The following is a 69,296-nucleotide window of genomic DNA, read 5'->3' as shown; positions in this document are numbered from 1 at the left end:
ATATGCATTTGAATGGGAAACTCGCCTGAAACAAAGTATAGGTTTTCATTATGTGAATAATTTTAAAATCTTAGCTCAAACGGCTGCAAAACCTGTTTGCCCAGCACGGGGATATTGAGTTCTATAAGATAAAGCCATAAACATGTTTGTCTGAGTCTTCTATCAAAAGTTACAGCGATTTATATGAAGTTGTTCAAAAACGCTTTATTTCGCCAAGACAATGCGTTTCTCACTGTTACATGCATTTGAATGGGAAACTCGCCTGAAACAAAGTATAGGTTTTCATTATGTGAATAATTTTAAAATCTTAGCTCAAACGGCTGCAAAACCTGTTTGCCCAGCACGGGGATATTGAGTTCTATAAGATAAAGCCATAAACATGTTTGTCTGAGTCTTCTATCAAAAGTTACAGCGATTTATATGAAGTTGTTCAAAAACGCTTTATTTCGCCAAGACAATGCGTTTCTCACTGTTACATGCATTTGAATGGGAAACTCGCCTGAGACAAAGTATAGGTTTTCATTATGTGAATAATTTTAAAATCTTAGCTCAAACGGCTGCAAAACCTGTTTGCCCAGCACGGGGATATTGAGTTCTATAAGATAAAGCCATAAACATGTTTGTCTGAGTCTTCTATCAAAAGTTACAGCGATTTATATGAAGTTGTTCAAAAACGCTTTATTTCGCCAAGACAATGCGTTTCTCACTGTTACATGCATTTGAATGGGAAACTCGCCTGAAACAAAGTATAGGTTTTCATTATGTGAATAATTTTAAAATCTTAGCTCAAACGGCTGCAAAACCTGTTCTGTTTGCCCAGCACGGGGATATTGAGTTCTATAAGATAAAGCCATAAACATGTTTGTCTGAGTCTTCTATCAAAAGTTACAGCGATTTATATGAAGTTGTTCAAAAACGCTTTATTTCGCCAAGACAATGCGTTTCTCACTGTTACATGCATTTGAATGGGAAACTCGCCTGAAACAAAGTATAGGTTTTCATTATGTGAATAATTTTAAAATCTTAGCTCAAACGGCTGCAAAACCTGTTTGCCCAGCACGGGGATATTGAGTTCTATAAGATAAAGCCATAAACATGTTTGTCTGAGTCTTCTATCAAAAGTTACAGCGATTTATATGAAGTTGTTCAAAAACGCTTTATTTCGCCAAGACAATGCGTTTCTCACTGTTACATGCATTTGAATGGGAAACTCGCCTGAAACAAAGTATAGGTTTTCATTATGTGAATAATTTTAAAATCTTAGCTCAAACGGCTGCAAAACCTGTTCTGTTTGCCCAGCACGGGGATATTGAGTTCTATAAGATAAAGCCATAAACATGTTTGTCTGAGTCTTCTATCAAAAGTTACAGCGATTTATATGAAGTTGTTCAAAAACGCTTTATTTCGCCAAGACAATGCGTTTCTCACTGTTACATGCATTTGAATGGGAAACTCGCCTGAAACAAAGTATAGGTTTTCATTATGTGAATAATTTTAAAATCTTAGCTCAAACGGCTGCAAAACCTGTTTGCCCAGCACGGGGATATTGAGTTCTATAAGATAAAGCCATAAACATGTTTGTCTGAGTCTTCTATGAAAAGTTACAGCGATTTATATGAAGTTGTTCAAAAACGCTTTATTTCGCCAAGACAATGCGTTTCTCACTGTTACATGCATTTGAATGGGAAACTCGCCTGAGACAAAGTATAGGTTTTCATTATGTGAATAATTTTAAAATCTTAGCTCAAACGGCTGCAAAACCTGTTTGCCCAGCACGGGGATATTGAGTTCTATAAGATAAAGCCATAAACATGTTTGTCTGAGTCTTCTATCAAAAGTTACAGCGATTTATATGAAGTTGTTCAAAAACGCTTTATTTCGCCAAGACAATGCGTTTCTCACTGTTACATGCATTTGAATGGGAAACTCGCCTGAAACAAAGTATAGGTTTTCATTATGTGAATAATTTTAAAATCTTAGCTCAAACGGCTGCAAAACCTGTTTGCCCAGCACGGGGATATTGAGTTCTATAAGATAAAGCCATAAACATGTTTGTCTGAGTCTTCTATCAAAAGTTACAGCGATTTATATGAAGTTGTTCAAAAACGCTTTATTTCGCCAAGACAATGCGTTTCTCACTGTTACATGCATTTGAATGGGAAACTCGCCTGAGACAAAGTATAGGTTTTCATTATGTGAATAATTTTAAAATCTTAGCTCAAACGGCTGCAAAACCTGTTTGCCCAGCACGGGGATATTGAGTTCTATAAGATAAAGCCATAAACATGTTTGTCTGAGTCTTCTATCAAAAGTTACAGCGATTTATATGAAGTTGTTCAAAAACGCTTTATTTCGCCAAGACAATGCGTTTCTCACTGTTACATGCATTTGAATGGGAAACTCGCCTGAAACAAAGTATAGGTTTTCATTATGTGAATAATTTTAAAATCTTAGCTCAAACGGCTGCAAAACCTGTTTGCCCAGCACGGGGATATTGAGTTCTATAAGATAAAGCCATAAACATGTTTGTCTGAGTCTTCTATCAAAAGTTACAGCGATTTATATGAAGTTGTTCAAAAACGCTTTATTTCGCCAAGACAATGCGTTTCTCACTGTTACATGCATTTGAATGGGAAACTCGCCCGAAACAAAGTATAGGTTTTCATTATGTGAATAATTTTAAAATCTTAGCTCAAACGGCTGCAAAACCTGTTCTGTTTGCCCAGCACGGGGATATTGAGTTCTATAAGATAAAGCCATAAACATGTTTGTCTGAGTCTTCTATCAAAAGTTACAGCGATTTATATGAAGTTGTTCAAAAACGCTTTATTTCGCCAAGACAATGCGTTTCTCACTGTTACATGCATTTGAATGGGAAACTCGCCTGAAACAAAGTATAGGTTTTCATTATGTGAATAATTTTAAAATCTTAGCTCAAACGGCTGCAAAACCTGTTCTGTTTGCCCAGCACGGGGATATTGAGTTCTATAAGATAAAGCCATAAACATGTTTGTCTGAGTCTTCTATCAAAAGTTACAGCGATTTATATGAAGTTGTTCAAAAACGTTTTATTTCGCCAAGACAATTCGTTTCTCACTGTTACATGCATTTGAATGGGAAACTCGCCTGAAACAAAGTATAGGTTTTCATTATGTGAATAATTTTAAAATCTTAGCTCAAACGGCTGCAAAACCTGTTCTGTTTGCCCAGCACGGGGATATTGAGTTCTATAAGATAAAGCCATAAACATGTTTGTCTGAGTCTTCTATCAAAAGTTACAGCGATTTATATGAAGTTGTTCAAAAACGCTTTATTTCGCCAAGACAATGCGTTTCTCACTGTTACATGCATTTGAATGGGAAACTCGCCCGAAACAAAGTATAGGTTTTCATTATGTGAATAATTTTAAAATCTTAGCTCAAACGGCTGCAAAACCTGTTCTGTTTGCCCAGCACGGGGATATTGAGTTCTATAAGATAAAGCCATAAACATGTTTGTCTGAGTCTTCTATCAAAAGTTACAGCGATTTATATGAAGTTGTTCAAAAACGCTTTATTTCGCCAAGACAATGCGTTTCTCACTGTTACATGCATTTGAATGGGAAACTCGCCTGAAACAAAGTATAGGTTTTCATTATGTGAATAATTTTAAAATCTTAGCTCAAACGGCTGCAAAACCTGTTTGCCCAGCACGGGGATATTGAGTTCTATAAGATAAAGCCATAAACATGTTTGTCTGAGTCTTCTATGAAAAGTTACAGCGATTTATATGAAGTTGTTCAAAAACGCTTTATTTCGCCAAGACAATGCGTTTCTCACTGTTACATGCATTTGAATGGGAAACTCGCCCGAAACAAAGTATAGGTTTTCATTATGTGAATAATTTTAAAATCTTAGCTCAAACGGCTGCAAAACCTGTTCTGTTTGCCCAGCACGGGGATATTGAGTTCTATAAGATAAAGCCATAAACATGTTTGTCTGAGTCTTCTATCAAAAGTTACAGCGATTTATATGAAGTTGTTCAAAAACGCTTTATTTCGCCAAGACAATGCGTTTCTCACTGTTACATGCATTTGAATGGGAAACTCGCCTGAAACAAAGTATAGGTTTTCATTATGTGAATAATTTTAAAATCTTAGCTCAAACGGCTGCAAAACCTGTTCTGTTTGCCCAGCACGGGGATATTGAGTTCTATAAGATAAAGCCATAAACATGTTTGTCTGAGTCTTCTATCAAAAGTTACAGCGATTTATATGAAGTTGTTCAAAAACGCTTTATTTCGCCAAGACAATGCGTTTCTCACTGTTACATGCATTTGAATGGGAAACTCGCCTGAGACAAAATATAGGTTTTCATTATGTGAATAATTTTAAAATCTTAGCTCAAACGGCTGCAAAACCTGTTCTGTTTGCCCAGCACGGGGATATTGAGTTCTATAAGATAAAGCCATAAACATGTTTGTCTGAGTCTTCTATCAAAAGTTACAGCGATTTATATGAAGTTGTTCAAAAACGCTTTATTTCGCCAAGACAATGCGTTTCTCACTGTTACATGCATTTGAATGGGAAACTCGCCTGAAACAAAGTATAGGTTTTCATTATGTGAATAATTTTAAAATCTTAGCTCAAACGGCTGCAAAACCTGTTCTGTTTGCCCAGCACGGGGATATTGAGTTCTATAAGATAAAGCCATAAACATGTTTGTCTGAGTCTTCTATCAAAAGTTACAGCGATTTATATGAAGTTGTTCAAAAACGCTTTATTTCGCCAAGACAATGCGTTTCTCACTGTTACATGCATTTGAATGGGAAACTCGCCTGAGACAAAGTATAGGTTTTCATTATGTGAATAATTTTAAAATCTTAGCTCAAACGGCTGCAAAACCTGTTTGCCCAGCACGGGGATATTGAGTTCTATAAGATAAAGCCATAAACATGTTTGTCTGAGTCTTCTATCAAAAGTTACAGCGATTTATATGAAGTTGTTCAAAAACGCTTTATTTCGCCAAGACAATGCGTTTCTCACTGTTACATGCATTTGAATGGGAAACTCGCCTGAAACAAAGTATAGGTTTTCATTATGTGAATAATTTTAAAATCTTGGCTCAAACGGCTGCAAAACCTGTTTGCCCAGCACGGGGATATTGAGTTCTATAAGATAAAGCCATAAACATGTTTGTCTGAGTCTTCTATCAAAAGTTACAGCGATTTATATGAAGTTGTTCAAAAACGCTTTATTTCGCCAAGACAATGCGTTTCTCACTGTTACATGCATTTGAATGGGAAACTCGCCCGAAACAAAGTATAGGTTTTCATTATGTGAATAATTTTAAAATCTTAGCTCAAACGGCTGCAAAACCTGTTCTGTTTGCCCAGCACGGGGATATTGAGTTCTATAAGATAAAGCCATAAACATGTTTGTCTGAGTCTTCTATCAAAAGTTACAGCGATTTATATAAAGTTGTTCAAAAACGCTTTATTTCGCCAAGACAATGCGTTTCTCACTGTTACATGCATTTGAATGGGAAACTCGCCTGAGACAAAGTATAGGTTTTCATTATGTGAATAATTTTAAAATCTTAGCTCAAACGGCTGCAAAACCTGTTCTGTTTGCCCAGCACGGGGATACTGAGTTCTATAAGATAAAGCCATAAACATGTTTGTCTGAGTCTTCTATCAAAAGTTACAGCGATTTATATGAAGTTGTTCAAAAACGCTTTATTTCGCCAAGACAATGCGTTTCTCACTGTTACATGCATTTGAATGGGAAACTCGCCTGAGACAAAGTATAGGTTTTCATTATGTGAATAATTTTAAAATCTTAGCTCAAACGGCTGCAAAACCTGTTTGCCCAGCACGGGGATATTGAGTTCTATAAGATAAAGCCATAAACATGTTTGTCTGAGTCTTCTATCAAAAGTTACAGCGATTTATATGAAGTTGTTCAAAAACGCTTTATTTCGCCAAGACAATGCGTTTCTCACTGTTACATGCATTTGAATGGGAAACTCGCCTGAAACAAAGTATAGGTTTTCATTATGTGAATAATTTTAAAATCTTAGCTCAAACGGCTGTAAAACCTGTTTGCCCAGCACGGGGATATTGAGTTCTATAATATAAAGCCATAAACATGTTTGTCTGAGTCTTCTATGAAAAGTTACAGCGATTTATATGAAGTTGTTCAAAAACGCTTTATTTCGCCAAGACAATGCGTTTCTCACTGTTACATGCATTTGAATGGGAAACTCGCCTGAAACAAAGTATAGGTTTTCATTATGTGAATAATTTTAAAATCTTAGCTCAAACGGCTGCAAAACCTGTTTGCCCAGCACGGGGATATTGAGTTCTATAAGATAAAGCCATAAACATGTTTGTCTGAGTCTTCTATCAAAAGTTACAGCGATTTATATGAAGTTGTTCAAAAACGCTTTATTTCGCCAAGACAATGCGTTTCTCACTGTTACATGCATTTGAATGGGAAACTCGCCCGAAACAAAGTATAGGTTTTCATTATGTGAATAATTTTAAAATCTTAGCTCAAACGGCTGCAAAACCTGTTCTGTTTGCCCAGCACGGGGATATTGAGTTCTATAAGATAAAGCCATAAACATGTTTGTCTGAGTCTTCTATCAAAAGTTACAGCGATTTATATGAAGTTGTTCAAAAACGCTTTATTTCGCCAAGACAATGCGTTTCTCACTGTTACATGCATTTGAATGGGAAACTCGCCTGAAACAAAGTATAGGTTTTCATTATGTGAATAATTTTAAAATCTTAGCTCAAACGGCTGCAAAACCTGTTCTGTTTGCCCAGCACGGGGATATTGAGTTCTATAAGATAAAGCCATAAACATGTTTGTCTGAGTCTTCTATCAAAAGTTACAGCGATTTATATGAAGTTGTTCAAAAACGCTTTATTTCGCCAAGACAATGCGTTTCTCACTGTTACATGCATTTGAATGGGAAACTCGCCTGAAACAAAGTATAGGTTTTCATTATGTGAATAATTTTAAAATCTTAGCTCAAACGGCTGCAAAACCTGTTTGCCCAGCACGGGGATATTGAGTTCTATAAGATAAAGCCATAAACATGTTTGTCTGAGTCTTCTATCAAAAGTTACAGCGATTTATATGAAGTTGTTCAAAAACGCTTTATTTCGCCAAGACAATGCGTTTCTCACTGTTACATGCATTTGAATGGGAAACTCGCCTGAGACAAAGTATAGGTTTTCATTATGTGAATAATTTTAAAATCTTAGCTCAAACGGCTGCAAAACCTGTTTGCCCAGCACGGGGATATTGAGTTCTATAAGATAAAGCCATAAACATGTTTGTCTGAGTCTTCTATCAAAAGTTACAGCGATTTATATGAAGTTGTTCAAAAACGCTTTATTTCGCCAAGACAATGCGTTTCTCACTGTTACATGCATTTGAATGGGAAACTCGCCTGAAACAAAGTATAGGTTTTCATTATGTGAATAATTTTAAAATCTTAGCTCAAACGGCTGCAAAACCTGTTTGCCCAGCACGGGGATATTGAGTTCTATAAGATAAAGCCATAAACATGTTTGTCTGAGTCTTCTATCAAAAGTTACAGCGATTTATATGAAGTTGTTCAAAAACGCTTTATTTCGCCAAGACAATGCGTTTCTCACTGTTACATGCATTTGAATGGGAAACTCGCCTGAAACAAAGTATAGGTTTTCATTATGTGAATAATTTTAAAATCTTAGCTCAAACGGCTGCAAAACCTGTTCTGTTTGCCCAGCACGGGGATATTGAGTTCTATAAGATAAAGCCATAAACATGTTTGTCTGAGTCTTCTATCAAAAGTTACAGCGATTTATATGAAGTTGTTCAAAAACGCTTTATTTCGCCAAGACAATGCGTTTCTCACTGTTACATGCATTTGAATGGGAAACTCGCCTGAAACAAAGTATAGGTTTTCATTATGTGAATAATTTTAAAATCTTAGCTCAAACGGCTGCAAAACCTGTTCTGTTTGCCCAGCACGGGGATATTGAGTTCTATAAGATAAAGCCATAAACATGTTTGTCTGAGTCTTCTATCAAAAGTTACAGCGATTTATATGAAGTTGTTCAAAAACGCTTTATTTCGCCAAGACAATGCGTTTCTCACTGTTACATGCATTTGAATGGGAAACTCGCCTGAAACAAAGTATAGGTTTTCATTATGTGAATAATTTTAAAATCTTAGCTCAAACGGCTGCAAAACCTGTTTGCCCAGCACGGGGATATTGAGTTCTATAAGATAAAGCCATAAACATGTTTGTCTTAGTCTTCTATCAAAAGTTACAGCGATTTATATGAAGTTGTTCAAAAACGCTTTATTTCGCCAAGACAATGCGTTTCTCACTGTTACATGCATTTGAATGGGAAACTCGCCTGAAACAAAGTATAGGTTTTCATTATGTGAATAATTTTAAAATCTTAGCTCAAACGGCTGCAAAACCTGTTTGCCCAGCACGGGGATATTGAGTTCTATAAGATAAAGCCATAAACATGTTTGTCTGAGTCTTCTATCAAAAGTTACAGCGATTTATATGAAGTTGTTCAAAAACGCTTTATTTCGCCAAGACAATGCGTTTCTCACTGTTACATGCATTTGAATGGGAAACTCGCCTGAAACAAAGTATAGGTTTTCATTATGTGAATACTTTTAAAATCTTAGCTCAAACGGCTGCAAAACCTGTTCTGTTTGCCCAGCACGGGGATATTGAGTTCTATAAGATAAAGCCATAAACATGTTTGTCTGAGTCTTCTATCAAAAGTTACAGCGATTTATATGAAGTTGTTCAAAAACGCTTTATTTCGCCAAGACAATGCGTTTCTCACTGTTACATGCATTTGAATGGGAAACTCGCCTGAAACAAAGTATAGGTTTTCATTATGTGAATAATTTTAAAATCTTAGCTCAAACGGCTGCAAAACCTGTTCTGTTTGCCCAGCACGGGGATATTGAGTTCTATAAGATAAAGCCATAAACATGTTTGTCTGAGTCTTCTATCAAAAGTTACAGCGATTTATATGAAGTTGTTCAAAAACGCTTTATTTCGCCAAGACAATGCGTTTCTCACTGTTACATGCATTTGAATGGGAAACTCGCCTGAGACAAAGTATAGGTTTTCATTATGTGAATAATTTTAAAATCTTAGCTCAAACGGCTGCAAAACCTGTTTGCCCAGCACGGGGATATTGAGTTCTATAAGATAAAGCCATAAACATGTTTGTCTGAGTCTTCTATCAAAAGTTACAGCGATTTATATGAAGTTGTTCAAAAACGCTTTATTTCGCCAAGACAATGCGTTTCTCACTGTTACATGCATTTGAATGGGAAACTCGCCTGAAACAAAGTATAGGTTTTCATTATGTGAATAATTTTAAAATCTTAGCTCAAACGGCTGCAAAACCTGTTTGCCCAGCACGGGGACATTGAGTTCTATAAGATAAAGTCATGAATACGTATATCTGAATCTTCTATCAAAAGTTACAGCTATTTATATGAAGTTGTACAAAAACGCTTTTCAAGACACTGGGTTTTAGAGTCTTCATCATTAAATCTCTGGTTGCTTCATTTTTTCTATCCTATATCAGATATTTTAAAGGTTAGCTTAGGTAAAGTTCCATTCTCATGGTGAGGCAAAGTGCTTTATGTGTGTGTGTGCGTGTCATGAACGGCTATAAAAGGCCTATAATTAAAGAACAAAGTGGGGTTTGAGTTCGAGTTGCGGCAGACTGTCACTACTTGTAAATGGAACGCAGCCTTCCTACTGCGGACAGCTAATAACAGGAATCGGACGCGGTCCAGCCAAGTCCACAGCAACCACCATAGCAACCGCCTAGCATGACCTTAAAAACATATTCTGTCTTCATAACTATCAAAATCGTGAAATGATTTGCAAAGTGTGAAAGTGTTACAGCTGCAGAGAGCTATGGCGGTATCTATGGAAGCTGTTTACATAGCTAATAATATACGATGTAACCATGGAGACAGTCAGTCACTTGAGCTAGCGGTGCATGTTTACTACAGTGAATAAGGTGATTGAGTGCACAGCGTCCACACTCTGCAGGGGGTAAAGACATTACTTCAATATTGTTTTATATTGATATATATTAGCCTTCTGTTGACCATCACCTCAGGTTCACCATTACAGTTTCAGATTACAGATGCACACTGTCTAAACACATTCAAAAACTCATGTCTCAGAAATAAGCACAGCTGTTCATGTTTGTCATTAGAGTTTTATTTGTAAGAAAATTATGAACTTCATATTGTGCATTAAATAAAAGAACATTTCACAACTCTGAGTCAACAGAAACAGGTAACAGAAATGTCTCTAATGTGTACAGTGTAGTGTAAGCATTAAAAGATCATAAAGGAAAAACTAACATTTATGTGAAACTAATTGTAATAAAAAATGAGCAGGTGCTTTATAGATTTAAAAGAAAGAATCTGAAAACAACACTTTTTTGGTCTAAGTGATCAAAGTAGAAAACAGAACTGATGTTCAAGAACAAACCGTAGCTGCACTAATATTACACATCTCGATCGTTGTACTGAACAGACATGTTGCTTTTAAAACCACATGCAGTGTGTGACCATGACTGTTCACTGAGACCATGAACGCCACTTCGCTGAAGCATTCTTCTTCTTCTTCTTGCCATTAAATTGGAAGCAGAAGCAGCACGAGCTGATTTGATCTACTGAAAGGAAAAAGCAGAACATCTGAGTTGAAACCAGTCAGCTGAAATCATTAAGACAGGAACAAATTCAATGCAGTGTCTCAAGTGGCTTAGCCTGTTACAACTGTTGATACAAGCTAAATACGGTTAACACACAGTGTCAGGGAGCTCCAGTGTGGGAACTAGTGGCTTTAGGTTTGTAGTCATTTAACTTTCATCCATTCATTCATTTAATTCAGGAGGAAGAAATGCCAGGTTGGTGCAGGCTGGTTACATGCATTTGGTCCCATGCTGTCTTTAATTAAATGACTTGGTTCATTTTATGGCTGGGCTGTATGTGGGGTTATATCATGTTATTTGGGCAGGAGTACCTGCCCCCTGTTAGACTTAGAAAGTTTCTCCATAAGTAGAGTTTCTAACTCTTCTAGCACATCTGTGGCTGACAGCTTTTTGGTGGCTCTTTTTACCCCACACTGGTTGTGAGTGTGTAAATAGCCCCACTAGTTATTTTGGGTTGCAGTTAACTAGGGAGGAAGGGGTGGGTATGCCATGATTAGGTGAATAACAATTATATGTGATACATAAATTTCACAATGCATGCATATATCTCTATCAATTAAACCTGGCCTGAGGGCTGCCATTTTTTACATTCAGTTATTTCTCTTAGAAATGTTGGAACTAAATAATGAATGTGTTACAGTTAAAGTGAAACACTGGTCAGTGTAAATGGCTCATTGGGACACAGAAACCTTTAAATTAAACCTGATATCTAGTGTCAAACAATATCAAAGCTGTAAAAGATGTTTACATTCAGAATTTATAAAACTATGATTGTAAATAAATTCAAACAAGTGAGCTTTTCTCTTTGTGCTGAATATCAACACTGTGGTTTCTTAGACTGTAAGCTTTACTTTAGTGCAACCAGTTGCAGAAGCTGCCACTCCAAATGTCTTTTGATAACAAGAAAAAAATACCTTTTCAGTACACGGCCTGAAGTTCTTCTCCGAAATCTTCTGCAATCGGCTTTGTCTGCTGGTTTGAAGACAATAAACCATAAAAAAGATGATTTAGTCACTTTGTCTGTGTCATGCAGCTCGAATGTGTCGTGTAACGATGTTGAATAGCCGTCGTTATCCCTCTGCTGCATCAGTAGGATTGTACTGTACAGCATCTCATTGATATGTGAGGAATGCTAATGTAACACGATAACAGACTTACATCATTAAAATATAAAGTGCAGGAGATATTTAGATATTTTTTATATTTATATTACATTTTATAGCTGACGGATTTTACTAAATAGATAGAATTTACTAAATAGCTGGATGAACATGAAAAATATGTTTATAATAACAAATGACCATGAGAGCCAGTAGAATTAATTCAGCTGGACACTCAAAAGACGTCCTTAAATGCTCTTTAAGTGGCAGAACAGATGAACAAACAGTTAATCGCTTACTTGAGATGAAATCTGCTCAGCTACTTTGAAAACAGCTTCTAACTGGTTCCTCCTTTAACAGGATGACTGCTCAGGGGTAAGGCCATCATGCAATCCAGCAACCTTTATGGTTCTGCTTTGATTCACCAGGAACTATTAGGGAAACCTTCCAGCGCCTCCTGTGAAAGACACAGGCATAAACACACAAACATTTATTAACATGTTCCACAGTGTTCCAGTTTGATTTTCTTATCCTGTGGACAACAACGTACATGGATGCAGGTTTATTGTTAACTTTTGTAAGGTTTATTTAATGAACATATCCAGCTGCAGCTCCACTGTGATCCTGAACTGGATAAGCACTTAAGAAAATGTGTCAATAAATGGACAAACATCAACTTACTATATTTATCCAAACAGACGGGACCAATAATGCTTCGCTGAGTTAGAGACTTTAACAGACTCTTCTATGTAAGAATGTCTCGTGCTGATATACCTGCAAACTTGACAACAAAGGTTTTTCAGACTACATGTAGCTGTCCTCTATGTCAGCTAACACATTTACATTTATGTCACACTTATTTCTGCTTTCCCATTTTATAATTATTACTTACATTTTGATTAGATACCTTGAGTTTGTAAATGATCAGATTACATAATTGGAATACAATGTATCCAATTCAGGGTTGCGGGAGGATGAAGCCTATCCCAGCTGATACAGGACAAAGACAGGCTGCCAGTTTATTGCAGGGCTAATACAATATGTGTAACAGAAAATCCACTTAAATGTTTGATATTTCTTATAATAATCATAATTATGACTATTATTTAAAGGTTTCTTCATAAATACATTTTGATTTTTTATAACCCCTAAAATATAAACCTGAGCTGTTTCAGATTCTGACCTCTGACCTCAGTGACCTGGCTGTGTCCTCACTGCAGCTCCCTCTTGGAAGTACGTCTGCTTCTTGTCTTCCCCCAGTGTTGACCGCCTGATATCAAGATATCACGTACTGTAACTGAGGAACAAAAAAGGACAAACACTTGCCTTCATTTAAAAGTACATTCATACAGAGATAATCTATGGAAACACACTAGTTCACAGTTTGGGAGGAACCAGTTCCTGTGAAACATTTCTGTATATGAACATCATGTGGAGAATGAATGAAATGAGTTCTTCAGGTGACTCAGCAGTCCCACACTGACAAATGAAATCTAGTTAAACTATTAAGCATATTTGCTCTTCTGAAATCTGTGTTAAACAACAACAAACATAAATTAGTAACAAAAACTACAGCTGAGTATAGGCTTTACAAACCACCAGCAGCCATAATGCTAAATTTTAATCTTCAAATGTTTCTGAGCTGTCTTCAACCTGCTTTTAGCACATTAAAGTCTCAATAAATAAAGTCAATGCAGACTCAATCCTAAATGTTCAGCACACAGAGACACAGAGGTACTGTTTAAAGTTTAGTGTTAACTTGAGTCACTGATCATTCACAGTATTACAGAGTCTGGCAGTCTTTGCATGATGTCCACGTCACTGTAAGTTTCTAGCTGACTCTCAGGTGTGCCAGCAGGAAAGAGTAATAATAACCTGCATCCTGAGGTTTGTCATGCAGGATTAAAGGAGCCAAGCTTTGTTCACACAGCTAGGATTGTATTTTACACTGACCGTGGGTCAGTATCAACTTCAAGAAGACAGCTGTAACTGTTGATAGAAGAATCACACACACATATTTATGGCTTTGCCTTATAGAATTCAGCATCTCAGTGCTCAGGAAATAGGTTTTGCAGCTGTTTGAGCTAAGATTTTCAAGTTATTCACAAATTAAAACCTATACTTTGTGTCGGGCAAGAACTAAATTCAAATGCATGTAACAGTGAGAAACGCACTGTCTTGGCGAAGTAAAGCGTTTCTCATCAACTTCATAGAGCTTGCTGTAACTTTTGATAGAAGACTCAGACAAACATATTCATGGCTTTATCTTATAGACTTCAATATCCCCCCAATGTGTGTGTGAGTCTTCTCTCAAAATTTACAGCTGTCTTTATGAAGTTTATGGAAAAACGCTTTATTTCACCACGTTAGTGCGTTTCTCGCTATTACATGCATTTGAATGGAGTTCTCGCCCGACACAAAGTATAGGTTTTCAATTTGTGAATAACTTGAAAATCTTAGCTCAAACAGCTGCAAAACCTATTTCCTCAGCACGGAGATGCTGAATTCTATAAGGCAAAGCCATAAATATGTGTGTGTGTGAGTCCTCTATCAAAAGTTACAGCTGTCTTCATGAAGTTGATACTGACCCAGGGTCAGTGTAAAATACAAGTTATTCACATAATGAAAACTTATACTTTGTTTCGTGCAAGAACTCCATTCAAATGCATGTAATAGTCAGAAACGCACTGTCTCGGCGAAATGAAGCCTTTTTGTACAACTTCATGAAGTTAGCTGTAACTTTTGATAAAAGGCTCAAAGCAGAGGGATAACGACGGCTATTCAACATCGTTACACGACACATTCGAGCTGCATGACGCAGACAAAGTGACTAAATCATCTTTTTTATGGTTTATTGTCTTCAAACCAGCAGACAAAGCCGATTGCAGAAGATGTCGGAGAAGAACTTCAGGCCGTGTACTGAAAAGGTATTTTTTTCTTGTTATCAAAAGACATTTGGAGTGGCAGCTTCTGCAACTGGTTGCACTAAAGTAAAGCTTACAGTCTAAGAAACCACAGTGTTGATATTCAGCACAAAGAGAAAAGCTCACTTGTTTGAATTTATTTACAATCATAGTTTTATAAATTCTGAATGTAAACATCTTTTACAGCTTTGATATTGTTTGACACTAGATATCAGGTTTAATTTAAAGGTTTCTGTGTCCCAATGAGCCATTTACACTGACCAGTGTTTCACTTTAGCTGTAACACATTCATTATTTAGTTCCAACATTTCTAAGAGAAATAACTGAATGTAAAAAATGGCAGCCCTCAGGCCAGGTTTAATTGATAGAGATATATGCATGCATTGTGAAATTTATGTATCACATATAATTGTTATTCACCTAATCATGGCATACCCACCCCTTCCTCCCTAGTTAACTGCAACCCAAAATAACTAGTGGGGCTATTTACACACTCACAACCAGTGTGGGGTAAAAAGAGCCACCAAAAAGCTGTCAGCCACAGATGTGCTAGAAGAGTTAGAAACTCTACTTATGGAGAAACTTTCTAAGTCTAACAGGGGACAGGTACTCCTGCCCAAATAACATGATATAACCCCACATACAGCCCAGCCATAAAATGAACCAAGTCATTTAATTAAAGACAGCATGGGACCAAATGCATGTAACCAGCCTGCACCAACCTGGCATTTCTTCCTCCTGAATTAAATGAATGAATGGATGAAAGTTAAATGACTACAAACCTAAAGCCACTAGTTCCCACACTGGAGCTCCCTGACACTGTGTGTTAACCGTATTTAGCTTGTATCAACAGTTGTAACAGGCTAAGCCACTTGAGACACTGCATTGAATTTGTTCCTGTCTTAATGATTTCAGCTGACTGGTTTCAACTCAGATGTTCTGCTTTTTCCTTTCAGTAGATCAAATCAGCTCGTGCTGCTTCTGCTTCCAATTTAATGGCAAGAAGAAGAAGAAGAATGCTTCAGCGAAGTGGCGTTCATGGTCTCAGTGAACAGTCATGGTCACACACTGCATGTGGTTTTAAAAGCAACATGTCTGTTCACCACAACAATGGAGATGTGTAATATTAGTGCAGCTACGGTTTGTTCTTGAACATCAGTTCTGTTTTCTACTTTGATCACTTAGACCAAAAAAGTGTTGTTTTCAGATTCTTTCTTTTAAATCTATAAAGCACCTGCTCATTTTTTATTACAATTAGTTTCACATAAATGTTAGTTTTTCCTTTATGATCTTTTAATGCTTACACTACACTGTACACATTAGAGACATTTCTGTTACCTGTTTCTGTTGACTCAGAGTTGTGAAATGTTCTTTTATTTAATGCACAATATGAAGTTCATAATTTTCTTACAAATAAAACTCTAATGACAAACATGAACAGCTGTGCTTATTTCTGAGACATGAGTTTTTGAATGTGTTTAGACAGTGTGCATCTGTAATCTGAAACTGTAATGGTGAACCTGAGGTGATGGTCAACAGAAGGCTAATATATATCAATATAAAACAATATTGAAGTAATGTCTTTACCCCCTGCAGAGTGTGGACGCTGTGCACTCAATCACCTTATTCACTGTAGTAAACATGCACCGCTAGCTCAAGTGACTGACTGTCTCCATGGTTACATCGTATATTATTAGCTATGTAAACAGCTTCCATAGATACCGCCATAGCTCTCTGCAGCTGTAACACTTTCACACTTTGCAAATCATTTCACGATTTTGATAGTTATGAAGACAGAATATGTTTTTAAGGTCATGCTAGGCGGTTGCTATGGTGGTTGCTGTGGACTTGGCTGGACCGCGTCCGATTCCTGTTATTAGCTGTCCGCCGTAGGAAGGCTGCGTTCCATTTACAAGTAGTGACAGTCTGCCGCAACTCGAACTCAAACCCCACTTTGTTCTTTAATTATAGGCCTTTTATAGCCGTTCATGACACGCACACACACACATAAAGCACTTTGCCTCACCATGAGAATGGAACTTTACCTAAGCTAACCTTTAAAATATCTGATATAGGATAGAAAAAATGAAGCAACCAGATGAAGATGAAGACTCTGGGTTCTGTAGTGACCTGAATGACTCTTTGCATACAATTTATTGAAGAGGACTTTAGAATGCACTTTACATTTAGACTGTTGCTGTTTAATTTTTTACATTGTTGCGGTGTTATGTCATGAATAAAGTTCACCTGCTGGGGGTTTGATGGATCAGATCATCATAATCAATGGGTCCTGAGGTGGGCGGGACTGCCTCTGGTGATGTCACCATGAAGGAACAGCATCTGGCACGTGTTGCTGAAACATCCCAGTACACTGGTGTAGTTTCCTCTCCAGCTGTTTGACATTTGACACTTCAACATTAAGGGGAAGAAGAAGAAACAGTGTTAGGTCAGGTGACCACATGGTTTCTAAAGTAACTGACAGGAAGTAACCAGGCCGTTAGAAATGGATGGCATGTGTTTAGAGTTACTGGAGTTGGGTAACTCTACTTACCAAAAGCAGAAGCACACAGATGAAGGATCAGATGCTGAATGTTGCAGGAACATGCTCGTGCGGTGGTCATTCAGTGCTGCTCCGGCAGGTTAGACAGTCCAAGACTGATATACTGCCCATCTGAGAGTTTGAAAACACACATGCAAAGATTTATTTTGTATTACAGTCAAAGTTGGATGTTCATTTTTGTCCTTTAAAAATGTTTGTGTATTTGAAAGCGCTAACATTTAAGGATGACTTGGATCGTCTCCTTTAAAGGGGAGACAAGTGTATCCACTGATCCACGTCACTTTACCTGGATGATGACTCCTCTCCCCCTCACTCAGAAACGCTCCTAATATAACCAAGCAAATAAATAATATTGAAGATTTACTTACATCATTACAAAAACAGGAAAAACATCTCCCTTTGATTCTATTTCTCCATTCCTGCTGAACATCAGGCAACAAATATCTCAATAAATCACAGTAAAATGTAAAGCACATGTTTTCTCTGCTTTGTCTAACCTCTGCAGAGCCTCTGTCAAGAAAAACATATCTGTAAGCATAAAACAAATATACATTTCATAACACGTCACTGGACAAACCTCGGTCAGTTGATTTCCTCTGTGCAGTGCAGACGAACATCAGTCAGCAAGTCAAGGTGGTGAGATGGACTGGTGTCCTTTGTGACTCTGCTGGTTCTTCTGAGGAAATACCACCGTCTCTCCACACCGTCACCATCTGTGAGCACAAACTGCTGCTCTGCCCTGCCAGCATGTAGGAAATCACATATCACACACACAGGGGTGAAGAAACATTAGAACTCAACTTTGGATACTTTAGATCTAAACAGATCAAAGTAGCTCTTAGCTTCAACAATCAGTGAACAGACAAACAATGATACCATACTGATTCTGTATGAATACAATATGGTATTTTCAATACAGGTGTCAAATTAATTTACTAAAACTAATACAGATATATGTGTTTTTTTTTTTGATAAATTCGTTTGCTAAATTTAAATGTTGTATACCTATGTGGTGTGTGACTTTTGTTGCTATGATGCCAGGTCTCTCTTGGAAATGAGATTTTTAATCTCAATGAGATTTTTTACCTGGATAAATAAAGGATTAATAAAAAATTATAAGAATATATATTTTTTCATTTAACAATTGCAACTGAAAGAAATTAAATATTGAACAAAAATATATTGTCACATTTTGAGCATGCTCAGCATGCTGACAGACTTGAAGTTGCTACAGATTTTAAGAAGTGATAATTATAGGGAAAAAACTTCTCTTTTTCATCCGTTTAATCAAACATTTGATGCCTTAGATGTCTCAGTCCTATAGCATTCTGCAACTACAACTAAGCTGAAGCTTGGATTTGGCTGCAGGTGCCCTGTACATCCTTCTCAACATGTGGGTACCATTTAATCACACTTCTTCCTGAGCTTTGCTTCGTCACAAGACCAAAGGTGGCATCCCGTGTCACGGTCATATCATCATCCAGAAGAAACATTTGAAGAAACATCATGGAGAAGAAACATTTACGCGCCTCCCGGTTTTGTTTTCTGATCCTGCAAAAAGACTGAGGACAACAAAGCCCAGAGAACACGAGATACACAACATCCAACATTCAGACTCAACAGCCTCCATAAATGAAGAGCACCAGGTTGGTTCAGTTATAGTAGATGTCATGGAATTTTTTTAATAAAGTCTGCAACACAGAAAGAGCTGTGATCATGCTATTTATTACTGTGCACAGGAGAGCAAACACACATCAAACATCACAGTTCAGTCATGTCAGCTCTGCCACTTCACGTGTCTCGCTATGAAACCTAACGGATCAATGGTTATGCTGTTTTGTGCCCTTGACGTTATCAGCACCTGTAAAGGGAGTTGTTTTCTCAAACTGCTGAAGTAAGTTCATCTAGTTTTAGAAACTTTCATTGAACAGTCTATAACAGTGTCACAACTAAGCATATGCATAAGCACTTAAATGCTTTAAATGAGAATAACATAAAATTTCTATTACAGGAGCTAGAGCCTGTCCCAGTAGTCATAGGTAGAGCACACCTGGACAGGTCACCAGTCTGTCAGAGGACTAACACAGATGCAGCCTGACTCAATCCTAAATGTTCAGCACACAGAGACACAGAGGTACCGTTTAAAGTTTAGTGTTAACTTGAGTCACTGATCATTTGCAGTATTACAGAGTCTGGCAGTCTTTGCATGATGTCCACGTCACTGTAAGTTTCTAGCTGACTCTCAGGTGTGACAGGTGTGCCAGCAGGAAAGAGTAATAATAGCCTGCATCCTGAGGTTTTTCATGCAGGATTAAAGGAGCCAGGCTTTGTTCACACAGCTAGGATTGTATTTTACACTGACCCTGGGTCAGTATAAGTATCATACAGTTTAAACGAAGCACTGAAACTTGCACATATTTATTACAGATGCACTGAAGCTAATCGAGATATTTGCTGTCAGTCTGTGGCTGCGATTAAACACTTTACTGGAAACTTTATTAACTAGTAACTTCGTCAGTCATGACAGAAGCTAATATTTCTGTGCTAACATCGTTTAAACAGCAACAGCTTTACTCCAATATAAGCTAACGTTTACACCGTAACTTTAAGCTAGCACCATAAAGACGGTAAAACACGTAATAACATCTACAAATGCATCTTAAAGCTGTTATATTAGCACTCGGTGTATTACTAACATAACCACATTAACATTATTGACACTCGCTGGTCTGACTTTTAATAGTCATTCTATAAATGCTGTCCGTTTAAACGGTCTTACCTGTACACACTGCTGTATCCACCGGATTGCAGCCAGAGTGGATTCTGGAGTCATCCCACGCTCCTGTTAGTGATCCTCCATCTGGATGGATGATAACAACCTTCTGAACAATCTAGCAGGAGATGGTCCATATCTAGGGGATATGGACTGATAACAGCCGAAGCGGGTGAATAAAGTCACCCAGTCGCTAGCTGTGCGATTACCCAGCATACACCAGCACAATATTAGGCACAGCACCACCATAGACATTTTCAGTGGTTTTGAATGCAGGACATGGTTATCTTACCTTGTAAAATGCATGACAATAAAACAGCTAACCACCATAAAATGGTATTATGTGTGTGTGTGTGTGTGTGTGTGTGTGTGTGAGAGAGAGAGAGAGAGAGAGAGAGAGAGAGAGAAAGAGAGAGAGATCAAAGGCGTGCGCTTATGTTTTTTCTTGATCAAAAGTGTGCCTCCTCTCTCTTATTGGATGTATGGTATAGCATGTTTATTCAGGTGCACCTTTGAAGTCTATGAGAATACTTTGCAGCCTGGTCTGAGTGGTCATTTCTGCACAGACACAATGAAGCGTGCACTCAGTTTAGAGGAGGCTGTTGCTGCAGTTTTGCACTCTCCACAAGCAGTGGAGATACTTCTGACAGCGAAGAAGAATTTTTGCCAGGCACCGAGGAGCTTTGCAGCTCATGTGCGGAGGAGGAGAAGGAGAAGGAGGAAGAAGAGCAGGAGGAAGAGACAAGACTGGAGGATGGCCAGTAGAGATCTAAAAATGGAGAAATCATGTGGCAACCCACACACGAAGAGGTCCTGCCATTTTTTCCTCCCCCCATTTTAACCCCAGGACCAACCCATTATGCAATTCGTATAGGATCAGCAGCCCTGTGAGCACTTTCCATCTTTTTTTTGCAGAGGACATTATGCAGTTAATCCTGCATTTCACCAACCTGCAGGGGCAACAGGTCAGTAAAAGACTGGAAGGACATAGATGAGGAGTTGCAGGCTTACATGGGGCTTGTGATGCTGGCTGGCCTGTACAGGTCTCAACATGAAACGACAACAAGCCTGTGAAATGGGGAGACAGGGCTCTTCTGTTTCATGCTACCATGTCAAAAAAAAAAAAAGATTTGAGCAAAGAAAAAAGGTTGTCTTATTGAGCACCAGGCACCGTGAGCTACAAGTCCAGGACTCTGGGAAGAGAAAGCCCCACATCATCCTGGATTATAACAAATGCAAAGGGACTGTGGATCATTTGGACCAGGTAAGCACAATTATAAGTAATTTATTTGCCAAATTGTTTACCGTTTCTCATTGTTATAACTGATAAAGTCAGATAATGTGATTATAATAGTTTTGATATGAGATGATAGTTTTAGACTATGATAGTTTTGATAGTTACAGTAAGGGGGGGGGGGGGGGGGGGTCCAGTTTGACGCCCACAGGCAGGAAGAATCTCTTGCTTATGGCTGTATAAATCTGTTCATGTCACCTGATCATTTCTTTTTGTTTTGCAGGTTTGTGGCAACTACTCCTGCCGTAGAAGGACACGTAGGTGGCCCATGTGTCTGTTCTACCACATGATCGAGGTAAGCTGCTATAATGCTTTCATTCAAGACAGCTGTAACTTTTGTGTTTTTGTGTTTTTGTACAGCTTGAAGTTACCTGTAACTTTTGATAGAAGGCTCAGACACACATCAATATGGCTTTGCCTTATACAATTCAGCATCTCCGTGCTGGGGAAACAGGTTTTGCAGCTGTTTGAGCCAAGAGCTTCCAGTTATTGAAAAAATGAAAGCCTATACTTTGTTTCGTGCGAGAACTCCATTCAAATGCATGTAAAAGTCAGAAACGCACTGTCTCGGCGAAATAAAGGGTTTACAACTTCATGAAGACAGCTGTAACTTTTGATAGGAAACTCAGATATACGTATTTATGGCTTTATCTTATAGAATTCAATATCCCCATTGAGCAAACAGTTTTAAAGCTATGTGAGCTAAGATTTTTAAGTTATTCACAAAATAAAAAGCTATACTTTGTTTCGTGTGAGAACTCCATTTATGTTACGCCCCTAATCTAGGCGTGTAGGGACGCACATAAGGTTGGAGGAGAGAGATACAAATCCCCGCCCTGGTTCCCAAGCCAAACATCCAAACCAGTTGTGAGTAAAAAAAGGTGATTTTATTTAAGGACAAGAAGCATAGCTCCAGGGTGAGCCCAGGCCAAAATAATAAACAAAACCAACTAAGACCAACCAGAAAAGACTAACTAAACCCTAGGAAAGAAAAAGAACAAACAAATGACAGAGCTATCCCTCGCTCCCTGACCAAGAAAACAGGAGAAAACGATTCCAAAAGAAAAGGCAGCTCACCCCTTCCGCTTCAGCCCACGAGTGCCTAAGCTCTCAGCTAATGCACTAGGAGCGGCTTTTACAATTCACCCTCACACAAATACACAAGATAAGCACAGGCTGGGAAAACCATGGTCAGGACCGCGACGGCTGTCAGGCTACTCGCTCGTTGCACACACTCTCTCCCTCTCTCCCCTCTGGAGCTGTCAGAGCGGCTTTTTGAACGTGGTCACCTGTTCCATGGTCCAATCAGCTGCTCACTACTCTTCATTAGGGGAGGGACCTGTAAAGTGTCTTAAACACAGTAAAGAGACACATGTCTCGCATGTAATAGTCAGAAACGCACTATCTTTGTAAAATAAAGCCTTTTTGTACAACTTCATGAAGTTAGCTGTAACTTTTGATAGAAGTTTCAGATTTACGTAGTTATGGCTTTATCTTATAATATTCAGTATCCCCGTGTTGAGCAAACAGGTTTGAGCTAAGATTTTCGAGTTATTCACATAATGAAAACCTATACTTTGTTTCGTGCGAGAACTGCATTCAAATGCATGTAATAGTCAGAAACGCACTGTCTCGGCGAAATAAAGTGTTTTTGTACAGCTTCACGAAGACAGCTGTAACTTTTGATAGAAGGCTCAGATTTATGTATTTATGGTTTTATCTTATAGAATTCAATATCCCCGTGCTGGGCAAACAGGTTTTGCAGCTGTGTGAGCTAAGATTTCCAAGTTATACACATAAAGAAAACCTATACTTTGTTTCGGTCGAGTTCCCCATTCAAATGCATGTAACAGTGAGAAACGCACTGTCTTGGCGAAAGAAAGCGTTTTTGTACAACTTCATATAAATAGCTGTAACTTTTGATAGAAGACTCGGATACACATGTTTATGGCTTTATCTTATAGAACTCAAGGTCCCCGTGCTGGGCAAACAGGTTTTGCAGCCGTTTGAGCTAAGATTTTCAAGTTATTCACATAATAAAAACCTATACTTTGTTTCGGTCGAGTTCCCCATTCAAATGCATGTAACAGTGAGAAACGCACTGTCTTGGCGAAATAAAGCGTTTTTGTACAACTTCATATAAATAGCTGTAACTTTTGATAGAAGACTCAGACAAACATTTATCTTATAGAACTCAAGGTCCCCGTGGTGGGAAAACAGAACAGGTTTTGCAGCTGTTTGAGCTAAGATTTTCAAGTTATACACATAATGAAAACCTATACTTTGTTTCGGTCGAGTTCCCCATTCAAATGCATGTAACAGTGAGAAACGCATTGTCTTGGCGAAATAAAGCGTTTTTGTACAACTTCATATAAATAGCTGTAACTTTTGATAGAAGACTCAGACAAACATTTATCTTATAGAACTCAAGGTCCCCGTGCTGGGCAAACAGGTTTTGCAGCTGTTTGAGCTAAGATTTCCAAGTTATACACATAATGAAAACATATACTTTGTTTCGGTCGAGTTCCCCATTCAAATGCATGTAACAGTGAGAAACGCACTGTCTTGGCGAAAGAAAGCGTTTTTGTACAACTTCATATAAATAGCTGTAACTTTTGATAGAAGACTCGGATACACATGTTTATGGCTTTATCTTATAGAACTCAAGGTCCCCGTGCTGGGAAAACAGAACAGATTTTGCAGCCGTTTGAGCTAAGATTTTAAAATTATTCACATAATGAAAACCTATACTTTGTTTCGGTCGAGTTCCCCATTCAAATGCATGTAACAGTGAGAAACGCACTGTCTTGGCGAAATAAAGCGTTTTTGAACAACTTCATATAAATAGCTGTAACTTTTCATAGAAGACTCAGACAAACATGTTTATGGCTTTATCTTATAGAACTCAATATCCCCGTGCTGGGCAAACAGGTTTTGCAGCTGTTTGAGCTAAGATTTCCAAGTTATACACATAATGAAAACCTATACTTTGTTTCGGTCGAGTTCCCCATTCAAATGCATGTAACAGTGAGAAACGCACTGTCTTGGCGAAATAAAGCGTTTTTGTACAACTTCATATAAATAGCTGTAACTTTTGATAGAAGACTCAGACAAACATTTATCTTATAGAACTCAAGGTCCCTGTGCTGGGAAAACAGAACAGGTTTTGCAGCTGTTTGAGCTAAGATTTTCAAGTTATACACATAATGAAAACCTATATTTTGTTTCGGTCGAGTTCCCCATTCAAATGCATGTAACAGTGAGAAACGCATTGTCTTGGCGAAATAAAGCGTTTTTGTACAACTTCATATAAATAGCTGTAACTTTTGATAGAAGACTCAGACAAACATTTATCTTATAGAACTCAAGGTCCCCGTGCTGGGAAAACAGGTTTTGCAGCTGTTTGAGCTAAGATTTCCAAGTTATACACATAATGAAAACATATACTTTGTTTCGGTCGAGTTCCCCATTCAAATGCATGTAACAGTGAGAAACGCACTGTCTTGGCGAAAGAAAGCGTTTTTGTACAACTTCATATAAATAGCTGTAACTTTTGATAGAAGACTCGGATACACATGTTTATGGCTTTATCTTATAGAACTCAAGGTCCCCGTGCTGGGAAAACAGAACAGATTTTGCAGCCGTTTGAGCTAAGATTTTAAAATTATTCACATAATGAAAACCTATACTTTGTTTCGGGCGAGTTCCCCATTCAAATGCATGTAACAGTGAGAAACGCATTGTCTTGGCGAAATAAAGCGTTTTTGAACAACTTCATATAAATCGCTGTAACTTTTCATAGAAGACTCAGACAAACATGTTTATGGCTTTATCTTATAGAACTCAATATCCCCGTGCTGGGCAAACAGGTTTTGCAGCTGTTTGAGCTAAGATTTCCAAGTTATACACATAATGAAAACCTATACTTTGTTTCGGTCGAGTTCCCCATTCAAATGCATGTAACAGTGAGAAACGCACTGTCTTGGCGAAAGAAAGCGTTTTTGAACAACTTCATATAAATCGCTGTAACTTTTGATAGAAGATTCAGATATACTATTCATGACTTTATCTTATAGAACTCAAGGTCCCCGTGCTGGGAAAACAGAACAGATTTTGCAGCCGTTTGAGCTAAGATTTTAAAATTATTCACATAATGAAAACCTATACTTTGTTTCGGGCGAGTTCCCCATTCAAATGCATGTAACAGTGAGAAACGCATTGTCTTGGCGAAATAAAGCGTTTTTGAACAACTTCATATAAATCGCTGTAACTTTTCATAGAAGACTCAGACAAACATGTTTATGGCTTTATCTTATAGAACTCAATATCCCCGTGCTGGGCAAACAGGTTTTGCAGCTGTTTGAGCTAAGATTTCCAAGTTATACACATAATGAAAACCTATACTTTGTTTCGGTCGAGTTCCCCATTCAAATGCATGTAACAGTGAGAAACGCACTGTCTTGGCGAAAGAAAGCGTTTTTGAACAACTTCATATAAATCGCTGTAACTTTTGAAAGAAGATTCAGATATACTATTCATGACTTTATCTTATAGAACTCAAGGTCCCCGTGCTGGGAAAACAGGTTTTGCAGCTGTTTGAGCTAAGATTTCCAAGTTATACACATAATGAAAACCTATACTTTGTTTCGGTCGAGTTCCCCATTCAAATGCATGTAACAGTGAGAAACGCACTGTCTTGGCGAAAGAAAGCGTTTTTGTACAACTTCATATAAATAGCTGTAACTTTTGATAGAAGACTCGGATACACATGTTTATGGCTTTATCTTATAGAACTCAAGGTCCCCGTGCTGGGCAAACAGGATTTGCAGCCGTTTGAGCTAAGATTTTCAAGTTATTCACATAATAAAAACCTATACTTTGTTTCGGTCGAGTTCCCCATTCAAATGCATGTAACAGTGAGAAACGCACTGTCTTGGCGAAATAAAGCGTTTTTGTACAACTTCATATAAATAGCTGTAACTTTTGATAGAAGACTCAGACAAACATTTATCTTATAGAACTCAAGGTCCCCGTGCTGGGAAAACAGGATTTGCAGCTGTTTGAGCTAAGATTTTCAAGTTATACACATAATGAAAACCTATACTTTGTTTCGGTCGACTTCCCCATTCAAATGCATGTAACAGTGAGAAACGCACTGTCTTGGCGAAAGAAAGCGTTTTTGTACAACTTCATATAAATAGCTGTAACTTTTGATAGAAGACTCAGACAAACATGTTTAGTGCTTTATCTTATAGAACTCAAGGTCCCCGTGCTGGGAAAACAGGTTTTGCAGCTGTTTGAGCTAAGATTTCCAAGTTATACACATAATGAAAACCTATACTTTGTTTCGGTCGAGTTCCCCATTCAAATGCATGTAACAGTGAGAAACGCACTGTCTTGGCGAAAGAAAGCGTTTTTGAACAACTTCATATAAATCGCTGTAACTTTTGATAGAAGATTCAGATATACTATTCATGACTTTATCTTATAGAACTCAAGGTCCCCGTGCTGGGAAAACAGGTTTTGCAGCTGTTTGAGCTAAGATTTCCAAGTTATACACATAATGAAAACCTATACTTTGTTTCGGTCGAGTTCCCCATTCAAATGCATGTAACAGTGAGAAACGCACTGTCTTGGCGAAAGAAAGCGTTTTTGTACAACTTCATATAAATAGCTGTAACTTTTGATAGAAGACTCGGATACACATGTTTATGGCTTTATCTTATAGAACTCAAGGTCCCCGTGCTGGGCAAACAGGATTTGCAGCCGTTTGAGCTAAGATTTTCAAGTTATTCACATAATAAAAACCTATACTTTGTTTCGGTCGAGTTCCCCATTCAAATGCATGTAACAGTGAGAAACGCACTGTCTTGGCGAAAGAAAGCGTTTTTGTACAACTTCATATAAATAGCTGTAACTTTTGATAGAAGACTCAGACAAACATTTATCTTATAGAACTCAAGGTCCCCGTGCTGGGAAAACAGGATTTGCAGCTGTTTGAGCTAAGATTTTCAAGTTATACACATAATGAAAACCTATACTTTGTTTCGGTCGACTTCCCCATTCAAATGCATGTAACAGTGAGAAACGCACTGTCTTGGCGAAAGAAAGCGTTTTTGTACAACTTCATATAAATAGCTGTAACTTTTGATAGAAGACTCAGACAAACATGTTTAGTGCTTTATCTTATAGAACTCAAGGTCCCCGTGCTGGGAAAACAGGTTTTGCAGCCGTTTGAGCTAAGATTTCCAAGTTATACACATAATGAAAACCTATACTTTGTTTCGGTCGAGTTCCCCATTCAAATGCATGTAACAGTGAGAAACGCACTGTCTTGGCGAAAGAAAGCGTTTTTGAACAACTTCATATAAATCGCTGTAACTTTTGATGGAAGATTCAGATATACTATTCATGACTTTATCTTATAGAACTCAAGGTCCCCGTGCTGGGAAAACAGAACAGATTTTGCAGCCGTTTGAGCTAAGATTTTAAAATTATTCACATAATGAAAACCTATACTTTGTTTCCGTCGAGTTCCCCATTCAAATGCATGTAACAGTGAGAAACGCACTGTCTTGGCGAAATAAAGCGTTTTTGTACAACTTCATATAAATAGCTGTAACTTTTGATGGAAGACTCAGAAACACATGTTCATGGCTTTATCTTATAGAACTCAGGGTCCCTGTGCTGGGAAAACAGGATTTGCAGCTGTTTGAGCTAAGATTTCCAAGTTATACACATAATGAAAACCTATACTTTGTTTCGGTCGAGTTCCACATTCAAATGCATATAACAGTGAGAAACGCACTGTCTTGGCGAAAGAAAGCGTTTTTGTACAACTTCATATAAATAGCTGTAACTTTTGATGGAAGACTCAGACAAACATGTTTATTGCTTTATCTTATAGAACTCAAGGTCCCCGTGCTGGGAAAACAGGATTTGCAGCTGTTTGAGCTAAGATTTTCAAGTTATACACATAATGAAAACCTATACTTTGTTTCGGGCGAGTTCCCCATTCAAATGTTTGCAACAGTGAGAAACACACTGTCTTGGCGAAAGAAAGGGTTTTTGTACAACTTCATATAAATAGCTGTAACTTTTGATAGAAGACTCGGATACACATGTTTATGGCTTTATCTTATAGAACTCAAGGTCCCCGTGCTGGGAAAACAGGATGTGCAGCTGTTTGAGCTAAGATTTTCAAGTTATACACATAATGAAAACCTATACTTTGTTTCGGTCGACTTCCCCATTCAAATGCATGTAACAGTGAGAAACGCACTGTCTTGGCGAAAGAAAGCGTTTTTGTACAACTTCATATAAATAGCTGTAACTTTTGATAGAAGACTCAGACAAACATGTTTAGTGCTTTATCTTATAGAACTCAAGGTCCCCGTGCTGGGAAAACAGGTTTTGCAGCTGTTTGAGCTAAGATTTCCAAGTTATACACATAATGAAAACCTATACTTTGTTTCGGTCGAGTTCCCCATTCAAATGCATGTAACAGTGAGAAACGCACTGTCTTGGCGAAAGAAAGCGTTTTTGAACAACTTCATATAAATCGCTGTAACTTTTGATGGAAGATTCAGATATACTATTCATGACTTTATCTTATAGAACTCAAGGTCCCCGTGCTGGGAAAACAGAACAGATTTTGCAGCCGTTTGAGCTAAGATTTTAAAATTATTCACATAATGAAAACCTATACTTTGTTTCGGTCGAGTTCCCCATTCAAATGCATGTAACAGTGAGAAACGCACTGTCTTGGCGAAAGAAAGCGTTTTTGTACAACTTCATATAAATAGCTGTAACTTTTGATGGAAGACTCAGAAACACATGTTTATGGCTTTATCTTATAGAACTCAGGGTCCCTGTGCTGGGAAAACAGGATTTGCAGCTGTTTGAGCTAAGATTTTCAAGTTATACACATAATGAAAACCTATACTTTGTTTCGGTCGAGTTCCCCATTCAAATGCATGTAACAGTGAGAAACGCACTGTCTTGGCGAAAGAAAGCGTTTTTGTACAACTTCATATAAATAGCTGTAACTTTTGATGGAAGACTCAGAAACACATGTTCATGGCTTTATCTTATAGAACTCAGGGTCCCTGTGCTGGGAAAACAGGATTTGCAGCTGTTTGAGCTAAGATTTCCAAGTTATACACATAATGAAAACCTATACTTTGTTTTGGTCGAGTTCCACATTCAAATGCATATAACAGTGAGAAACGCACTGTCTTGGCGAAAGAAAGCGTTTTTGTACAACTTCATATAAATAGCTGTAACTTTTGATAGAAGACTCAGACAAACATGTTTATGGCTTTATCTTATAGAACTCAAGGTCCCCGTGCTGGGAAAACAGGATTTGCAGCTGTTTGAGCTTAGATTTTCAAGTTATACATATAATGAAAACCTATACTTTGTTTCGGTCGAGTTCCCCATTCAAATGCATGTAACAGTGAGAAACGCACTGTCTTGGCGAAAGAAAGCTTTTTTGTACAACTTCATATAAATAGCTGTAACTTTTGATAGAAGACTCAGACAAACATGTTTATGGCTTTATCTTATAGAACTCAAGGTCCCCTTGCTGGGAAAACAGGATTTGCAGCTGTTTGAGCTAAGATTTTCAAGTTATACACATAATGAAAACCTATACTTTGTTTCGTGCGAGAACTGCATTCAAATGCATGTAATAGTCAGAAACGCACTGTCTCGGCGAAATAAAGTGTTTTTGTACAGCTTCACGAAGACAGCTGTAACTTTTGATAGAAGGCTCAGATTTATGTATTTATGGTTTTATCTTATAGAATTCAATATCCCCGTGCTGGGCAAACAGGTTTTGCAGCTGTGTGAGCTAAGATTTCCAAGTTATACACATAAAGAAAACCTATACTTTGTTTCGGTCGAGTTCCCCATTCAAATGCATGTAACAGTGAGAAACGCACTGTCTTGGCGAAAGAAAGCGTTTTTGTACAACTTCATATAAATAGCTGTAACTTTTGATAGAAGACTCGGATACACATGTTTATGGCTTTATCTTATAGAACTCAAGGTCCCCGTGCTGGGCAAACAGGTTTTGCAGCCGTTTGAGCTAAGATTTTCAAGTTATTCACATAATAAAAACCTATACTTTGTTTCGGTCGAGTTCCCCATTCAAATGCATGTAACAGTGAGAAACGCACTGTCTTGGCGAAATAAAGCGTTTTTGTACAACTTCATATAAATAGCTGTAACTTTTGATAGAAGACTCAGACAAACATTTATCTTATAGAACTCAAGGTCCCCGTGGTGGGAAAACAGAACAGGTTTTGCAGCTGTTTGAGCTAAGATTTTCAAGTTATACACATAATGAAAACCTATACTTTGTTTCGGTCGAGTTCCCCATTCAAATGCATGTAACAGTGAGAAACGCATTGTCTTGGCGAAATAAAGCGTTTTTGTACAACTTCATATAAATAGCTGTAACTTTTGATAGAAGACTCAGACAAACATTTATCTTATAGAACTCAAGGTCCCCGTGCTGGGAAAACAGGTTTTGCAGCTGTTTGAGCTAAGATTTCCAAGTTATACACATAATGAAAACCTATACTTTGTTTCGGTCGAGTTCCCCATTCAAATGCATGTAACAGTGAGAAACGCACTGTCTTGGCGAAAGAAAGCGTTTTTGTACAACTTCATATAAATAGCTGTAACTTTTGATAGAAGACTCGGATACACATGTTTATGGCTTTATCTTATAGAACTCAAGGTCCCCGTGCTGGGCAAACAGGTTTTGCAGCCGTTTGAGCTAAGATTTTAAAATTATTCACATAATGAAAACCTATACTTTGTTTCGGGCGAGTTCCCCATTCAAATGCATGTAACAGTGAGAAACGCATTGTCTTGGCGAAATAAAACGTTCTTGAACAACTTCATATAAATCGCTGTAACTTTTCATAGAAGACTCAGACAAACATGTTTATGGCTTTATCTTATAGAACTCAATATCCCCGTGCTGGGCAAACAGGTTTTGCAGCTGTTTGAGCTAAGATTTCCAAGTTATACACATAATGAAAAGCTATACTTTGTTTCGGTCGAGTTCCCCATTCAAATGCATGTAACAGTGAGAAACGCACTGTCTTGGCGAAATAAAGCGTTTTTGTACAACTTCATATAAATAGCTGTAACTTTTGATAGAAGACTCAGACAAACATTTATCTTATAGAACTCAAGGTCCCTGTGCTGGGAAAACAGAACAGGTTTTGCAGCTGTTTGAGCTAAGATTTTCAAGTTATACACATAATGAAAACCTATATTTTGTTTCGGTCGAGTTCCCCATTCAAATGCATGTAACAGTGAGAAACGCATTGTCTTGGCGAAATAAAGCGTTTTTGTACAACTTCATATAAATAGCTGTAACTTTTGATAGAAGACTCAGACAAACATTTATCTTATAGAACTCAAGGTCCCCGTGCTGGGAAAACAGGTTTTGCAGCTGTTTGAGCTAAGATTTCCAAGTTATACACATAATGAAAACATATACTTTGTTTCGGTCGAGTTCCCCATTCAAATGCATGTAACAGTGAGAAACGCACTGTCTTGGCGAAAGAAAGCGTTTTTGTACAACTTCATATAAATAGCTGTAACTTTTGATAGAAGACTCGGATACACATGTTTATGGCTTTATCTTATAGAACTCAAGGTCCCCGTGCTGGGAAAACAGAACAGATTTTGCAGCCGTTTGAGCTAAGATTTTAAAATTATTCACATAATGAAAACCTATACTTTGTTTCGGGCGAGTTCCCCATTCAAATGCATGTAACAGTGAGAAACGCATTGTCTTGGCGAAATAAAGCGTTTTTGAACAACTTCATATAAATCGCTGTAACTTTTGATAGAAGACTCAGACAAACATGTTTATGGCTTTATCTTATAGAACTCAATATCCCCGTGCTGGGCAAACAGGTTTTGCAGCTGTTTGAGCTAAGATTTCCAAGTTATACACATAATGAAAACCTATACTTTGTTTCGGTCGAGTTCCCCATTCAAATGCATGTAACAGTGAGAAACGCACTGTCTTGGCGAAATAAAGCGTTTTTGTACAACTTCATATAAATAGCTGTAACTTTTCATAGAAGACTCAGACAAACATGTTTATGGCTTTATCTTATAGAACTCAATATCCCCGTGCTGGGCAAACAGGTTTTGCAGCTGTTTGAGCTAAGATTTCCAAGTTATACACATAATGAAAACCTATACTTTGTTTCGGTCGAGTTCCCCATTCAAATGCATGTAACAGTGAGAAACGCACTGTCTTGGCGAAATAAAGCGTTTTTGTACAACTTCATATAAATAGCTGTAACTTTTGATAGAAGACTCAGACAAACATTTATCTTATAGAACTCAAGGTCCCTGTGCTGGGAAAACAGAACAGGTTTTGCAGCTGTTTGAGCTAAGATTTTCAAGTTATACACATAATGAAAACCTATATTTTGTTTCGGTCGAGTTCCCCATTCAAATGCATGTAACAGTGAGAAACGCATTGTCTTGGCGAAATAAAGCGTTTTTGTACAACTTCATATAAATAGCTGTAACTTTTGATAGAAGACTCAGACAAACATTTATCTTATAGAACTCAAGGTCCCCGTGCTGGGAAAACAGGTTTTGCAGCTGTTTGAGCTAAGATTTCCAAGTTATACACATAATGAAAACATATACTTTGTTTCGGTCGAGTTCCCCATTCAAATGCATGTAACAGTGAGAAACGCACTGTCTTGGCGAAAGAAAGCGTTTTTGTACAACTTCATATAAATAGCTGTAACTTTTGATAGAAGACTCGGATACACATGTTTATGGCTTTATCTTATAGAACTCAAGGTCCCCGTGCTGGGAAAACAGAACAGATTTTGCAGCCGTTTGAGCTAAGATTTTAAAATTATTCACATAATGAAAACCTATACTTTGTTTCGGGCGAGTTCCCCATTCAAATGCATGTAACAGTGAGAAACGCATTGTCTTGGCGAAATAAAGCGTTTTTGAACAACTTCATATAAATCGCTGTAACTTTTCATAGAAGACTCAGACAAACATGTTTATGGCTTTATCTTATAGAACTCAATATCCCCGTGCTGGGCAAACAGGTTTTGCAGCTGTTTGAGCTAAGATTTCCAAGTTATACACATAATGAAAACCTATACTTTGTTTCGGTCGAGTTCCCCATTCAAATGCATGTAACAGTGAGAAACGCACTGTCTTGGCGAAAGAAAGCGTTTTTGAACAACTTCATATAAATCGCTGTAACTTTTGATAGAAGATTCAGATATACTATTCATGACTTTATCTTATAGAACTCAAGGTCCCCGTGCTGGGAAAACAGAACAGATTTTGCAGCCGTTTGAGCTAAGATTTTAAAATTATTCACATAATGAAAACCTATACTTTGTTTCGGGCGAGTTCCCCATTCAAATGCATGTAACAGTGAGAAACGCATTGTCTTGGCGAAATAAAGCGTTTTTGAACAACTTCATATAAATCGCTGTAACTTTTCATAGAAGACTCAGACAAACATGTTTATGGCTTTATCTTATAGAACTCAATATCCCCGTGCTGGGCAAACAGGTTTTGCAGCTGTTTGAGCTAAGATTTCCAAGTTATACACATAATGAAAACCTATACTTTGTTTCGGTCGAGTTCCCCATTCAAATGCATGTAACAGTGAGAAACGCACTGTCTTGGCGAAAGAAAGCGTTTTTGAACAACTTCATATAAATCGCTGTAACTTTTGAAAGAAGATTCAGATATACTATTCATGACTTTATCTTATAGAACTCAAGGTCCCCGTGCTGGGAAAACAGGTTTTGCAGCCGTTTGAGCTAAGATTTTAAAATTATTCACATAATGAAAACCTATACTTTGTTTCGGGCGAGTTCCCCATTCAAATGCATGTAACAGTGAGAAACGCATTGTCTTGGCGAAATAAAACGTTCTTGAACAACTTCATATAAATCGCTGTAACTTTTCATAGAAGACTCAGACAAACATGTTTATGGCTTTATCTTATAGAACTCAATATCCCCGTGCTGGGCAAACAGGTTTTGCAGCTGTTTGAGCTAAGATTTCCAAGTTATACACATAATGAAAAGCTATACTTTGTTTCGGTCGAGTTCCCCATTCAAATGCATGTAACAGTGAGAAACGCACTGTCTTGGCGAAATAAAGCGTTTTTGTACAACTTCATATAAATAGCTGTAACTTTTGATAGAAGACTCAGACAAACATTTATCTTATAGAACTCAAGGTCCCTGTGCTGGGAAAACAGAACAGGTTTTGCAGCTGTTTGAGCTAAGATTTTCAAGTTATACACATAATGAAAACCTATATTTTGTTTCGGTCGAGTTCCCCATTCAAATGCATGTAACAGTGAGAAACGCATTGTCTTGGCGAAATAAAGCGTTTTTGTACAACTTCATATAAATAGCTGTAACTTTTGATAGAAGACTCAGACAAACATTTATCTTATAGAACTCAAGGTCCCCGTGCTGGGAAAACAGGTTTTGCAGCTGTTTGAGCTAAGATTTCCAAGTTATACACATAATGAAAACATATACTTTGTTTCGGTCGAGTTCCCCATTCAAATGCATGTAACAGTGAGAAACGCACTGTCTTGGCGAAAGAAAGCGTTTTTGTACAACTTCATATAAATAGCTGTAACTTTTGATAGAAGACTCGGATACACATGTTTATGGCTTTATCTTATAGAACTCAAGGTCCCCGTGCTGGGAAAACAGAACAGATTTTGCAGCCGTTTGAGCTAAGATTTTAAAATTATTCACATAATGAAAACCTATACTTTGTTTCGGGCGAGTTCCCCATTCAAATGCATGTAACAGTGAGAAACGCATTGTCTTGGCGAAATAAAGCGTTTTTGAACAACTTCATATAAATCGCTGTAACTTTTGATAGAAGACTCAGACAAACATGTTTATGGCTTTATCTTATAGAACTCAATATCCCCGTGCTGGGCAAACAGGTTTTGCAGCTGTTTGAGCTAAGATTTCCAAGTTATACACATAATGAAAACCTATACTTTGTTTCGGTCGAGTTCCCCATTCAAATGCATGTAACAGTGAGAAACGCACTGTCTTGGCGAAATAAAGCGTTTTTGTACAACTTCATATAAATAGCTGTAACTTTTCATAGAAGACTCAGACAAACATGTTTATGGCTTTATCTTATAGAACTCAATATCCCCGTGCTGGGCAAACAGGTTTTGCAGCTGTTTGAGCTAAGATTTCCAAGTTATACACATAATGAAAACCTATACTTTGTTTCGGTCGAGTTCCCCATTCAAATGCATGTAACAGTGAGAAACGCACTGTCTTGGCGAAATAAAGCGTTTTTGTACAACTTCATATAAATAGCTGTAACTTTTGATAGAAGACTCAGACAAACATTTATCTTATAGAACTCAAGGTCCCTGTGCTGGGAAAACAGAACAGGTTTTGCAGCTGTTTGAGCTAAGATTTTCAAGTTATACACATAATGAAAACCTATATTTTGTTTCGGTCGAGTTCCCCATTCAAATGCATGTAACAGTGAGAAACGCATTGTCTTGGCGAAATAAAGCGTTTTTGTACAACTTCATATAAATAGCTGTAACTTTTGATAGAAGACTCAGACAAACATTTATCTTATAGAACTCAAGGTCCCCGTGCTGGGAAAACAGGTTTTGCAGCTGTTTGAGCTAAGATTTCCAAGTTATACACATAATGAAAACATATACTTTGTTTCGGTCGAGTTCCCCATTCAAATGCATGTAACAGTGAGAAACGCACTGTCTTGGCGAAAGAAAGCGTTTTTGTACAACTTCATATAAATAGCTGTAACTTTTGATAGAAGACTCGGATACACATGTTTATGGCTTTATCTTATAGAACTCAAGGTCCCCGTGCTGGGAAAACAGAACAGATTTTGCAGCCGTTTGAGCTAAGATTTTAAAATTATTCACATAATGAAAACCTATACTTTGTTTCGGGCGAGTTCCCCATTCAAATGCATGTAACAGTGAGAAACGCATTGTCTTGGCGAAATAAAGCGTTTTTGAACAACTTCATATAAATCGCTGTAACTTTTCATAGAAGACTCAGACAAACATGTTTATGGCTTTATCTTATAGAACTCAATATCCCCGTGCTGGGCAAACAGGTTTTGCAGCTGTTTGAGCTAAGATTTCCAAGTTATACACATAATGAAAACCTATACTTTGTTTCGGTCGAGTTCCCCATTCAAATGCATGTAACAGTGAGAAACGCACTGTCTTGGCGAAAGAAAGCGTTTTTGAACAACTTCATATAAATCGCTGTAACTTTTGATAGAAGATTCAGATATACTATTCATGACTTTATCTTATAGAACTCAAGGTCCCCGTGCTGGGAAAACAGAACAGATTTTGCAGCCGTTTGAGCTAAGATTTTAAAATTATTCACATAATGAAAACCTATACTTTGTTTCGGGCGAGTTCCCCATTCAAATGCATGTAACAGTGAGAAACGCATTGTCTTGGCGAAATAAAGCGTTTTTGAACAACTTCATATAAATCGCTGTAACTTTTCATAGAAGACTCAGACAAACATGTTTATGGCTTTATCTTATAGAACTCAATATCCCCGTGCTGGGCAAACAGGTTTTGCAGCTGTTTGAGCTAAGATTTCCAAGTTATACACATAATGAAAACCTATACTTTGTTTCGGTCGAGTTCCCCATTCAAATGCATGTAACAGTGAGAAACGCACTGTCTTGGCGAAAGAAAGCGTTTTTGAACAACTTCATATAAATCGCTGTAACTTTTGAAAGAAGATTCAGATATACTATTCATGACTTTATCTTATAGAACTCAAGGTCCCCGTGCTGGGAAAACAGGTTTTGCAGCTGTTTGAGCTAAGATTTCCAAGTTATACACATAATGAAAACCTATACTTTGTTTCGGTCGAGTTCCCCATTCAAATGCATGTAACAGTGAGAAACGCACTGTCTTGGCGAAAGAAAGCGTTTTTGTACAACTTCATATAAATAGCTGTAACTTTTGATAGAAGACTCGGATACACATGTTTATGGCTTTATCTTATAGAACTCAAGGTCCCCGTGCTGGGCAAACAGGATTTGCAGCCGTTTGAGCTAAGATTTTCAAGTTATTCACATAATAAAAACCTATACTTTGTTTCGGTCGAGTTCCCCATTCAAATGCATGTAACAGTGAGAAACGCACTGTCTTGGCGAAAGAAAGCGTTTTTGTACAACTTCATATAAATAGCTGTAACTTTTGATAGAAGACTCAGACAAACATTTATCTTATAGAACTCAAGGTCCCCGTGCTGGGAAAACAGGATTTGCAGCTGTTTGAGCTAAGATTTTCAAGTTATACACATAATGAAAACCTATACTTTGTTTCGGTCGACTTCCCCATTCAAATGCATGTAACAGTGAGAAACGCACTGTCTTGGCGAAAGAAAGCGTTTTTGTACAACTTCATATAAATAGCTGTAACTTTTGATAGAAGACTCAGACAAACATGTTTAGTGCTTTATCTTATAGAACTCAAGGTCCCCGTGCTGGGAAAACAGGTTTTGCAGCCGTTTGAGCTAAGATTTCCAAGTTATACACATAATGAAAACCTATACTTTGTTTCGGTCGAGTTCCCCATTCAAATGCATGTAACAGTGAGAAACGCACTGTCTTGGCGAAAGAAAGCGTTTTTGAACAACTTCATATAAATCGCTGTAACTTTTGATGGAAGATTCAGATATACTATTCATGACTTTATCTTATAGAACTCAAGGTCCCCGTGCTGGGAAAACAGAACAGATTTTGCAGCCGTTTGAGCTAAGATTTTAAAATTATTCACATAATGAAAACCTATACTTTGTTTCCGTCGAGTTCCCCATTCAAATGCATGTAACAGTGAGAAACGCACTGTCTTGGCGAAATAAAGCGTTTTTGTACAACTTCATATAAATAGCTGTAACTTTTGATGGAAGACTCAGAAACACATGTTCATGGCTTTATCTTATAGAACTCAGGGTCCCTGTGCTGGGAAAACAGGATTTGCAGCTGTTTGAGCTAAGATTTCCAAGTTATACACATAATGAAAACCTATACTTTGTTTCGGTCGAGTTCCACATTCAAATGCATATAACAGTGAGAAACGCACTGTCTTGGCGAAAGAAAGCGTTTTTGTACAACTTCATATAAATAGCTGTAACTTTTGATGGAAGACTCAGACAAACATGTTTATTGCTTTATCTTATAGAACTCAAGGTCCCCGTGCTGGGAAAACAGGATTTGCAGCTGTTTGAGCTAAGATTTTCAAGTTATACACATAATGAAAACCTATACTTTGTTTCGGGCGAGTTCCCCATTCAAATGTTTGCAACAGTGAGAAACACACTGTCTTGGCGAAAGAAAGGGTTTTTGTACAACTTCATATAAATAGCTGTAACTTTTGATAGAAGACTCGGATACACATGTTTATGGCTTTATCTTATAGAACTCAAGGTCCCCGTGCTGGGAAAACAGGATGTGCAGCTGTTTGAGCTAAGATTTTCAAGTTATACACATAATGAAAACCTATACTTTGTTTCGGTCGACTTCCCCATTCAAATGCATGTAACAGTGAGAAACGCACTGTCTTGGCGAAAGAAAGCGTTTTTGTACAACTTCATATAAATAGCTGTAACTTTTGATAGAAGACTCAGACAAACATTTATCTTATAGAACTCAAGGTCCCCGTGCTGGGAAAACAGGATTTGCAGCTGTTTGAGCTAAGATTTTCAAGTTATACACATAATGAAAACCTATACTTTGTTTCGGTCGACTTCCCCATTCAAATGCATGTAACAGTGAGAAACGCACTGTCTTGGCGAAAGAAAGCGTTTTTGTACAACTTCATATAAATAGCTGTAACTTTTGATAGAAGACTCAGACAAACATGTTTAGTGCTTTATCTTATAGAACTCAAGGTCCCCGTGCTGGGAAAACAGGTTTTGCAGCCGTTTGAGCTAAGATTTCCAAGTTATACACATAATGAAAACCTATACTTTGTTTCGGTCGAGTTCCCCATTCAAATGCATGTAACAGTGAGAAACGCACTGTCTTGGCGAAAGAAAGCGTTTTTGAACAACTTCATATAAATCGCTGTAACTTTTGATGGAAGATTCAGATATACTATTCATGACTTTATCTTATAGAACTCAAGGTCCCCGTGCTGGGAAAACAGAACAGATTTTGCAGCCGTTTGAGCTAAGATTTTAAAATTATTCACATAATGAAAACCTATACTTTGTTTCCGTCGAGTTCCCCATTCAAATGCATGTAACAGTGAGAAACGCACTGTCTTGGCGAAATAAAGCGTTTTTGTACAACTTCATATAAATAGCTGTAACTTTTGATGGAAGACTCAGAAACACATGTTCATGGCTTTATCTTATAGAACTCAGGGTCCCTGTGCTGGGAAAACAGGATTTGCAGCTGTTTGAGCTAAGATTTCCAAGTTATACACATAATGAAAACCTATACTTTGTTTCGGTCGAGTTCCACATTCAAATGCATATAACAGTGAGAAACGCACTGTCTTGGCGAAAGAAAGCGTTTTTGTACAACTTCATATAAATAGCTGTAACTTTTGATGGAAGACTCAGACAAACATGTTTATTGCTTTATCTTATAGAACTCAAGGTCCCCGTGCTGGGAAAACAGGATTTGCAGCTGTTTGAGCTAAGATTTTCAAGTTATACACATAATGAAAACCTATACTTTGTTTCGGGCGAGTTCCCCATTCAAATGTTTGCAACAGTGAGAAACACACTGTCTTGGCGAAAGAAAGGGTTTTTGTACAACTTCATATAAATAGCTGTAACTTTTGATAGAAGACTCGGATACACATGTTTATGGCTTTATCTTATAGAACTCAAGGTCCCCGTGCTGGGAAAACAGGATGTGCAGCTGTTTGAGCTAAGATTTTCAAGTTATACACATAATGAAAACCTATACTTTGTTTCGGTCGACTTCCCCATTCAAATGCATGTAACAGTGAGAAACGCACTGTCTTGGCGAAAGAAAGCGTTTTTGTACAACTTCATATAAATAGCTGTAACTTTTGATAGAAGACTCAGACAAACATGTTTAGTGCTTTATCTTATAGAACTCAAGGTCCCCGTGCTGGGAAAACAGGTTTTGCAGCTGTTTGAGCTAAGATTTCCAAGTTATACACATAATGAAAACCTATACTTTGTTTCGGTCGAGTTCCCCATTCAAATGCATGTAACAGTGAGAAACGCACTGTCTTGGCGAAAGAAAGCGTTTTTGAACAACTTCATATAAATCGCTGTAACTTTTGATGGAAGATTCAGATATACTATTCATGACTTTATCTTATAGAACTCAAGGTCCCCGTGCTGGGAAAACAGAACAGATTTTGCAGCCGTTTGAGCTAAGATTTTAAAATTATTCACATAATGAAAACCTATACTTTGTTTCGGTCGAGTTCCCCATTCAAATGCATGTAACAGTGAGAAACGCACTGTCTTGGCGAAAGAAAGCGTTTTTGTACAACTTCATATAAATAGCTGTAACTTTTGATGGAAGACTCAGAAACACATGTTTATGGCTTTATCTTATAGAACTCAGGGTCCCTGTGCTGGGAAAACAGGATTTGCAGCTGTTTGAGCTAAGATTTTCAAGTTATACACATAATGAAAACCTATACTTTGTTTCGGTCGAGTTCCCCATTCAAATGCATGTAACAGTGAGAAACGCACTGTCTTGGCGAAAGAAAGCGTTTTTGTACAACTTCATATAAATAGCTGTAACTTTTGATGGAAGACTCAGAAACACATGTTCATGGCTTTATCTTATAGAACTCAGGGTCCCTGTGCTGGGAAAACAGGATTTGCAGCTGTTTGAGCTAAGATTTCCAAGTTATACACATAATGAAAACCTATACTTTGTTTTGGTCGAGTTCCACATTCAAATGCATATAACAGTGAGAAACGCACTGTCTTGGCGAAAGAAAGCGTTTTTGTACAACTTCATATAAATAGCTGTAACTTTTGATAGAAGACTCAGACAAACATGTTTATGGCTTTATCTTATAGAACTCAAGGTCCCCGTGCTGGGAAAACAGGATTTGCAGCTGTTTGAGCTTAGATTTTCAAGTTATACATATAATGAAAACCTATACTTTGTTTCGGTCGAGTTCCCCATTCAAATGCATGTAACAGTGAGAAACGCACTGTCTTGGCGAAAGAAAGCTTTTTTGTACAACTTCATATAAATAGCTGTAACTTTTGATAGAAGACTCAGACAAACATGTTTATGGCTTTATCTTATAGAACTCAAGGTCCCCTTGCTGGGAAAACAGGATTTGCAGCTGTTTGAGCTAAGATTTTCAAGTTATACACATAATGAAAACCTATACTTTGTTTCGGTCGAGTTCCCCATTCAAATGCATGTAACAGTGAGAAACGCATTGTCTTGGCGAAATAAAGCGTTTTTGTACAACTTCATATAAATAGCTGTAACTTTTGATAGAAGACTCGGATATACATGTTTATGGCTTTATCTTATAGAACTCAAGGTCCCCGTGCTGGGAAAACAGGTTTTGCAGCTGTTTGAGCTAGGATTTTCAAGTTATACACATAATGAAAACCTATACTTTGTTTTGGTCGAGTTCCCCATTCAAATGCATATAACAGTGAGAAACGCACTGTCTTGGCGAAATAAAGCGTTTTTGAACAACTTCATATAAATAGCTGTAACTTTTGGTAGAAGACTCAGACAAACATGTTTATGGCTTTATCTTATAGAACTCAAGGTTCCCGTGCTGGGAAAACAGGTTTTGCAGCTGTTTGAGCTAAGATTTTAAAGTTATACACATAATGAAAACCTATACTTTGTTTCGGTCGAGTTCCCCATTCAAATGCATATAACAGTGAGAAACGCACTGTCTTGGCGAAAGAAAGCGTTTTTGTACAACTTCATATAAATAGCTGTAACTTTTGATGGAAGACTCAGACAAACATGTTTATGGCTTTATCTTATAGAACTCAAGGTCCCCGTGCTGGGAAAACATGATTTGCAGCTGTTTGAGCTAAGATTTCCAAGTTATACACATAATGAAAACCTATACTTTGTTTCGGTCGAGTTCCCCATTCAAATGCATGTAACAGTGAGAAACGCACTGTCTTGGCGAAATAAAGCGTTTTTGTACAACTTCATATAAATAGCTGTAACTTTTGGTAGAAGACTCAGACAAACATGTTTATGGCTTTATCTTATAGAACTCAAGGTCCCCGTGCTGGGAAAACAGGTTTTGCAGCTGTTTGAGCTAAGATTTTCAAGTTATACACATAATGAAAACCTATACTTTGTTTTGGTCGAGTTCCCCATTCAAATGCATGTAACAGTGAGAAACGCACTGTCTTGGCGAAAGAAAGCGTTTTTGTACAACTTCATATAAATAGCTGTAACTTTTGATAGAAGACTCAGACAAACATGTTTATGGCTTTATCTTATAGAACTCAAGGTCCCCGTGCTGGGAAAACAGGATTTGCAGCTGTTTGAGCTTAGATTTTCAAGTTATACATATAATGAAAACCTATACTTTGTTTCGGTCGAGTTCCCCATTCAAATGCATGTAACAGTGAGAAACGCACTGTCTTGGCGAAAGAAAGCTTTTTTGTACAACTTCATATAAATAGCTGTAACTTTTGATAGAAGACTCAGACAAACATGTTTATGGCTTTATCTTATATAACTCAAGGTCCCCTTGCTGGGAAAACAGGATTTGCAGCTGTTTGAGCTAAGATTTTCAAGTTATACACATAATGAAAACCTATACTTTGTTTCGGTCGAGTTCCCCATTCAAATGCATGTAACAGTGAGAAACGCATTGTCTTGGCGAAATAAAGCGTTTTTGTACAACTTCATATAAATAGCTGTAACTTTTGATAGAAGACTCGGATATACATGTTTATGGCTTTATCTTATAGAACTCAAGGTCCCCGTGCTGGGAAAACAGGTTTTGCAGCTGTTTGAGCTAGGATTTTCAAGTTATACACATAATGAAAACCTATACTTTGTTTTGGTCGAGTTCCCCATTCAAATGCATATAACAGTGAGAAACGCACTGTCTTGGCGAAATAAAGCGTTTTTGAACAACTTCATATAAATAGCTGTAACTTTTGGTAGAAGACTCAGACAAACATGTTTATGGCTTTATCTTATAGAACTCAAGGTTCCCGTGCTGGGAAAACAGGTTTTGCAGCTGTTTGAGCTAAGATTTTAAAGTTATACACATAATGAAAACCTATACTTTGTTTCGGTCGAGTTCCCCATTCAAATGCATATAACAGTGAGAAACGCACTGTCTTGGCGAAAGAAAGCGTTTTTGTACAACTTCATATAAATAGCTGTAACTTTTGATGGAAGACTCAGACAAACATGTTTATGGCTTTATCTTATAGAACTCAAGGTCCCCGTGCTGGGAAAACATGATTTGCAGCTGTTTGAGCTAAGATTTCCAAGTTATACACATAATGAAAACCTATACTTTGTTTCGGTCGAGTTCCCCATTCAAATGCATGTAACAGTGAGAAACGCACTGTCTTGGCGAAAGAAAGCGTTTTTGTACAACTTCATATAAATAGCTGTAACTTTTGATAGAAGACTCGGATACACATGTTTATGGCTTTATCTTATAGAACTCAAGGTCCCCGTGCTGGGAAAACAGGTTTTGCAGCTGTTTGAGCTAAGATTTTCAATTTATACACATAATGAAAACCTATACTTTGTTTCGGTCAAGTTCCCCATTCAAATGCATGTAACAGTGAGAAACGCACTGTCTTGGCGAAAGAAAGCGTTTTTGTACAACTTCATATAAATAGCTGTAACTTTTGATGAAAGACTCAGACAAACATGTTTATGGCTTTATCTTATAGAACTCAAGGTCCCCGTGCTGGGAAAACAGGTTTTGCAGCTGTTTGAGCTAAGATTTCCAAGTTATACACATAATGAAAACCTATACTTTGTTTCGGTCGAGTTCCCCATTCAAATGCATATAACAGTGAGAAACGCACTGTCTTGACGAAAGAAAGCGTTTTTGTACAACTTCATATAAATAGCTGTAACTTTTGATAGAAGACTCGGATACACATGTTTATGGCTTTATCTTATAGAACTCAAGGTCCCCGTGCTGGGAAAACAGGATTTGCAGCTGTTTGAGCTAAGATTTTCAAGTTATACACATAATGAAAACCTATACTTTGTTTTTGTCGAGTTCCCCATTCAAATGCATGTAACAGTGAGAAACGCACTGTCTTGGCGAAATAAAGCGTTTTTGTACAACTTCATATAAATAGCTGTAACTTTTGATAGAAGACTCAGACAAACATGTTTATGGCTTTATCTTATAGAACTCAAGGTCCCCGTGCTGGGAAAACAGGTTTTGCAGCTGTTTGAGCTAAGATTTTAAAGTTATACACATAATGAAAACCTATACTTTGTTTCGGTCGAGTTCCCCATTCAAATGCATGTAACAGTGAGAAACGCATTGTCTTGGCGAAATAAAGCGTTTTTGTACAACTTCATATAAATAGCTGTAACTTTTGATAGAAGACTCGGATATACATGTTTATGGCTTTATCTTATAGAACTCAAGGTCCCCGTGCTGGGAAAACAGGATTTGCAGCTGTTTGAGCTAAGATTTTCAAGTTATACACATAATGAAAACCTATACTTTGTTTCGGTCGAGTTCCCCATTCAAATGCATGTAACAGTGAGAAACGCACTGTCTTGGCGAAAGAAAGCGTTTTTGAACAACTTCATATAAATAGCTGTAACTTTTGATAGAAGACGCGGATAGACATGTTTATGGCTTTATCTTATAGAACTCAAGGTCCCCGTGCTGGGAAAACAGGTTTTGCAGCTGTTTGAGCTAAGATTTTCAAGTTATACACATAATGAAAACCTATACTTTGTTTCGGGGAGTTCCCCATTCAAATGTTTGCAACAGTGAGAAACGCATTGTCTTGGCGAAATAAAGCGTTTTTGTACAACTTCATATAAATAGCTGTAACTTTTGATAGAAGACTCGGATACACATGTTTATGGCTTTATCTTATAGAACTCAAGGTCCCCGTGCTGGGAAAACAGGATTTGCAGCTGTTTGAGCTAAGATTTTCAATTTATACACATAATGAAAACCTATACTTTGTTTTGGTCAAGTTCCCCATTCAAATGCATGTAACAGTGAGAAACGCACTGTCTTGGCGAAAGAAAGCGTTTTTGTACAACTTCATATAAATAGCTGTAACTTTTGATGAAAGACTCAGACAAACATGTTTATGGCTTTATCTTATAGAACTCAAGGTCCCCGTGCTGGGAAAACAGGTTTTGCAGCTGTTTGAGCTAAGATTTCCAAGTTATACACATAATGAAAACCTATACTTTGTTTCGGTCGAGTTCCCCATTCAAATGCATGTAACAGTGAGAAACGCACTGTCTTGGCGAAAGAAAGCGTTTTTGTACAACTTCATATAAATAGCTGTAACTTTTGATGAAAGACTCAGACAAACATGTTTATGGCTTTATCTTATAGAACTCAAGGTCCCCGTGCTGGGAAAACAGGTTTTGCAGCTGTTTGAGCTAAGATTTCCAAGTTATACACATAATGAAAACCTATACTTTGTTTCGGTCGAGTTCCCCATTCAAATGCATGTAACAGTGAGAAACGCACTGTCTTGGCGAAATAAAGCATTTTTGTACAACTTCCTATAAATAGCTGTAACTTTTGATGGAAGACTCAGAAACACATGTTCATGGCTTTATCTTATAGAACTCAAGGTCCCTGTGCTGGGAAAACAGAACAGGTTTTGCAGCTGTTTGAGCTAAGATTTCCAAGTTATACACATAATGAAAACCTATACTTTGTTTCGGTCGAGTTCCCCATTCAAATGCATGTAACAGTGAGAAACGCACTGTCTTGGCGAAAGAAAGCGTTTTTGTACAACTTCATATAAATAGCTGTAACTTTTGATAGAAGACTCGGATACACATGTTTATGGCTTTATCTTATAGAACTTAAGGTCCCCGTGCTGGGAAAACAGGATTTGCACAGGATTTGCAGCTGTTTGAGCTAAGATTTTCAAGTTAAACACATAATGAAAACCTATGCTTTGTTTCGGTCGAGTTCCCCATTCAAATGCATGTAACAGTGAGAAACGCACTGTCTTGGCGAAAGAAAGCGTTTTTGTACAACTTCATATAAATAGCTGTAACTTTTGATGAAAGACTCAGACAAACATGTTTATGGCTTTATCTTATAGAACTCAAGGTCCCCGTGCTGGGAAAACAGGTTTTGCAGCTGTTTGAGCTAAGATTTCCAAGTTATACACATAATGAAAACCTATACTTTGTTTCGGTCGAGTTCCCCATTCAAATGCATGTAACAGTGAGAAACGCACTGTCTTGGCGAAATAAAGCGTTTTTGTACAACTTCATATAAATAGCTGTAACTTTTGGTAGAAGACTCGGATACACATGTTTATGGCTTTATCTTATAGAACTCAAGGTCCCCGTGCTGGGAAAACAGGTTTTGCAGCTGTTTGAGCTAAGATTTCCAAGTTATACACATAATGAAAACCTATACTTTGTTTCGGTCGAGTTCCCCATTCAAATGCATGTAACAGTGAGAAACGCACTGTCTTGGCGAAATAAAGCGTTTTTGTACAACTTCCTATAAATAGCTGTAACTTTTGATGGAAGACTCAGAAACACATGTTCATGGCTTTATCTTATAGAACTCAAGGTCCCTGTGCTGGGAAAACAGAACAGGTTTTGCAGCTGTTTGAGCTAAGATTTCCAAGTTATACACATAATGAAAACCTATACTTTGTTTCGGTCGAGTTCCCCATTCAAATGCATGTAACAGTGAGAAACGCACTGTCTTGGCGAAATAAAGCGTTTTTGTACAACTTCATATAAATAGCTGTAACTTTTGGTAGAAGACTCGGATACACATGTTTATGGCTTTATCTTATAGAACTCAAGGTCCCCGTGCTGGGAAAACAGGATTTGCAGCTGTTTGAACTAAGATTTTCAAGTTATACACATAATGAAAACCTATACTTTGTTTCGGTCGAGTTCCCCATTCAAATGCATGTAACAGTGAGAAACGCACTGTCTTGGCGAAAGAAAGCGTTTTTGTACAACTTCATATAAATAGCTGTAACTTTTGATGGAAGACTCAGAAAAACATGTTCATGGCTTTATCTTATAGAACTCAAGGTCCCCGTGCTGGGAAAACAGGATTTGCAGCTGTTTGAGCTAAGATTTTCAAGTTATACACATAATGAAAACCTATACTTTGTTTTGGTCGAGTTCCCCATTCAAATGCATGTAACAGTGAGAAACGCACTGTCTTGGCGAAAGAAAGCGTTTTTGTACAACTTCATATAAATAGCTGTAACTTTTGATAGAAGACTCGGATATACATGTTTATGGCTTTATCTTATAGAACTCAAGGTCCCCGTGCTGGGAAAACAGGTTTTGCAGCTGTTTGAGCTAGGATTTTCAAGTTATACACATAATGAAAACCTATACTTTGTTTTGGTCGAGTTCCCCATTCAAATGCATATAACAGTGAGAAACGCACTGTCTTGGCGAAATAAAGCATTTTTGTACAACTTCCTATAAATAGCTGTAACTTTTGATGGAAGACTCAGAAACACATGTTCATGGCTTTATCTTATAGAACTCAAGGTCCCTGTGCTGGGAAAACAGAACAGGTTTTGCAGCTGTTTGAGCTAAGATTTCCAAGTTATACACATAATGAAAACCTATACTTTGTTTCGGTCGAGTTCCCCATTCAAATGCATGTAACAGTGAGAAACGCACTGTCTTGGCGAAAGAAAGCGTTTTTGTACAACTTCATATAAATAGCTGTAACTTTTGATAGAAGACTCGGATACACATGTTTATGGCTTTATCTTATAGAACTTAAGGTCCCCGTGCTGGGAAAACAGGATTTGCAGCTGTTTGAACTAAGATTTTCAAGTTATACACATAATGAAAACCTATACTTTGTTTCGGTCGAGTTCCCCATTCAAATGCATGTAACAGTGAGAAACGCACTGTCTTGGCGAAAGAAAGCGTTTTTGTACAACTTCATATAAATAGCTGTAACTTTTGATGGAAGACTCAGAAAAACATGTTCATGGCTTTATCTTATAGAACTCAAGGTCCCCGTGCTGGGAAAACAGGATTTGCAGCTGTTTGAGCTAAGATTTTCAAGTTATACACATAATGAAAACCTATACTTTGTTTTGGTCGAGTTCCCCATTCAAATGCATGTAACAGTGAGAAACGCACTGTCTTGGCGAAATAAAGCGTTTTTGTACAACTTCATATAAATAGCTGTAACTTTTGGTAGAAGACTCAGACAAACATGTTTATGGCTTTATCTTATAGAACTCAAGGTCCCCGTGCTGGGAAAACAGGTTTTGCAGCTGTTTGAGCTAAGATTTCCAAGTTATACACATAATGAAAACCTATACTTTGTTTCGGTCGAGTTCCCCATTCAAATGCATATAACAGTGAGAAACGCACTGTCTTGGCGAAAGAAAGCTTTTTTGTACAACTTCATATAAATAGCTGTAACTTTTGATAGAAGACTCGGATACACATGTTTATGGCTTTATCTTATAGAACTCAAGGTCCCCGTGCTGGGCAAACAGGATTTGCAGCTGTTTGAGCTAAGATTTTCAAGTTATACACATAATGAAAACCTATACTTTGTTTCGGTCGAGTTCCCCATTCAAATGCATGTAACAGTGAGAAACGCACTGTCTTGGCGAAATAAAGCGTTTTTGTACAACTTCATATAAATAGCTGTAACTTTTGATGGAAGACTCAGAAAAACATGTTTATGGCTTTATCTTATAGAACTCAAGGTCCCCGTGCTGGGCAAACAGGATTTGCAGCTGTTTGAGCTAAGATTTTCAAGTTATACACATAATGAAAACCTATACTTTGTTTCGGTCGAGTTCCCCATTCAAATGCATATAACAGTGAGAAACGCACTGTCTTGACGAAAGAAAGCGTTTTTGTACAACTTCATATAAATAGCTGTAACTTTTGATAGAAGACTCGGATACACATGTTTATGGCTTTATCTTATAGAACTCAATATCCCCGTGCTGGGAAAACAGGATTTGCAGCTGTTTGAGCTAAGATTTTCAAGTTATACACATAATGAAAACCTATACTTTGTTTCGGTCGAGTTCCCCATTCAAATGCATGTAACAGTGAGAAACGCATTGTCTTGGCGAAATAAAGCGTTTTTGTACAACTTCATATAAATAGCTGTAACTTTTGATGGAAGACTCAGACAAACATGTTTATGGCTTTATCTTATAGAACTCAGGGTCCCTGTGCTGGGAAAACAGGATTTGCAGCTGTTTGAGCTAAGATTTTCAAGTTATACACATAATGAAAACCTATACTTTGTTTCGGTCGAGTTCCCCATTCAAATGCATGTAACAGTGAGAAACGCATTGTCTTGGCGAAATAAAGCGTTTTTGTACAACTTCATATAAATAGCTGTAACTTTTGTTGGAAGACTCAGACAAACATGTTTATGGCTTTATCTTATAGAACTCAAGGTCCCCGTGCTGGGAAAACAGGATTTGCAGCTGTTTGAGCTAAGATTTTCAAGTTATACACATAATGAAAACCTATACTTTGTTTCGGTCGAGTTCCCCATTCAAATGCATGTAACAGTGAGAAACTTATTGTCTTGGCGAAATAAAGCGTTTTTGTACAACTTCATATAAATAGCTGTAACTTTTGATAGAAGACTCAGACAAACATGTTTATGGCTTTATCTTATAGAACTCAAGGTCCCCGTGCTGGGAAAACAGGATTTGCAGCTGTTTGAGCTAAGATTTTCAAGTTATACACATAATGAAAACCTATACTTTGTTTCGGTCGAGTTCCCCATTCAAATGCATGTAACAGTGAGAAACGCACTGTCTTGGCGAAAGAAAGCGTTTTTGTACAACTTCATATAAATAGCTGTAACTTTTGATGGAAGACTCAGACAAACATGTTTATGGCTTTATCTTATAGAACTCAAGGTCCCCGTGCTGGGAAAACAGGATTTGCAGCTGTTTGAGCTAAGATTTTCAAGTTATACACATAATGAAAACCTATACTTTGTTTCGGTCGAGTTCCCCATTCAAATGCATGTAACAGTGAGAAACGCACTGTCTTGGCGAAAGAAAGCGTTTTTGAACAACTTCATATAAATAGCTGTAACTTTTGATAGAAGACGCGGATAGACATGTTTATGGCTTTATCTTATAGAACTCAAGGTCCCCGTGCTGGGAAAACAGGTTTTGCAGCTGTTTGAGCTAAGATTTTCAAGTTATACACATAATGAAAACCTATACTTTGTTTCGGTCGAGTTCCCCATTCAAATGTTTGCAACAGTGAGAAACTTATTGTCTTGGCGAAAGAAAGCGTTTTTGTACAACTTCATATAAATAGCTGTAACTTTTGATAGAAGACTCGGATACACATGTTTATGGCTTTATCTTATAGAACTCAAGGTCCCCGTGCTGGGAAAACAGGATTTGCAGCTGTTTGAGCTAAGATTTTCAAGTTATACACATAATGAAAACCTATACTTTGTTTCGGTCGAGTTCCCCATTCAAATGCATGTAACAGTGAGAAACGCACTGTCTTGGCGAAATAAAGCGTTTTTGTACAACTTCATATAAATAGCTGTAACTTTTGATAGAAGACTCAGACAAACATGTTTATGGCTTTATCTTATAGAACTCAAGGTCCCCGTGCTGGGAAAACAGGATTTGCAGCTGTTTGAGCTAAGATTTTCAAGTTATACACATAATGAAAACCTATACTTTGTTTCGGTCGAGTTCCCCATTCAAATGCATGTAACAGTGAGAAACGCACTGTCTTGGCGAAAGAAAGCGTTTTTGTACAACTTCATATAAATAGCTGTAACTTTTGATGGAAGACTCAGACAAACATGTTTATGGCTTTATCTTATAGAACTCAAGGTCCCCGTGCTGGGAAAACAGGATTTGCAGCTGTTTGAGCTAAGATTTTCAAGTTATACACATAATGAAAACCTATACTTTGTTTCGGTCGAGTTCCCCATTCAAATGCATGTAACAGTGAGAAACGCACTGTCTTGGCGAAAGAAAGCGTTTTTGAACAACTTCATATAAATAGCTGTAACTTTTGATAGAAGACGCGGATAGACATGTTTATGGCTTTATCTTATAGAACTCAAGGTCCCCGTGCTGGGAAAACAGGTTTTGCAGCTGTTTGAGCTAAGATTTTCAAGTTATACACATAATGAAAACCTATACTTTGTTTCGGTCGAGTTCCCCATTCAAATGTTTGCAACAGTGAGAAACTTATTGTCTTGGCGAAAGAAAGCGTTTTTGTACAACTTCATATAAATAGCTGTAACTTTTGATAGAAGACTCGGATACACATGTTTATGGCTTTATCTTATAGAACTCAAGGTCCCCGTGCTGGGAAAAAAGGATTTGCAGCTGTTTGAGATAAGATTTCCAAGTTATACACATAATGAAAACCTATACTTTGTTTCGGTCGAGTTCCCCATTCAAATGCATGTAACAGTGAGAAACGCACTGTCTTGGCGAAAGAAAGCGTTTTTGAACAACTTCATATAAATAGCTGTAACTTTTGATAGAAGAAGCGGATACACATGTTTATGGCTTTATCTTATAGAACTCAAGGTCCCCGTGCTGGGAAAACAGGATTTGCAGCTGTTTGAGCTAGGATTTTCAAGTTATACACATAATGAAAACCTATACTTTGTTTTGGTCGAGTTCCCCATTCAAATGCATGTAACAGTGAGAAACGCACTGTCTTGGCGAAAGAAAGCGTTTTTGTACAACTTCATATAAATCGCTGTAACTTTTGATAGAAGACTCAGACAAACATGTTTATGGCTTTATCTTATAGAACTCAAGGTCCCCGTGCTGGGAAAACAGGATTTGCAGCTGTTTGAGCTAGGATTTTCAAGTTATACACATAATGAAAACCTATACTTTGTTTCGGTCGAGTTCCCCATTCAAATGCATGTAACAGTGAGAAACGCATTGTCTTGGCGAAATAAAGCGTTTTTGTACAACTTCATATAAATAGCTGTAACTTTTGATAGAAGACTCGGATATACATGTTTATGGCTTTATCTTATAGAACTCAAGGTCCCCGTGCTGGGAAAACAGGATTTGCAGCTGTTTGAGCTAAGATTTTCAAGTTATACACATAATGAAAACCTATACTTTGTTTCGGTCGAGTTCCCCATTCAAATGCATGTAACAGTGAGAAACGCACTGTCTTGGCGAAAGAAAGCGTTTTTGAACAACTTCATATAAATAGCTGTAACTTTTGATAGAAGACGCGGATAGACATGTTTATGGCTTTATCTTATAGAACTCAAGGTCCCCGTGCTGGGAAAACAGGTTTTGCAGCTGTTTGAGCTAAGATTTTCAAGTTATACACATAATGAAAACCTATACTTTGTTTCGGGGAGTTCCCCATTCAAATGCATGTAACAGTGAGAAACGCACTGTCTTGGCGAAAGAAAGCGTTTTTGTACAACTTCATATAAATAGCTGTAACTTTTGATGGAAGACTCAGAAAAACATGTTCATGGCTTTATCTTATAGAACTCAGGGTCCCTGTGCTGGGAAAACAGGATTTGCAGCTGTTTGAGCTAAGATTTCCAAGTTATACACATAATGAAAACCTATACTTTGTTTCGGTCGAGTTCCCCATTCAAATGCATGTAACAGTGAGAAACGCACTGTCTTGGCGAAAGAAAGCATTTTTGAACAACTTCATATAAATAGCTGTAACTTTTGATAGAAGACGCGGATAGACATGTTTATGGCTTTATCTTATAGAACTCAAGGTCCCCGTGCTGGGAAAACAGGTTTTGCAGCTGTTTGAGCTAAGATTTTCAAGTTATACACATAATGAAAACCTATACTTTGTTTCGGGGAGTTCCCCATTCAAATGCATGTAACAGTGAGAAACGCACTGTCTTGGCGAAAGAAAGCGTTTTTGTACAACTTCATATAAATAGCTGTAACTTTTGATAGAAGACTCGGATACACATGTTTATGGCTTTATCTTATAGAACTCAAGGTCCCCGTGCTGGGAAAACAGGATTTGCAGCTGTTTGAGCTAAGATTTTAAAGTTATACACATAATGAAAACATATACTTTGTTTCGGTCGAGTTCCCCATTCAAATGCATGTAACAGTGAGAAACGCACTGTCTTGGCGAAAGAAAGCGTTTTTGTACAACTTCATATAAATAGCTGTAACTTTTGATGGAAGACTCAGAAAAACATGTTCATGGCTTTATCTTATAGAACTCAGGGTCCCTGTGCTGGGAAAACAGGATTTGCAGCTGTTTGAGCTAAGATTTCCAAGTTATACACATAATGAAAACCTATACTTTGTTTCGGTCGAGTTCCCCATTCAAATGCATGTAACAGTGAGAAACGCACTGTCTTGGCGAAAGAAAGCGTTTTTGAACAACCTCATATAAATAGCTGTAACTTTTGATAGAAGACTCGGATACACATGTTTATGGCTTTATCTTATAGAACTCAAGGTCCCCGTGCTGGGCAACCAGGATTTGCAGCTGTTTGAGCTAAGATTTTCAAGTTATACACATAATGAAAACCTATACTTTGTTTCGGTCAGTTCCCCATTCAAATGCATGTAACAGTGAGAAACGCACTGTCTTGGCGAAAGAAAGCGTTTTTGAACAACCTCATATAAATAGCTGTAACTTTTGATAGAAGACTCGGATACACATGTTTATGGCTTTATCTTATAGAACTCAAGGTCCCCGTGCTGGGCAAACAGGATTTGCAGCTGTTTGAGCTAAGATTTTCAAGTTATACACATAATGAAAACCTATACTTTGTTTCGGTCGAGTTCCCCATTCAAATGCATGTAACAGTGAGAAACGCACTGTCTTGGCGAAAGAAAGCGTTTTTGAACAACTTCATATAAATAGCTGTAACTTTTGATAGAAGAAGCGGATACACATGTTTATGGCTTTATCTTATAGAACTCAAGGTCCCCGTGCTGGGAAAACAGGATTTGCAGCTGTTTGAGCTAGGATTTTCAAGTTATACACATAATGAAAACCTATACTTTGTTTTGGTCGAGTTCCCCATTCAAATGCATGTAACAGTGAGAAACGCACTGTCTTGGCGAAAGAAAGCGTTTTTGAACAACCTCATATAAATAGCTGTAACTTTTGATAGAAGACTCGGATACACATGTTTATGGCTTTATCTTATAGAACTCAAGGTCCCCTTGCTGGGAAAACAGGTTTTGCAGCTGTTTGAGCTAAGATTTTCAAGTTATACACATAATGAAAACCTATACTTTGTTTTGGTCGAGTTCCCCATTCAAATGCATGTAACAGTGAGAAACGCACTGTCTTGGCGAAAGAAAGCGTTTTTGAACAACTTCATATAAATAGCTGTAACTTTTGATAGAAGACGCGGATAGACATGTTTATGGCTTTATCTTATAGAACTCAAGGTCCCCGTGCTAGGAAAACAGGTTTTGCAGCTGTTTGAGCTAAGATTTTCAAGTTATACACATAATGAAAACCTATACTTTGTTTTGGTCGAGTTCCCCATTCAAATGCATGTAACAGTGAGAAACGCACTGTCTTGGCGAAAGAAAGCGTTTTTGTACAACTTCATATAAATAGCTGTAACTTTTGATAGAAGACTCGGATACACATGTTTATGGCTTTATCTTATAGAACTCAAGGTCCCCGTGCTAGGAAAACAGGTTTTGCAGCTGTTTGAGCTAAGATTTTCAAGTTATACACATAATGAAAACCTATACTTTGTTTTGGTCGAGTTCCCCATTCAAATGCATGTAACAGTGAGAAACGCACTGTCTTGGCGAAAGAAAGCGTTTTTGTACAACTTCATATAAATAGCTGTAACTTTTGATAGAAGACTCGGATACACATGTTTATGGCTTTATCTTATAGAACTCAAGGTCCCCGTGCTGGGAAAACAGGATTTGCAGCTGTTTGAGCTAAGATTTTAAAGTTATACACATAATGAAAACATATACTTTGTTTCGGTCGAGTTCCCCATTCAAATGCATGTAACAGTGAGAAACGCACTGTCTTGGCGAAAGAAAGCGTTTTTGTACAACTTCATATAAATAGCTGTAACTTTTGATGGAAGACTCAGAAAAACATGTTCATGGCTTTATCTTATAGAACTCAGAGTCCCCGTGCTGGGAAAACAGGATTTGCAGCTGTTTGAGCTAAGATTTCCAAGTTATACTCATAATGAAAACCTATACTTTGTTTCGGTCGAGTTCCCCATTCAAATGCATGTAACAGTGAGAAACGCACTGTCTTGGCGAAAGAAAGCGTTTTTGAACAACCTCATATAAATAGCTGTAACTTTTGATAGAAGACTCGGATACACATGTTTATGGCTTTATCTTATAGAACTCAAGGTCCCCGTGCTGGGCAAACAGGATTTGCAGCTGTTTGAGCTAAGATTTTCAAGTTATACACATAATGAAAACCTATACTTTGTTTCGGTCGAGTTCCCCATTCAAATGCATGTAACAGTGAGAAACGCACTGTCTTGGCGAAAGAAAGCGTTTTTGAACAACTTCATATAAATAGCTGTAACTTTTGATAGAAGAAGCGGATACACATGTTTATGGCTTTATCTTATAGAACTCAAGGTCCCCGTGCTGGGAAAACAGGATTTGCAGCTGTTTGAGCTAGGATTTTCAAGTTATACACATAATGAAAACCTATACTTTGTTTTGGTCGAGTTCCCCATTCAAATGCATGTAACAGTGAGAAACGCACTGTCTTGGCGAAAGAAAGCGTTTTTGTACAACTTCATATAAATCGCTGTAACTTTTGATAGAAGACTCAGACAAACATGTTTATGGCTTTATCTTATAGAACTCAAGGTCCCCGTGCTGGGAAAACAGGATTTGCAGCTGTTTGAGCTAGGATTTTCAAGTTATACACATAATGAAAACCTATACTTTGTTTCGGTCGAGTTCCCCATTCAAATGCATGTAACAGTGAGAAACGCATTGTCTTGGCGAAATAAAGCGTTTTTGTACAACTTCATATAAATAGCTGTAACTTTTGATAGAAGACTCGGATATACATGTTTATGGCTTTATCTTATAGAACTCAAGGTCCCCGTGCTGGGAAAACAGGATTTGCAGCTGTTTGAGCTAAGATTTTCAAGTTATACACATAATGAAAACCTATACTTTGTTTCGGTCGAGTTCCCCATTCAAATGTTTGCAACAGTGAGAAACGCATTGTCTTGGCGAAATAAAGCGTTTTTGTACAACTTCATATAAATAGCTGTAACTTTTGATAGAAGAAGCGGATACACATGTTTATGGCTTTATCTTATAGAACTCAAGATCCCCGTGCTGGGAAAACAGGTTTTGCAGCCGTTTGAGCTAGGATTTTCAAGTTATACACATAATGAAAACCTATACTTTGTTTTGGTCGAGTTCCCCATTCAAATGCATGTAACAGTGAGAAACGCACTGTCTTGGCGAAATAAAGCGTTTTTGTACAACTTCATATAAATAGCTGTAACTTTTGGTAGAAGACTCGGATACACATGTTTATGGCTTTATCTTATAGAACTCAAGGTCCCCTTGCTGGGAAAACAGGTTTTGCAGCTGTTTGAGCTAAGATTTTCAAGTTATACACATAATGAAAACCTATACTTTGTTTTGGTCGAGTTCCCCATTCAAATGCATGTAACAGTGAGAAACGCACTGTCTTGGCGAAAGAAAGCGTTTTTGAACAACTTCATATAAATAGCTGTAACTTTTAATAGAAGACGCGGATAGACATGTTTATGGCTTTATCTTATAGAACTCAAGGTCCCCGTGCTAGGAAAACAGGTTTTGCAGCTGTTTGAGCTAAGATTTTCAAGTTATACACATAATGAAAACCTATACTTTGTTTTGGTCGAGTTCCCCATTCAAATGCATGTAACAGTGAGAAACGCACTGTCTTGGCGAAATAAAGCGTTTTTGTACAACTTCATATAAATAGCTGTAACTTTTGATAGAAGACTCGGATATACATGTTTATGGCTTTATCTTATAGAACTCAAGGTCCCCGTGCTGGGAAAACAGGATTTGCAGCTGTTTGAGCTAAGATTTTAAAGTTATACACATAATGAAAACATATACTTTGTTTCGGTCGAGTTCCCCATTCAAATGCATGTAACAGTGAGAAACGCACTGTCTTGGCGAAAGAAAGCGTTTTTGTACAACTTCATATAAATAGCTGTAAGTTTTGATGGAAGACTCAGAAAAACATGTTCATGGCTTTATCTTATAGAACTCAGAGTCCCTGTGCTGGGAAAACAGGATTTGCAGCTGTTTGAGCTAAGATTTCCAAGTTATACACATAATGAAAACCTATACTTTGTTTTGGTCGAGTTCCCCATTCAAATGCATGTAACAGTGAGAAACGCACTGTCTTGGCGAAAGAAAGCGTTTTTGTACAACTTCATATAAATAGCTGTAACTTTTGATGGAAGACTCAAAAAAACATGTTCATGGCTTTATCTTATAGAACTCAGGGTCCCTGTGCTGGGAAAACAGGATTTGCAGCTGTTTGAGCTAAGATTTCCAAGTTATACACATAATGAAAACCTATACTTTGTTTCGGTCGAGTTCCCCATTCAAATGCATGTAACAGTGAGAAACGCACTGTCTTGGCGAAAGAAAGCGTTTTTGAACAACCTCATATAAATAGCTGTAACTTTTGATAGAAGACTCGGATACACATGTTTATGGCTTTATCTTATAGAACTCAAGGTCCCCGTGCTGGGCAAACAGGATTTGCAGCTGTTTGAGCTAAGATTTTCAAGTTATACACATAATGAAAACCTATACTTTGTTTCGGTCAGTTCCCCATTCAAATGCATGTAACAGTGAGAAACGCACTGTCTTGGCGAAAGAAAGCGTTTTTGAACAACCTCATATAAATAGCTGTAACTTTTGATAGAAGACTCGGATACACATGTTTATGGCTTTATCTTATAGAACTCAAGGTCCCCGTGCTGGGAAAACAGGATTTGCAGCTGTTTGAGCTAAGATTTTCAAGTTATACACATAATGAAAACCTATACTTTGTTTCGGTCGAGTTCCCCATTCAAATGCATGTAACAGTGAGAAACGCACTGTCTTGGCGAAAGAAAGCGTTTTTGAACAACCTCATATAAATAGCTGTAACTTTTGATAGAAGACTCGGATACACATGTTTATGGCTTTATCTTATAGAACTCAAGGTCCCCGTGCTGGGCAAACAGGATTTGCAGCTGTTTGAGCTAAGATTTTCAAGTTATACACATAATGAAAACCTATACTTTGTTTCGGTCAGTTCCCCATTCAAATGCATGTAACAGTGAGAAACGCACTGTCTTGGCGAAAGAAAGCGTTTTTGAACAACCTCATATAAATAGCTGTAACTTTTGATAGAAGACTCGGATACACATGTTTATGGCTTTATCTTATAGAACTCAAGGTCCCCGTGCTGGGCAAACAGGATTTGCAGCTGTTTGAGCTAAGATTTTCAAGTTATACACATAATGAAAACCTATACTTTGTTTCGGTCGAGTTCCCCATTCAAATGCATGTAACTTTTGATAGAAGAAGCGGATAGACATGTTTATGGCTTTATCTTATAGAACTCAAGGTCCCCGTGCTGGGAAAACAGGTTTTGCAGCTGTTTGAGCTAAGATTTTCAAGTTATACACATAATGAAAACCTATACTTTGTTTCGGGCGAGTTCCCCATTCAAATGTTTGCAACAGTGAGAAACGCATTGTCTTGGCGAAAGAAAGCGTTTTTGTACAACTTCATATAAATAGCTGTAACTTTTGATAGAAGACTCGGATACACATGTTTATGGCTTTATCTTATAGAACTCAAGGTCCCCGTGCTGGGAAAACAGGATTTGCAGCTGTTTGAGATAAGATTTCCAAGTTATACCCATAATGAAAACCTATACTTTGTTTCGGTCGAGTTCCCCATTCAAATGCATGTAACAGTGAGAAACGCACTGTCTTGGCGAAAGAAAGCGTTTTTGTACAACTTCATATAAATAGCTGTAACTTTTGATGGAAGACTCAGAAAAACATGTTCATGGCTTTATCTTATAGAACTCAGGGTCCCTGTGCTGGGAAAACAGGATTTGCAGCTGTTTGAGCTAAGATTTCCAAGTTATACACATAATGAAAACCTATACTTTGTTTTGGTCGAGTTCCCCATTCAAATGCATGTAACAGTGAGAAACGCACTGTCTTGGCGAAAGAAAGCGTTTTTGTACAACTTCATATAAATAGCTGTAACTTTTGATAGAAGACTCGGATACACATGTTTATGGCTTTATCTTATAGAACTCAAGGTCCCCGTGCTGGGAAAACAGGATTTGCAGCTGTTTGAGCTAAGATTTTAAAGTTATACACATAATGAAAACCTATACTTTGTTTCGGTCGAGTTCCCCATTCAAATGCATGTAACAGTGAGAAACGCACTGTCTTGGCGAAATAAAGCGTTTTTGTACAACTTCATATAAATAGCTGTAACTTTTTGTTGGAGACTCGGATACACATGTTTATGGCTTTATCTTATAGAACTCAAGGTCCCCGTGCTGGGAAAACAGGTTTTGCAGCTGTTTGAGCTAAGATTTCCAAGTTATACACATAATGAAAACCTATACTTTGTTTCGGTCGAGTTCCCCATTCAAATGCATGTAACAGTGAGAAACGCACTGTCTTGGCGAAAGAAAGCGTTTTTGAACAACCTCATATAAATAGCTGTAACTTTTGATAGAAGACTCGGATACACATGTTTATGGCTTTATCTTATAGAACTCAAGGTCCCCGTGCTGGGCAAACAGGATTTGCAGCTGTTTGAGCTAAGATTTTCAAGTTATACACATAATGAAAACCTATACTTTGTTTCGGTCGAGTTCCCCATTCAAATGCATATAACAGTGAGAAACGCACTGTCTTGGCGAAAGAAAGCGTTTTTGTACAACTTCATATAAATAGCTGTAACTTTTGATGGAAGACTCAGAAACACATGTTCATGGCTTTATCTTATAGAACTCAGGGTCCCTGTGCTGGGAAAACAGGATTTGCAGCTGTTTGAGCTAAGATTTCCAAGTTATACACATAATGAAAACCTATACTTTGTTTCGGTCGAGTTCCCCATTCAAATGCATGTAACAGTGAGAAACGCATTGTCTTGGCGAAAGAAAGCGTTTTTGAACAACCTCATATAAATAGCTGTAACTTTTGATAGAAGAAGCGGATACACATGTTTATGGCTTTATCTTATAGAACTCAAGGTCCCCGTGCTGGGAAAACAGGATTTGCAGCTGTTTGAGCTAGGATTTTCAAGTTATACACATAATGAAAACCTATACTTTGTTTTGGTCGAGTTCCCCATTCAAATGCATGTAACAGTGAGAAACGCACTGTCTTGGCGAAAGAAAGCGTTTTTGTGCAACTTCATATAAATCGCTGTAACTTTTGATAGAAGACTCGGATACACATGTTTATGGCTTTATCTTATAGAACTCAAGGTCCCCGTGCTGGGAAAACAGGATTTGCAGCTGTTTGAGCTAGGATTTTCAAGTTATACACATAATGAAAACCTATACTTTGTTTTGGTCGAGTTCCCCATTCAAATGCATGTAACAGTGAGAAACGCACTGTCTTGGCGAAATAAAGCGTTTTTGTACAACTTCATATAAATAGCTGTAACTTTTGGTAGAAGACTCAGACAAACATGTTTATGGCTTTATCTTATAGAACTCAAGATCCCCGTGCTGGGAAAACAGGTTTTGCAGCCGTTTGAGCTAGGATTTTCAAGTTATACACATAATGAAAACCTATACTTTGTTTCGGTCGAGTTCCCCATTCAAATGCATGTAACAGTGAGAAACGCACTGTCTTGGCGAAATAAAGCGTTTTTGTACAACTTCATATAAATAGCTGTAACTTTTGATAGAAGACTCAGACAAACATGTTTATGGCTTTATCTTATAGAACTCAAGGTCCCCTTGCTGGGAAAACAGGTTTTGCAGCTGTTTGAGCTAAGATTTTCAAGTTATACACATAATGAAAACCTATACTTTGTTTCGGGCGAGTTCCCCATTCAAATGTTTGCAACAGTGAGAAACGCATTGTCTTGGCGAAAGAAAGCGTTTTTGTACAACTTCATATAAATAGCTGTAACTTTTGATGGAAGACTCAGAAAAACATGTTCATGGCTTTATCTTATAGAACTCAGGGTCCCTGTGCTGGGAAAACAGGATTTGCAGCTGTTTGAGCTAAGATTTTCAAGTTATACACATAATGAAAACCTATACTTTGTTTCGGGCGAGTTCCCCATTCAAATGTTTGCAACAGTGAGAAACGCATTGTCTTGGCGAAAGAAAGCGTTTTTGTACAACTTCATATAAATAGCTGTAACTTTTGATAGAAGACTCGGATACACATGTTTATGGCTTTATCTTATAGAACTCAAGGTCCCCGTGCTGGGAAACCAGGATTTGCAGCTGTTTGAGATAAGATTTCCAAGTTATACACATAATGAAAACCTATACTTTGTTTCGGTCGAGTTCCCCATTCAAATGCATGTAACAGTGAGAAACGCACTGTCTTGGCGAAAGAAAGCGTTTTTGTACAACTTCATATAAATAGCTGTAACTTTTGATGGAAGACTCAGAAAAACATGTTCATGGCTTTATCTTATAGAACTCAGGGTCCCTGTGCTGGGAAAACAGGATTTGCAGCTGTTTGAGCTAAGATTTCCAAGTTATACACATAATGAAAACCTATACTTTGTTTTGGTCGAGTTCCCCATTCAAATGCATGTAACAGTGAGAAACGCACTGTCTTGGCGAAAGAAAGCGTTTTTGTACAACTTCATATAAATAGCTGTAACTTTTGATAGAAGACTCGGATACACATGTTTATGGCTTTATCTTATAGAACTCAAGGTCCCCGTGCTGGGAAAACAGGATTTGCAGCTGTTTGAGCTAAGATTTTAAAGTTATACACATAATGAAAACCTATACTTTGTTTCGGTCGAGTTCCCCATTCAAATGCATGTAACAGTGAGAAACGCACTGTCTTGGCGAAAGAAAGCGTTTTTGTACAACTTCATATAAATAGCTGTAACTTTTGATGGAAGACTCAGAAAAACATGTTCATGGCTTTATCTTATAGAACTCAGGGTCCCTGTGCTGGGAAAACAGGATTTGCAGCTGTTTGAGCTAAGATTTCCAAGTTATACACATAATGAAAACCTATACTTTGTTTCGGTCGAGTTCCCCATTCAAATGCATGTAACAGTGAGAAACGCACTGTCTTGGCGAAAGAAAGCGTTTTTGAACAACTTCATATAAATAGCTGTAACTTTTGATAGAAGACTCGGATACACATGTTTATGGCTTTATCTTATAGAACTCAAGGTCCCCGTGCTGGGAAAACAGGATTTGCAGCTGTTTGAGCTAGGATTTTCAAGTTATACACATAATGAAAACCTATACTTTGTTTTGGTCGAGTTCCCCATTCAAATGCATGTAACAGTGAGAAACGCACTGTCTTGGCGAAAGAAAGCGTTTTTGTACAACTTCATATAAATCGCTGTAACTTTTGATAGAAGACTCAGACAAACATGTTTATGGCTTTATCTTATAGAACTCAAGATCCCCGTGCTGGGAAAACAGGTTTTGCAGCCGTTTGAGCTAGGCTTTTTTAAGTTATACACATAATGAAAACCTATACTTTGTTTTGGTCGAGTTCCCCATTCAAATGCATGTAACAGTGAGAAACGCACTGTCTTGGCGAAATAAAGCGTTTTTGTACAACTTCATATAAATAGCTGTAACTTTTGGTAGAAGACTCAGAAACACATGTTCATGGCTTTATCTTATAGAACTCAGGGTCCCTGTGCTGGGAAAACAGGTTTTGCAGCTGTTTGAGCTAAGATTTTAAAGTTATACACATAATGAAAACCTATACTTTGTTTCGGTCGAGTTCCCCATTCAAATGCATGTAACAGTGAGAAACGCACTGTCTTGGCGAAATAAAGCGTTTTTGTACAACTTCATATAAATAGCTGTAACTTTTGGTAGAAGACTCGGATACACATGTTTATGGCTTTATCTTATAGAACTCAAGGTCCCCTTGCTGGGAAAACAGGATTTGCAGCTGTTTGAGCTAAGATTTCCAAGTTATACACATAATGAAAACCTATACTTTGTTTCGGTCGAGTTCCCCATTCAAATGCATGTAACAGTGAGAAACGCACTGTCTTGGCGAAAGAAAGCGTTTTTGAACAACCTCATATAAATAGCTGTAACTTTTGATAGAAGACTCGGATACACATGTTTATGGCTTTATCTTATAGAACTCAAGGTCCCCGTGCTGGGCAAACAGGATTTGCAGCTGTTTGAGCTAAGATTTTCAAGTTATACACATAATGAAAACCTATACTTTGTTTCGGTCGAGTTCCCCATTCAAATGCATATAACAGTGAGAAACGCACTGTCTTGGCGAAAGAAAGCGTTTTTGTACAACTTCATATAAATAGCTGTAACTTTTGATGGAAGACTCAGAAACACATGTTCATGGCTTTATCTTATAGAACTCAGGGTCCCTGTGCTGGGAAAACAGGATTTGCAGCTGTTTGAGCTAAGATTTCCAAGTTATACACATAATGAAAACCTATACTTTGTTTCGGTCGAGTTCCCCATTCAAATGCATATAACAGTGAGAAACGCACTGTCTTGGCGAAAGAAAGCGTTTTTGTACAACTTCATATAAATAGCTGTAACTTTTGATGGAAGACTCAGACAAACATGTTTATGGCTTTATCTTATAGAACTCAAGGTCCCCGTGCTGGGAAAACAGGATTTGCAGCTGTTTGAGCTAAGATTTTCAAGTTATACACATAATGACAACCTATACTTTGTTTCGGTCGAGTTCCCCATTCAAATGCATGTAACAGTGAGAAACGCACTGTCTTGGCGAAAGAAAGCGTTTTTGAACAACTTCATATAAATAGCTGTAACTTTTGATAGAAGACTCGGATACACATATTTATGGCTTTATCTTATAGAACTCAAGGTCCCCGTGCTGGGAAAACAGGATTTGCAGCTGTTTGAGCTAGGATTTTCAAGTTATACACATAATGAAAACCTATACTTTGTTTTGGTCGAGTTCCCCATTCAAATGCATGTAACAGTGAGAAACGCACTGTCTTGGCGAAAGAAAGCGTTTTTGTACAACTTCATATAAATCGCTGTAACTTTTGATAGAAGACTCAGACAAACATGTTTATGGCTTTATCTTATAGAACTCAAGATCCCCGTGCTGGGAAAACAGGTTTTGCAGCCGTTTGAGCTAGGATTTTCAAGTTATACACATAATGAAAACCTATACTTTGTTTCGGTCGAGTTCCCCATTCAAATGCATGTAACAGTGAGAAACGCACTGTCTTGGCGAAAGAAAGCGTTTTTGTACAACTTCATATAAATAGCTGTAACTTTTGATAGAAGACTCAGACAAACATGTTTATGGCTTTATCTTATAGAACTCAAGGTCCCCGTGCTGGCAAAACAGGATTTGAAACTGTTTGAGCTAAGATTTCCAAGTTATACACATAATGAAAACATATACTTTGTTTCGGTCGAGTTCCCCATTCAAATGCATGTAACAGTGAGAAACGCACTGTCTTGGCGAAATAAAGCGTTTTTGTACAACTTCATATAAATAGCTGTAACCTTTGGTAGAAGACTCAGAAACACATGTTCATGGCTTTATCTTATAGAACTCAGGGTCCCTGTGCTGGGAAAACAGGTTTTGCAGCTGTTTGAGCTAAGATTTTAAAGTTATAAACATAATGAAAACCTATACTTTGTTTCGGTCGAGTTCCCCATTCAAATGCATGTAACAGTGAGAAACGCACTGTCTTGGCGAAATAAAGCGTTTTTGTACAACTTCATATAAATAGCTGTAACTTTTGGTAGAAGACTCGGATACACATGTTTATGGCTTTATCTTATAGAACTCAAGGTCCCCGTGCTGGGCAAACAGGATTTGCAGCTGTTTGAGCTAAGATTTTCAAGTTATACACATAATGAAAACCTATACTTTGTTTTGGTCGAGTTCCCCATTCAAATGCATATAACAGTGAGAAACGCACTGTCTTGGCGAAAGAAAGCGTTTTTGTACAACTTCATATAAATAGCTGTAACTTTTGATAGAAGACTCAGACAAACATGTTTATGGCTTTATCTTATAGAACTCAAGGTCCCCGTGCTGGGAAAACAGGATTTGCAGCTTTTTGAGCTAAGATTTTCAAGTTATACACATAATGAAAACATATACTTTGTTTCGGTCGAGTTCCCCATTCAAATGCATGTAACAGTGAGAAACGCACTGTCTTGGCGAAAGAAAGCGTTTTTGTACAACTTCATATAAATAGCTGTAACTTTTGATAGAAGACTCAGAAAAACATGTTCATGGCTTTATCTTATAGAACTCAGGGTCCCTGTGCTGGGAAAACAGGATTTGCAGCTGTTTGAGCTAAGATTTCCAAGTTATACACATAATGAAAACCTATACTTTGTTTCGGTCGAGTTCCCCATTCAAATGCATGTAACAGTGAGAAACGCACTGTCTTGGCGAAAGAAAGCGTTTTTGAACAACCTCATATAAATAGCTGTAACTTTTGATAGAAGACTCGGATACACATGTTTATGGCTTTATCTTATAGAACTCAAGGTCCCCGTGCTGGGCAAACAGGATTTGCAGCTGTTTGAGCTAAGATTTTCAAGTTATACACATAATGAAAACCTATACTTTGTTTCGGTCGAGTTCCCCATTCAAATGCATATAACAGTGAGAAACGCACTGTCTTGGCGAAAGAAAGCGTTTTTGTACAACTTCATATAAATAGCTGTAACTTTTGATGGAAGACTCAGAAACACATGTTCATGGCTTTATCTTATAGAACTCAGGGTCCCTGTGCTGGGAAAACAGGATTTGCAGCTGTTTGAGCTAAGATTTCCAAGTTATACACATAATGAAAACCTATACTTTGTTTCGGTCGAGTTCCCCATTCAAATGCATATAACAGTGAGAAACGCACTGTCTTGGCGAAAGAAAGCGTTTTTGTACAACTTCATATAAATAGCTGTAACTTTTGATGGAAGACTCAGACAAACATGTTTATGGCTTTATCTTATAGAACTCAAGGTCCCCGTGCTGGGCAAACAGGATTTGCAGCTGTTTGAGCTAAGATTTTCAAGTTATACACATAATGACAACCTATACTTTGTTTCGGTCGAGTTCCCCATTCAAATGCATGTAACAGTGAGAAACGCACTGTCTTGGCGAAAGAAAGCGTTTTTGAACAACTTCATATAAATAGCTGTAACTTTTGATAGAAGACTCGGATACACATATTTATGGCTTTATCTTATAGAACTCAAGGTCCCCGTGCTGGGAAAACAGGATTTGCAGCTGTTTGAGCTAGGATTTTCAAGTTATACACATAATGAAAACCTATACTTTGTTTTGGTCGAGTTCCCCATTCAAATGCATGTAACAGTGAGAAACGCACTGTCTTGGCGAAAGAAAGCGTTTTTGTACAACTTCATATAAATCGCTGTAACTTTTGATAGAAGACTCAGACAAACATGTTTATGGCTTTATCTTATAGAACTCAAGATCCCCGTGCTGGGAAAACAGGTTTTGCAGCCGTTTGAGCTAGGATTTTCAAGTTATACACATAATGAAAACCTATACTTTGTTTCGGTCGAGTTCCCCATTCAAATGCATGTAACAGTGAGAAACGCACTGTCTTGGCGAAAGAAAGCGTTTTTGTACAACTTCATATAAATAGCTGTAACTTTTGATAGAAGAATCAGACAAACATGTTTATGGCTTTATCTTATAGAACTCAAGGTCCCCGTGCTGGGAAAACAGGATTTGCAGCTGTTTGAGCTAAGATTTTCAAGTTATACACATAATGAAAACCTATACTTTGTTTCGGTCGAGTTCCCCATTCAAATGCATGTAACAGTGAGAAACGCACTGTCTTGGCGAAAGAAAGCGTTTTTGTACAACTTCATATAAATAGCTGTAACTTTTGATGGAAGACTCAGACAAACATGTTTATGGCTTTATCTTATAGAACTCAAGGTCCCTGTGCTGGGAAAACAGGTTTTGCAGCTGTTTGAGCTAAGATTTTAAAGTTATACACATAATGAAAACCTATACTTTGTTTCGGTCGAGTTCCCCATTCAAATGCATGTAACAGTGAGAAACGCACTGTCTTGGCGAAATAAAGCGTTTTTGTACAACTTCATATAAATAGCTGTAACTTTTGGTAGAAGACTCGGATACACATGTTTATGGCTTTATCTTATAGAACTCAAGGTCCCCTTGCTGGGAAAACAGGATTTGCAGCTGTTTGAGCTAAGATTTCCAAGTTATACACATAATGAAAACCTATACTTTGTTTCGGTCGAGTTCCCCATTCAAATGCATGTAACAGTGAGAAACGCACTGTCTTGGCGAAAGAAAGCGTTTTTGAACAACCTCATATAAATAGCTGTAACTTTTGATAGAAGACTCGGATACACATGTTTATGGCTTTATCTTATAGAACTCAAGGTCCCCGTGCTGGGCAAACAGGATTTGCAGCTGTTTGAGCTAAGATTTTCAAGTTATACACATAATGAAAACCTATACTTTGTTTCGGTCGAGTTCCCCATTCAAATGCATGTAACAGTGAGAAACGCACTGTCTTGGCGAAAGAAAGCGTTTTTGAACAACTTCATATAAATAGCTGTAACTTTTGATAGAAGACTCGGATACACATATTTATGGCTTTATCTTATAGAACTCAAGGTCCCCGTGCTGGGAAAACAGGATTTGCAGCTGTTTGAGCTAGGATTTTCAAGTTATACACATAATGAAAACCTATACTTTGTTTTGGTCGAGTTCCCCATTCAAATGCATGTAACAGTGAGAAACGCACTGTCTTGGCGAAAGAAAGCGTTTTTGTACAACTTCATATAAATCGCTGTAACTTTTGATAGAAGACTCAGACAAACATGTTTATGGCTTTATCTTATAGAACTCAAGATCCCCGTGCTGGGAAAACAGGTTTTGCAGCCGTTTGAGCTAGGATTTTCAAGTTATACACATAATGAAAACCTATACTTTGTTTCGGTCGAGTTCCCCATTCAAATGCATGTAACAGTGAGAAACGCACTGTCTTGGCGAAAGAAAGCGTTTTTGTACAACTTCATATAAATAGCTGTAACTTTTGATAGAAGAATCAGACAAACATGTTTATGGCTTTATCTTATAGAACTCAAGGTCCCCGTGCTGGGAAAACAGGATTTGCAGCTGTTTGAGCTAAGATTTTCAAGTTATACACATAATGAAAACCTATACTTTGTTTCGGTCGAGTTCCCCATTCAAATGCATGTAACAGTGAGAAACGCACTGTCTTGGCGAAATAAAGCGTTTTTGTACAACTTCATATAAATAGCTGTAACCTTTGGTAGAAGACTCAGAAACACATGTTCATGGCTTTATCTTATAGAACTCAGGGTCCCTGTGCTGGGAAAACAGGTTTTGCAGCTGTTTGAGCTAAGATTTTAAAGTTATAAACATAATGAA

At 37.7% G+C, this 69,296-nt stretch overlaps 1 long non-coding RNA gene across 8 annotated transcripts; it reads right to left on the bottom strand.

The window, feature by feature from the left end:
• Window positions 1-10,175: 10,175 nt before the first annotated feature.
• On the bottom strand, window positions 10,176-20,443 carry LOC147308999 (uncharacterized). Of its 8 annotated transcripts, none has more exons than XR_015126161.1 (10): window positions 18,744-20,115; window positions 18,348-18,428; window positions 17,920-18,081; window positions 17,559-17,667; window positions 17,334-17,453; window positions 17,030-17,191; window positions 13,042-13,155; window positions 12,158-12,315; window positions 11,673-11,730; window positions 10,184-10,719 (listed from the first exon to the last, which is right to left on the bottom strand). It is a non-coding gene; the product is annotated as an uncharacterized LOC147308999 (long non-coding RNA). The 8 variants fall into 8 exon arrangements; XR_015126162.1 differs by lacking the exon at window positions 18,348-18,428 and adding an exon at window positions 20,122-20,443 and having other exon boundaries at window positions 10,185-10,719; window positions 18,744-18,904; XR_015126164.1 differs by lacking the exon at window positions 18,348-18,428 and having other exon boundaries at window positions 10,176-10,719; window positions 13,049-13,155.
• Window positions 20,444-69,296: the final 48,853 nt, after the last annotated feature.

The sequence above is a fragment of the Aulonocara sp. 'chitande type north' Nkhata Bay genome, linkage group LG18 (assembly GCF_057382095.1).
Source record: "Aulonocara sp. 'chitande type north' Nkhata Bay isolate Kocher_YH1m ecotype deep benthic linkage group LG18, A_spYH_male_GT1.1, whole genome shotgun sequence".
Classification (NCBI taxonomy): domain Eukaryota; kingdom Metazoa; phylum Chordata; class Actinopteri; order Cichliformes; family Cichlidae; genus Aulonocara; species Aulonocara sp. 'chitande type north' Nkhata Bay.
This window is presented reverse-complemented; position numbering and strand designations above follow the sequence as displayed.